The sequence below is a fragment of the Schistocerca nitens genome, chromosome 6 (genome assembly GCF_023898315.1).
Source record: "Schistocerca nitens isolate TAMUIC-IGC-003100 chromosome 6, iqSchNite1.1, whole genome shotgun sequence".
Lineage (NCBI taxonomy): Eukaryota > Metazoa > Arthropoda > Insecta > Orthoptera > Acrididae > Schistocerca > Schistocerca nitens.
Genome location: NC_064619.1, coordinates 484,072,472 through 484,144,560, shown reverse-complemented (window position 1 = coordinate 484,144,560; position 72,089 = coordinate 484,072,472).

Below are 72,089 nucleotides of genomic sequence, written 5' to 3'. Positions count from 1 at the left end.
GAAATTACTTTGGTAATAACACTTCTTTTGTTTTATTCCACAATTTTACTTGTTTCAGATGCGTTACTGCTGCTTGCTGTTGACACACTTACCGCTCTTAAACAGGATGACTCCGAACCCCATCAACAGCGACTCGTAAGAATTGGTCATTGAGAGCTGCAGAGGTGGAGCGTATTTTATACGACGATTAATTTACTACCCTGCCACATTTATGACTACTGTACATACATGTGTGCAAGAAACGTATTCCGTTTAAGTAAAGAAACATTCCCTTCCAGTTCCTACGGCTACTGCCATCGCCGTTACAGCGATTGAGATGTTGATCACAGAGCAGTGAATCAGGAAAGTTCAGAATCTTAATAATGCCGATGTCCATAACGTCAGAATTGGAAAAAAGTGTTAAGCATCCTACAGAAACCTGTATGTTTGGTGTGTAACACACCGGAACAAATTCTTCAATATGTCAGGTACAAGCTTTCTCGGCGAATTGTGCTGATAAATTCTTCTGGAACAATCGTCTTAGTAGTATGTTCGTTTCGGAGCGAAGTTTCGATAAGTTTCTTACTTGTTATCTTCTAGCTAGAAGATCGTTACGGAACGAAGGTATTACTAGTGTTACCGAGAAGAGATTATCATATCTGAAACAAAGGCATATATAATAGTGAACTTCAGGAATAACAAGAAATGCGTCGATATTGATAACGTGATGAATATTATATCCCATAAGGAGCTGCACTGCTAAATACTAGATGTGAATGATGTATGGAACTATTAACATGAGCACGTTGGCTATACGAGTGAAGAAACGTGAGAAACTGCTAAGAGTTGTGCGGATGTGACAGGAATGTTCATGAGTTAGCAGTAGCTCCAGTGACATCACTGATGACGTAGTTCGGAAACACTAAGGCTGCATCAATATCTGCCCATACAACTTCCAGAGATATTAATTATGACAAACGGCAGACCATGAAGACTGTGGTAACACGTAACGGACAGAATGTAGCCACTGAAGTGAGAGCTTTTTATTTTCTGGAGTCAACAGACTTCCAAAATGGAAACTCCACCCAGATGGCGTGCAAACTACCACAATCCAGTAAGTGAAACATACCGACAATTTGTGTATCAATCTCAATACGACTTTCACTGAAACACGGACATCTATGCGATATTTTTACTAGAAAATTGTAGTCTTTCTCACGTAGCATGCTTCTTTAAGTAGGTAACTTTAGGCTAATACTATGGTACATTATTCATAACGAGGGCTTTCTTTTTTTTCTCCAAGTTCTGATCGGTCGCGAAATGGAAACCACTGTGTAAATCAAGAATGTTTTATTTTCAATATTTAGCTGTACCTTCTTTACATAGACGCCGCTCAGACTTCGACATTTTTAGTAGCATTGTGCCCCGCGAATTGAAAAGTACGTCGTGAAGCGATCGACGGGCATACTAGAGACACAACGCAACGCATCTGCGCTGTTTCACAGGATTTTCACTGTGGTTTTAATTTCATGACGCATTGCACCTTGAAAAAAAAAATCTCATAGATGTAGTGGGCTTGTGGTTCTCTACGTATATGACAAGACCACACAGAGCCCCAGTTACACAAAATTTTGTACTGTGTCATATATATATATATATATATATATATATATATATATATATATATATATATATATATATATATATATATATATATTTCTGTCTCTCTCTCTCTCTCTCTCTCTGTCTGACTGTTCCTCCCTCCCTCCTTACTTCACTTGCGATTTTCCTATGAATGATAATATATGTTTTAATTGCAAATAGATGGTACTTCTGTACAGCACGTCCTCAGGCACTGCCCTAGTTGTACAGAACACTGGAGTAATGGAAATCAAAATGAAAAAAAGCAATATCGTGTGCTAAACCGCTACTCGAATCTGTAAGTTGCCTGTTGTTTGCAAAGTAGGAGGGATTCACAGACTGACTTGACGCTGCGAAAGTAGATAGAAAATAGTGTCTGGGTTACTCAAAGTCCATTGCTCGTAAACGGCTGGTTTGAATTGAGATTGGGTATATACACTACTGGCCATTATAATTGCTACACCAAGAAGAAATGCAGATTGGACAAATATATTATACTAGAGCTGACGTGTGATTAGATTTTCACGCAATTTGGGTGCATAGATCCAGAGAAATCAGTACCTAGAACAACCACAACTGGCCGTAATAACGGCCTTCATACGCCTGGGTATTGAGTCAAACAGAGCTTGGATAGCGTGTACAGGTACAGCTGCCCATGCGATACTACAGTTCATCAAGAGTAGTGACTGCCGTATTGTGACGAGCCACTTGCTGGGCCACCATTGACCAGACATTTTCAATTGGTAAGAGATCTGGAGAATGTGCTGGACTGGGCAGAAGTCGAACATTTACTGTATCCAGAAAAGCCCGTACAGGACCTGCAACATGCGGTCGTGCATTATCCTGCTGAAATGTAGGGTTTCGCAGGGATCGAATGAAGGGTAGGGCCACGGGTCGTAACACATCTGAAATGTAAAGTCCACTGCTCAAAGTGCCGTCAATGCGAACAAGAGGTGACCGAGACGTGTAACCAATGGCACCCCATACGATCACGCCAGTATGGCGATGACGAATACACGCTTCCAATGTGCATTCACCGCGATGACGCCAATCGCGGATGCGACCATCATGATGCTGTAAACAGAACCTCGATTCATCCGAAAAAATGACGTTTTGCCATTCGTGCACCCATGTTCGTCGTTGAGTACATCATCGCAGGCGCTCCTGTGTGTGATGCAGCGTCAAGGCTACCGCAGCCATGGTCTCCGAGCTGATAGTCCATGCTGCTGGAAACGTCGTGGAACTGTTCGTGCAGATGGTTGTTGTCTTGCAAACGTCACCATCTGTTGACTCAGGGATCGAGACGTGGCTGCACGATCCGTAACAACCTTCCGGATAAGATGCCTGTCATCTCGACTGCTAGTGATACGATGCCGTTGGGATCCAGCACGGCCTTCCGTATTACCCTCGCGAACCCACCGAATCCATATTCTGCTAACAGCGAGCAGCAATCTCGCGATACGGTAAACCACAATCGCGATAGGCTACAATCCGACCTTTATCAAAGTTGGAAACGTGATGGTATGCATTTCTGCTGCTTACACGAGCCATCGCAACAACGTTTCACCAGTCAACGCCGGTCAACTGCTGTTTGTGTATGAGAAATCGGTTGCAAACTTTCCTCATGTCAGCACGTTGTAGATGTCGCCACCGGCGCCATCTATGGTTGAATGCTCTGAAAAGCTAATCATTTGCATATCACAGCATCTTGTTCCTGTCGGTTAAATTTTCGCGTCTGTAGTACGTCGTCTTGTGGTGTAGCAATTTTAATGGACAGTAGTGTAGCTTTCAGCGTTAGGAAAGTTCCAGCAACGAAGAGAACTGAGATGAAAACCACAGTTACGATCCCAAACGACAGACCAATCGCCGTTAGTATTCTCACCAACTCTTACTCTGTGAGAAACTGCGGACAGTTTTGGTTTACCCCATGCTTTAACGTAGAATCTGGTGATCATAGTGATCAGGAATTGTACACCAATTATTTGTTTTTCCTTTTTTCCGGCCGAATGGTGCCGTTAGTATTCTCACCAACTCTTACTCTGTGAGAAACTGCGGACAGTTTTGGTTTACCCCATGCTTTAACGTAGAATCTGGTGATCATAGTGATCAGGAATTGTACACCAATTATTTGTTTTTCCTTTTTTCCGGCCGAATGGTGCCGATGAAAACTTTCACCACCGAGAATTCAGCTCCTATAAGCGTGTGTCAGGCGACTGAGAGAATGTTGTCAGCGTATCAGTCTCAACGTTGCCCGGAAATACTGCTGCGGCCGTGGAATGAATGCTACAACTCCAAGCACAGAGTTCTCACATTTCGCAACTGCGCTGAGTGCGGCTAGCGATGAAAAATGCTGTGCCGTTTTCGGCGCAGTACGATGCTGACAGCTACTAGGTACCCCAGATGTTGCAACGTACACGTGCGGTGTGAGCTACCGGCTGGATTTACGAGTTTACATCCCCAGTCTCTTTCAGCAGTTGCTGCTCTGGTAGCTGTTCCTAACCTTTGCCAAAATTAACTGGTCCTCAGCTCAGCTTGCCAAAACAGCTACCCGAGAGCAAACAGTCCGCTCCAATGTATGCCCTGGCTACAAAGTAAACTGCTGTAGTGCATTGAACGCGTAACTGCAGACGTTAACTACCTTCAGAGAAGACTAGCAGAGACTGTAGTCGTGATCGTTGGCTGCTCTATTCTCGGCACTGCATATATACTGACCAGCGAGCTGCAAGTGAGAACTCACCTCCCACAACCTTAGCTGTGACAATGTTATATTTCCCAACAGTGATGCAGCACATCTTCCCCTAAAAATTATTCTTTTAGTTCAGTCCTCATCAGTCCTGCGGCGAACGGAGGATTCTACGGCTTTCGAGATGGAATATTTTATTATGTAGCAACGCAGTTTGGTCTTGCGTGTAAATCTTCATGTGATAAAGTGCTTTATTTTCATTTTAAGTGTCACTTTGACGTTATACATTCAGTCCAACTGAAGCGTCATCTCGACTCAGCCTCACGGCCGGGCGAGGCGATGTGTGCCGGCAGTTCCTTCGTCCTACCGCAGAGCAGCACCACCGTCGACATTTCGCGTCTGCCGGTAGCAGACACAACCCTTTAAACACCGCAATAGAGCAGTGTTTGTTGCGCTGCTTTCTGGAGCGTATCACTGTAATTATTACTTTATGTTACCACACTTGTTTCAGGTATATTACCACAGATCAGTATAATTGCAAAGGTAATGGTGCTGAATGTATATTTACGGAACGTTGCAGGCAATGTCTCTCACAGAAATCAGATACGATAACTGATTCAATAATGGTTCAAATGGCTCTGAACACTATGGGACTTAACTTCTGAGGTCATCCGTCCCCTAGAACTTAGAACTACTTAAACCTAACTAACCTAAGGACATCACACACATCCATGCCCGAGGCAGGATTCGAACCTGCGACCGTAGCGGTCGCATGGTTCCAGACTGTAGCGCCTAGAACCGCTCGATCACTTCGGCCGGCTAGGCGCTACAGTCTGGAACCGCGCGACCGCTACGGTCGCAGGTTCGAATCCTGCCTCGGGCATGGATGTGTGTGATGGCCTTAGGTTAGTTAGGTTTAAGTAGTTCTAAGTTCTAGGGTACTGGTGACCTCAGCAGTTAAGTCCCATAGTGCTCAGAGCCATTTGAACCATTTGTAGCGCCTAGAACCGCTCGGCCACTCCGGCCGGCCCGATAACTGGTATCGCAAAGACAGGTAGATAGAAGGGTATTCACACAGTCCTCGAGGCATTTTGTCCAGAGACAACAGACTTCGTGTTTAGGAATATACGGGCTCAATTGGATTTTTGGCAGAATTTCGTATGTTCAAAGGGGAAGAATATGATACCTCTATAGCTTTGATGGTTGAAATGTTTATGAGAGTCAAACTACAATGTTGACAATCAAAATTGCAACTCATGATCAAACAAACTGCCATATACTACACTCTGTGACACAAAAAGGCTCAATACGACCGAAGTATGAATGAGACGGAAATCAGTAGATGTGGTGTACTTGTAGAGACAAACAAATGATTACAGTTCCACAAAATTTGGATATTTTAATCAAGAGAAAGAGCTTCAAGAATTGAGCAGGCCAGCAACATGTTGATCCAACTCTAGGTCTTACGCAAGTAGTTATTCGTCTTGGCACTGATTAACAGAGACGTTGAATGTCCTCCCGAGGTGGTTGGTGGACCCTGCTCATGATGCTCCAAACGTCCTCAACTGGGAAGAGATCCGGCGGCCTTACTGTGAAACTTCCCTTTTTGTATTAAAAGAACGACTGTGCTAGTAAAACGTCTACGTTACTTGATTCTCAAACTCCAGAGTGAAAGTGAACGTACTGATACAGTTTTCTCTTTACTTATTCTGATCATTTCTATAGTGACGCACAATATTTTAGTGCAACGCAATCTGACTTTCAATAATCCTCACAAAGGAACAGCACTGTCTAACAATAACCTAAACCCTTCATTAATCAAATACCTCACCAAAATCTTCGTTACTCGAAATACTGCAATACAGTGAGCGCCAATCCTGCCAGCTAAATAAAAGATTCTATCTACTGAAGGCACTAACTACTGATGGGCATGTAGTTATCAGATTTTGATAGAGAACAAACAATGTCTTTAACTTAATAATATTCAAAACTCATAATATAGTTCCTTTTTCTGACGGACACATGTCTAGATCATCCACTCATATTAACATCTCAGAACCCTGGCATTTCTACCCCAATATCCACCCCTGCTGGCGTCTCACCTACAACTGCCCAACGCTACGCCTGTTCACATCCAACTTCCCAACACTACACTGGCGAATGACTTCCTACAACGAGTCCAACCAGCCACAGACTGAACACAGAGCAGTCAGCGATTTTACTACAGAGCGCTACGTGGCGTTACCAACATAAAAACCTAAACAGCCTGCTTACAACTGGCCAAGGTAGGGTTTGATATGCACCAAGACAAGCAGTATAAACTCTCGCCGTGTGCGTGCCGGTCGAAATGCAAGCCCAGGATGGCTTACAATAAAAAATAAATAAATAAATAAATAAAATAAAAAATAAATTAAAAAAAGTTTAAATGCGTGTGAAATCTTATGGGACTTAACTACTAAGGTCATCAGTACCTTAACTTACACACTACTTAACCTAAATTAGCCAAAGGACAAACGCATACACCCATGCCCGAAGGAGGACGCGAACCGCCGCCGGGACCAGCCGCCCAGTCCAGGATGGCTTATCATGAAGGGTAATGAAATGGGGCGCAGAATATCGTCGATATGCTGCAGTGAAGTAATGTCGCCGCGGATGACAACCAAAGTGACCCTGCTATCAAAAGAAATATCACTCCAGACCATCAACCCTGGTTGCTGGGCCGTGTGGCGGGCTAGAGTCAGGTTGGTATCGCACAGCTGTTCGGGGCGTACGCAGCCTCGTCTTCGTTGGTCATCGGGGCTCAGAATCGGGACTCACCATTCTACAATACCGCTTCGGATTGAGCCCCAAAGACCAGTCGTGTCTGGAGACGAGACATCAGCGATGGCGTACCAACCTGGTTCTCACCTTCCACACGGTCCAACAAGCAGGAGTGATGCCACTAGGTTCAAATGTGTCTGAAATCTTAAGGGACTTAACTCAAATTCAAATGTGTGTGAAATCTTATGGGACTTAACTCCTAAGGTCATCAGTCTCTAAGCTTACACACTACTTAACCTAAATTATCCTAAGGAGAAACACACACACCCATGGCAGAGGGAGGACTCGAACCTCCGCCAGAACCAGCCGCACAGTTGCCACTAGGTGATACTGGGTAGACAACACTTCTAGTTTAAATAGCTGGTAATTTTGATAGCAGGCTTTACATTTAGGAAGAGTTAAGGTCGGTGGCTGTACCCTGTCTTCGAGGGCTTCGTGTCGTAGTCTATCAACAAGACACAGCAAGAGTGTATTTTTTCGTTCTATCGTCTCTTACCTTGATACAGAGCGTGTTTGTCGCCGCCACTGGAAACATCTGCTCAAGGATTGCCGAGAGACTAGGATACATTAGAAGCAGCATAAAATAACACACCCGTATTTATCATTCAAGCTTAGTTTGACTCGATGCCCAAACAGGTACGAGCCACTATTACTGCCACAATTGGCAGTCCTCTGTACTTAAGTTAGCAGACTTTATAGCCCCGAATCACCTGACAGTTTAATGAGTATTCAACATAACTTGAGGTATATATACAATAAATAAAACTTCGCTGTTTGTTATCTCGTCTGGTCGTTGTCAGCTGCTTGGTATTTGTTATTACCGTTGTCCTCGATCGTAATTACGTTGTAACTCTATAAAGAGTCGCCAAGGACGTTGGTCCCATATACCAAACAGAAGGTTCTAAAGTGCAAGTCACTTCGCGTGCCACTTTTCATTTCATTTGCAAGTTATCTCTAAACAACCATTCAGAGTTCTGCTTCAGCCTATAGATCAAAAGGTCATAAAAATATTTCACCCAGCCGATAGAAAATCCTTTTTGGATCCAGGAATGGCGACCTTTCGTTCTATAGGACAAGATCTGTTATCTGTGATCTTTTGGTTAGAGTTGCAATCTCTCGATCACGGGGTCCCAGTCTCGATTTCCGGCCTATCGGTCCATTTTCTTCGCCCGGGTCTGTGTGTGTGTGTGTATGTGTGTGTGTGTGTGTGTGTGTGTGTGTGTGTGTGTGTGTTTTATTATCGTTTCTTTATCGTCGACATGCAAGTAGCCGAAGAAGTGTCAAATAGACAGTCCCACAATGCGGTCAAACTGCACAGGAGTCTCCCGACCAAATATGCCATGCGCAAATTTTCAATTTATTTACGATAGTCATTTATGATGAGAGACAGCAAGATTCATGATTTCGTACGACGCATCGTTTTATTTTCATGTATCAGATACTTTTCACAACATTTCTTGCATACAGATGAATAAAATGAAGTAATAGTGTGAGAGTTTCTTAAATAATGATAAATTGCCAGCTGGAACTATGCGAACTTTATGTTTTTATGATAATTTATTACATCAACGATCGTTTGATTCCATAAAAAAGTATACACATTACCGGTTGTGGCAAATAACAAACAGATATGGTTAGGGGATTTCAACATCATAAAGTCACTTAATATTTCAGTGAACGTACAGCATATTGCAACACAATAAAAGATTGAAGTTATGTCCTGCGTTGTTACGTAGGTATGTGGAAGAGACAGGGTAACGGGGGAGGGGGAAGAGGGGGTAAACATAGGGGAAGAGGGAGGATGTTAGCGTTTTCTGCAACTACTTATGCTTTTTGCAGCCATTCAAGTAAAACTCGAAGTTAAAAAAATATTGCGAAGAATTCAAATTAAAGTTAAAAACTTTTTGTTAATTTTTAAAAAGTAATAAGAAAAATTCATTTGCACATTTCAACGACTGTCATATCTAAAAATCATACATTAATTTGGGTCTTTAATAAAGAAACAAAGTATATACAGAGTGGTCCATTTGATCGTGACCGGGCCAAATATCTCACGAAATAAGCGGCAAACGAAAAAACTACAAACAACGAAACTTGTCTAGCTTGAAGGATGAAACGAGACGGCGCTATGGTTGGCCCGCTAGATGGCGCAGCCATAGGTCAAACGGATATCAACTGCGCTTTTTTAAATAGGAACCCCCATTTTTATTACATATTCGGTAGTACGTAAAGAAATATGAATGTTTTAGTTGGACCACTTTTTTCGCTTTGTGATGGATAGCGCTGTAATAGTCACAAACAGATGGCTCACAATTTTAGATTAACAGTTGGTAAGAGATAGGTTTTTTAAATTAAAATACATAACGTAGATACGTTTGAACATTTTATTTCCGTTGTTCCAATGTGATACATGTACCTTTGTGAACTTATCATTTCTGAGAACGCATGCTGCTACAGCGTGATTACCTGTAAATACCAAATTAATGCAATAAATGCTCAAAATGATGTCCTCCGTAATGTTCGTACATGCATTGAAAATGCGCTGACGCATGTTGTCAGGCGTTGTCGGTGAATCACAATAGCAAATATCCTTCAACTTTCCCCACAGAAAGAAATCCGGGAACGTCAGAACCGTGAACGTGCAGGCCATGGTATGGTGCTTCGACGACCAATCCACCTGTCATGAAATATGCTATTCAATACCTCTTCAACCGCACGCGAGCTGTGTGCCAACATCCACCATGTTAGAAGTACGTCGCCATTCTGTCGTAGTGAAACATCTTGTAGTAACATCGGTAGAACATTACGTTGGAAATCAGCATACATTGCACCATTTAGATTGCCATCGATAAAATGGGGGCCAGTTATCCTTCCTCCCATAGTGCCGCACCATACATTAACCCACCAAGGTCGGTGATATCCCACTTGTAGCAAACATTGTGGATTTTCCGTTGACCAATAGTGCATATTATGCCGGTTTACGTTACCGCTGTTGGTGCATGACGCTTCGTCGCTAAATAGAACTCGTGCAAAAAATCTGTCATCGTCCCGTAATTTCTCTTGTGCCCAGTGGCAGAACTGTACACGACGTTCAAAGTCGTCGCTATGCAATTCCTGGTGCATAGAAATATGATACGGGTGTAATCGATGTTGGTGTAGCATTCTCAACACCGACGTTTTTGAGATTCCCGATTATCGCGCAATTTGTCTGCTACTGTTGTGCGGATTAACCGCGACAGCATCTAATACATCTACTTGGTCATCATCATTGGTTGCAGGTCGTGGTTGACGTTTCACATGTGGCTGAACACTTCCTGTTTCCTTAAATAACGTAACTATCCGGCGAACGGTCCGGACACTTGGATGACGTCGTCCAGGATACCGAGCAGCATACATAGCACACGCCCGTTGGGCATTTTGATCACAATAGCCATACATCAACACGATATCGACCCTTTCCGCAACTGGTAAACGGTCCCGGTCCATTTTAACGCGGGTAATGTATCACGAAGCAAATACCGTCCGCACTGGCGGAATGTTACGTGATTCCACGTACTTTTACGTTTGTGACTATTACAGCGCCACCTATGGCAAAGCGGAAAAGTTGTCCAACTAAACCATTCATATTTCCCTACGTACTACACGAATATGTAATAAAAATGGGGGTTCCTATTTTAAAAAACGCAGATGATATCCGTTTGACCTACGGCAGCGCCATGTAGCGGGCCAACCATAGCGCCATCTGGTTTCCCCCTTCAAGCTAGACGAGTTTCATACTTTGTAGTTTTTTCGTTTGATGCGCATTTCGTGTGATATTTGGCCCAGTCTCTATCAATGGACTATCCTGTATAAGCACGCAAAGGTCATTAGTACAATAAATTGCAAACATTGTGCCTACGATTAAAAGGGTGGCAAACAATTGTAATAACTTTTAAAGTGAAATTTCGATACAGCACAATGGTATTCGGATAACGTTGCTCTCTACGGAATCGTTGGGTACTATTGAATTGCTGGTGCAGGCGCCATCTCTGTGTTTAATCCCGTGTTGAATTAACGTATTCATTCTAACGTTATACGTAAACAGTAATTACAAAGTAAATAATCGTTCAAAACCAAACACAACAAAAAAGGGCTTAAAATGTCACTACTTTGTTATTCATTCTGTTTCGTTTAATACTAATGGCGCTATAAGGCAGCACATGTTCTTATTAATATCTTCTTTCGTTGTCTTTCTCTCTTTTCATGAACTGTGCTGCTTGTTTCCCAAATGTGTTACAGTTTTTTAAGACTACCTACTGAGGTTTACGTCATACAACCTGCTCTCTTGATGAATTTGACATTTTCCTTACATTTTTCTCACTACTTATGCATAAAAGTTCTACATAGAATTTATATTAGGAAATTGTGGAGTATTTTAGGGCAGCTGGGCGTTATAAAGCAGCCAAAGATGCGTTTCGTGCCTCTCCTGTTTAGTGTTTCTGTAGTGTTGGATTCTGAACCTCGAACTGATGCGCAGTTTCTCCGCTTTTATGTACAGACACTTCATTAATTTTCTACTGTCATTGTGAAAATCTCACTACAAATAATGTACTTCATGATTTAAGTTCCATCCAACGAACTGCACCGTTGTGTCCAATTCTTTTGAAAAACTTCATTTTTTACTTATTTGCTGACATTATGCACGCTCATTCAACCATATGGTGTATAACGATTAAACTCACTCTTGTACACAAACATAAACTCTTTATTCATAGTCTTCACAAACGTAGCTTTCTGTGAACTGCATCTTCTTTGTAGTTAACATGGATAATATTGGTCTGATCAGTTGCTTTCCTTGTCTGCGCAACACTGTGTTTCATGTATTTGCTTTTTTTCCCTTGAGGTGCTATTTTAGGAACGCTTAGAAAAAGCTTTCATTTGCTTATCATTCATTTCTCTGCCCCGTTTGAGGACAGTGAGCTCATTCAGTCTTCATGTCTGTATCGTATTATGATCTGTGCAATAATAAGGCGGGATGTCTTGAACAAACATGCAGTGTCCCTGTATGAATCGTCCTCTTGGTGGTAGTAAGTATTCAGTTGTCGAAGTTGGTGTCGAACCTTCGCTACTGTTTCGATGAGGGAAAGATCCTCGATCCATCGGTGACGAAACTTGAACACCAAGAAGAGAAATGTTATGTGGCTATGTATCGGTAACTCTAAAACAATGAAGTTACGTAATACTACTCAACCACGATATTATTGCGCTTGGTCGTCATCTGAAACACGCGGTGACGTTACTGTTAACAAGGTCTGGAAATGTAAGGAAAACGCATCGCACTGTCACTACTATCAGGTCAGTTGTGAATATAGTATCAAACCCGATTACACGCCGACTGGCGATAAGCCGACCGAAGAGCTCTCGCTATCCCACGTGCAATAATACTGCCGTTGACTAATACGTTGGATAAGCATTGTGACTTAACATCTTATTTATTTTTGAAAGTATTCCAAAGACAAATTGATATTTTAGGGGGAACGGAAGACTCCCTGTGCGCTGGCCTCTGACAGCTGCAAGGCGCCATTCAAACAGCGGTGCACACTCCAGTCGTGAGTCTGTGGCTGTCAGCGCGCCGTAAGCATAAACGGGTGCTTAAAGCCCTGTTAATTACAGGACAGCCGGCGGTCTACTTGCTAGGGGCATTTAAAAGCCGTAAAGACCAACCGCAGACCACAGCGTGTGCCCGCAGCGTCGGTGGTGGGACTGCAGGCACACGGGCGGTCCAAGGCGTCCTCGATTCAGACAGAAATAGGAGAAAAAGTTCCCAGAAAATTAGATGTTCAGATAAGCACTGATCAAGAACAGTTTCCACCAACTATAGTTTTCCACAGGTGTATAATAACTTTCCATCATTTTCGTCTCTGTTTTTCTTACAAGGTGCACTGTTACGAATTGCAACTATCGTACAGCACCTGTCGTACGGAGAAAACGCGATAGATTTCGGTTCGTTGGTAGAATGCTATGATTATGTAATCAGTCTAGAAAAGAGGCTGCTTACTATACATTTGTACCACCTATGCTAGAATGTTAAATGGTTCAAATGGTTCTGAGCACTATGGGGCTTAACATCTGAAGTCATCAGTACCCTATAACTTAGAACTATTTAAACCGGAGAAAACGCGATAGATTTCGGTTCGTTGGTAGAATGCTATGATTATGTAATCAGTCTAGAAAAGAGGCTGCTTACTATACATTTGTACCACCTATGCTAGAATGTTAAATGGTTCAAATGGTTCTGAGCACTATGGGGCTTAACATCTGAAGTCATCAGTACCCTATAACTTAGAACTATTTAAACCTAACTAACCCAAGGACATCACACACATCCATGCCCGAGGCAGGATTCGAACCTGTGACCGTAGTAGTCGCGCGGTACTAGAATGTTACTCAGCTGTATGGGACCAGTAACAAGAAAGCTGATTCATCTGCGCAGACCGGAGTGACCGAACGGTTCTAGGCGCTACAGTCTCTTGTCCAGCAATGTTCTCAGATCTGTCCCTGATAGAATATCTGTAAGACCAGCTCGCATGTCACCTGCACTGCAGTGCCAGTATCCAGCATTTCAACGGCCACTTACAGTAACATTGGGCCAGCTTGCCTCTGGAAAGAATGCAACGGCCTTATGACACCCTGCCCTGCTGATACACTGCACGCAGCTAGGCCAGAGTGAGTGCGACATCATACTGGCAAATGGCCTGATACTACATTGATATTGTAAACACTGAGGTGGCATCACATACTCCCTCAAGCAGAGAAGTTTCGTTTTGTTTCCTCTTACCATTTTGATTGCTTCACTTTTTTGTTAGGAGGTGTATCAGTCGACGTCCAAGAAAGACAAGTTCCTAATAAGAAGGGAGCAGAATAGGAATGCAACTTATCCCCACCCTAATTTCACGTAATGCGTAAAGTTATTTTTGATTGTAAGTTTGCACGGAGTATAAGCTGAGGATTAGAAAAGCTAAGAGAGTAGTATTGATTAGTACAAGGCGAATGGGAAGTAGCATTAACATTAAACTTGAAGATCACAATGTAGCAGGGGAAATGAAAGAGTCCTCCTATACGGAAACCAAGACTGAAAACAAAAATTGATTAAAGGAAAATTTCCTACACGAAATAGCTCTATTTGCATCAGTTCATGGCACGGAATTAAGGGTTAATTTTCGGAAAGTGTGCACCAAAGAAGATGGTGTTGTATGGAATAGAAAAGTGAAATAGACACACAATGTTTTGAAGAATATCACAACTATGAGGGCAGGTTGAGTACGAGATCCTAAAAGGATAACCAGCGATAGAAATTAAAATAATAACACTGAAGTTAATAATTCTCAGTGAGTTATCTGTCACGCGTCATTCCTTGCCTATACAACACCCCGAAATCTGAAGGCAAAGGTATCAACAACATCTACGCTATGCTGAAGCTCAAATACGCTTGAAGAGTATCGCAGACTTACGACTTTACTTACAGTATGAAACAGGAGCGAAATGGATAATGTTATAAATCGCTTAGGTGCAGAACCAGTGTGATGTACATGAAATGAAATGATCGTATGGCATTGTTGGCCGGGAGGCCCCATGCGAGGAAGTTCGGCCGCCGTATTGCAAGTCCTTTTTAGTTGACGCCACTTCGGCGACTTGCGAGTCAATGATGATGAAATGATGAGAACACACAACACCCAGTCATCACGAGGCAGAGAAAAATCCCTGAACCCGCCGGGAATCGAACCCGGGACCCCGTGCGCGGGAAGCGAGAACGCTACCGCAAGACCACGAGCTGCGGGCAGTGTGGTGTACAAACAGAGGGTGGTTGACAAACAAAATATAAGATTGTATCAATAATTTGTTTTGCATATAAGAAGACGCAATGCTGTTTCCCGGATGTAGTATGTAACCACTGTTAAGGGGCCATTCTCCTCAGTCAGCCTGTAATATAAGCGAAGTTTATGATTCTTTTGGAAAAAAACTAATGAAGCAATCAGCGTAAATCTTTTTCCATATTATATTTTGCTCCTTGGACAACATTTTCTGACTTCTGAAGGAACTCAGTCGTCATTAAGTCCCCTTCCCCCCTCCCACCCCCACCCCCCCCATGAGGAGTTAGTTGCTCTGTCCAGACCGATGTGCGTACACGACGGAAGTCCTGCAGTCGGTCTACTCGTATTTTATCTGACAAAAGAAAGAAAAAAAAAGAAATGTCTTAATCTATAGGATACTGCGTAGGAGCAAAGTTAACTTTTTTTTTTAACTTGACGAAAATAATAAGATGGTGGACGTTTGAAACAAAGATGTAGTTTTGTCGTGTATTTCTGGTCACGGTTTTTACAAACATACCCGGAAAGTAATTCAGCCGAATTCCGGAAAGATAACTTAATTAGAGTGCCCTCAGTCCATGCCGTCAGCTTGAAATACACTCCATCTCAAGCTGAAGGAATGGATTGCGGGCGCACTAATAAAGATATCTTTGCTGGTATTCGGATGAATCACTACTCGTACATCTCTGCAATGAGTAATAAGCTAATTTTCTTTTATTTTGATTTATTCATTGCCCGCATCTCGTGGTCGTGCGGTAGCGTTCTCGCTTCCCACGCCCGGGTTCCCGGGTTCGATTCCCGGCGGGGTCAGGGATTTTCTCTGCCTTGTGATGGCTGGGTGTTGTGTGCTGTCCTTAGGTTAGTTAGGTTTAATTAGTTCTAAGTTCTAGGGGACTGATGACCATAGATGTTAAGTCCCATAGTGCTCAGAGCCATTTGAACCATTTTTGATTTATTCATTGTTATTGCAAAAAAAGTGACCAAAAACACACGACAAAACTGTATCCTAGTTTCAAATGTCCGCCATTTTATTGTCTTTCCCAAATTAAATAAAAAAAGACTGTGCTATTACTCCGCGTACAGTGTCCTACAGATTAAGATAATTGTTTTTTTTTTTTTTTATTTCAAGTAAGATTTGAAGACTGTAGCACTTCGGTCACGGACACACCTAAATTTGGAAGGAGTAACTTTAACTCTTCGGATGAGGGGTTTAATAATAATAATGAATAATGAGCGTATGGCATTGGTGGCCGGGAGACCCCTCGCGGGGCGGTTCGGCCGCCGCTCCACAAGTTCCTTCACGCCACTATGGCGACTTGCGAGTGAATGAGGATGAGATGGTGAAAGACACACAACAGCCAGTCATCTCGAGGCTAAGAAAATCCCCGACCCCACCGGGAATCGAACCCGAGACCCCTTGCGCGGGAAACGAGAACGCTACCGCAAGGCCACGAGCCGCGGACAGAGGTTTAATGATCAGAATTCTTTAAAGAGCTTAGAATATGTTATCCAAGTGTCAATAAATAATGTACGAAAAGATTTACGACAATTGCTTCATTAGTGTTTATTAGTATTTCTGTGTCCAGCACACGGCCCAGTTATTATGCAGCCAGCCAGTAGAAATTTGGAAATTTGTGGTAAGTTCCTATGGGACTCAACTGCTGAGGTCATCGGTCTCTAGGCTTACACACTGCTTAATCTAACAAACGCTAAGGACAACACACACACACAATATATATATATATATATATATATATATATATATATATATATATATATATATATATATATATCCGAGGGATGACGAACCTACGACGGGGGGAGCACCGCAAACCGTGGCAAGGCGCCCAAGACCACGCAGCTACCCCGCGCGGCGAGCCACTAGAAGCTCAGACCAGTGTGGAGGTATGACTTTGTGGTTCCGTCAGTTTTATAGTCAGCGATGTGAACAACCGAATAATATGTCAGGGACTAGCGAATTTTACAAAATTTTATCAGATTTAACATAGGAATTTAACAGCTAGTGAATTTCTTTTGCTCACTAAAGTATCCTCAGTCATTTAAAAACTGTAACCTTTTGTATAGTAGAGGACTCTCGTTTACTACTGATGACCTTTGCAGGTAAATTTTATCATTGCATCACGTAGTGCAAAGGCAGTCTGCAATCTGCTTTACTGTTTGAGCAATTGAGATTTTGGAAAAGTTAAATGAAATGTCGTGTGGCTAGACCGGTCGCCTGCTGCAAGTCTTTTTAGTTGACGCCACTTCGGCGACTTGCGCGTCGATGGGGATAACATGACGCTGAGGACTACATAGACAACGAGTTACTAAGCAGAGAAAATCTCCGACCGACCCGGGAATCGAAACTGGGCCCCTTTGAATGGCATTCTGCGGCGCTAACCACTCAGCTACCGAGGCAGACGATATTTTGGAATAAGAAATTCCTTAAATTAGCTGTATTAAATGATTTCTCGCAGTCATTTATACTCATAGGACAACACTTATTCAACTAATGTAGAAACCATCGAGTATTGACTGAAACACAACTTCCATTGTTTAAAAGTATCCCTCTATCTATTTTGGTTATGTACTATAGGTATAGGTTATAAGTAAAAATGGCTCTGAGCACTATTGGGACTCAACATCCTAGGTCATAAGTACCCTAGAACTTGGAACTACTTAAACCTAACTAATCTAAGGATATCACACAAACCCATGCCCGAGGCAGGATTCGAACCTGCTACAGTAGCAGTCCCGTGGTTCCGGACTGTAGCGCCAGAACCGCACGGCCACCGCGGCCGGCCAGCATATAAGTAATTTTAAATTAAATGATATGATCCATTATTATACATACTAGTAGTATGCAATATCCCGGGTGGTCCATTGATCGTGACCGGGTCAAACATATCACGAAATAAGCGGCAAACGAAAAAACTACAAACTACGAAACTTGTTTAGCTTGAAGGGGGAAATCAGATGGCGCTATGGTTGACCCGATAGATGGCGCTGCCATAGGTCAAACGGATATCAACTGCGTTTTTTTTTTAATAGAAACCCCAATTTTTATTACATATTCGTGTAGTACGTAAAGAAATATGAATGTTTTAGTTGGACCACTTTTTTCGCTTTTTGATAGATGGCACACAATTTTAGAAGAACAATTGGTAACAGGTAGGTTTTTTAAATTAAAATACAGAACGTAGGTACGTTTGAACATTTTATTTCGGTTGTTCCAGTGTGATACATGTACCTTTGTGAACCTATCATTTCTGAGAACGCATGATGTTACATCGTGATTACCTGTAAATACCACATTAATGCAATAAATGCTCAAAATGATGTCCGTCAACCTCAATGCATTTGGCAATACGTGTAACGACATTCCTCTCAACAGCGAGTAGTTCGCTTTCCGTCATCTTCGCACATGCATTGATAATGCGCTGACGCATGTTGTCAGGCGTTGTCGGTGGATCACGATAGCAAATATCCTTCAACTTTACCCTCAGAAAGATATCCGGGGACGTCAGATCCGGTGAACGTGCGGGCCATTGTATGGTGCTTCTATGACCAATCAACCTGTCATGAAATATGCTATTCAATACCGCATCAACCGCACGCAAGCTATGTGCCGGACATCCATCATGTTGGAAGTACATCGCAATTCTGTCATGCAGTGAAACATCTTGTAGTAACATCGGTAGAACATTACGTTGGAAATCAGCATACATTGCACCATTTAGATTGCCATCGATAAAATGGGGGCCAGTTATCCTTCCTCCCATAGTGCCGCACCATACATTAACCCACCAAGGTCGGTGATATTCCACTTGTAGCAAACATAGTGGATTTTCCGTTGACCAGTAGTGCATATTATGCCGGTTTACTTTACCGCTGTTGGTGAATGACGCTACGTCGCTAAATAGAAGAGTACAAAAAATCTGTCATCGTCCCGTAATTTCTCTTGTGACTAGTGGCAGAAATGTACACGACGTTCAAAGTCGTCACCATGCAATTCCTGGTGCATAGAAATATGATACGGGTGTAATCGATGTTGATGTAGCGTTCTCAACACCGACGTTTTTAAGATATCCGATACTCGCGCAATTTGGCTGCTACTGATGTGCGGATTTGCCGCGATAGCAGCTAAAACACCTACTTGAGCATCATCATTTGTTGCAGGTCGTGGCTGACGTTTCACATGTGGCTGAACACTTCCTGTTTCCTTAAATAACGTAACTATCCGGCGAACGGTCCGGACACTTGGATGACGTCGTCCAGGATACCGAGCAGCATACATAGCACCCGCCCGTTGGGCATTTTGATCACAATAGCCATAGATCAAAACGATATCGATCTTTTCCGCAACTGGTAAACGGTCCCGGTCCATTTTAACGCGGGTAATGTATCACGAAGCAAATACCGTCCGCACTGGCGGAATGTTACGTGATTCCACGTACTTTTACGTTTGTGACTATTACAGCGCCATCTATGGCAAAGCGGAAAAGTTGTCCAACTAAAACATTCATATTTCCCTACGTACTACACGAATATGTAATAAAAATGGGGGTTCCTATTTTAAAAAACGCAGTTGGTATCCGTTTGACCTACGGCAGCGCCATGTAGCGGGCCAACCATAGCGCCATCTGGTTTCCCCCTTCAAGCTAGACGAGTTTCATACTTTGTAGTTTTTTCGTTTGACGCTTATTTCGTAAGATATTTGGCCCGGGCACTATCAATGGACCACCCTGTATAATGTCGAATATAATTCTAATGCAGTAGAGAAACCGAAGAGATGCCGGTTCACTATGATTCTAGTTATTGCGTTGCAGGTATATAAAACGTAATAAGCTCCCGAGCATTAACATCAAAACCGTTATATTTATGAGGAACATTTCTCGCTGCTGCATATACGCTATTGACAAAGATATCCCGTATTTGACGGAGATAGAAGTTCGTCATGTTTTATTAGCAGCATTTTTATTAAACATTGGCAGGTAGCCAGCCAACTACTGTTCTACTGTTCATAATGTATTCGATCCTGTTGTACAACCGAGAACCTTTCCTGTATGGTTGGACCTATGGTAGCAGTCACCGAGTTGTACATCGTCGAATGCGGATCAGGAAATCTAGGAATATAGAAACTGCCTACTTATTTTCCTCTACAGTTATGAGATTTTCGTAAGTTTTTTCGTCTGTTTTGCAGAAAAGCTTTAAACAGTGAAGTTTAGGGGAGAAGTACTGGCATAACTGAATCGGCGATGATGGATCGTGAGTGATACGTCACACGGAAAGGGTATTGCCCGCGAATGGCAAGGTTACCGTTTCATTTGCCGGTCAGGCACGCAGTTCATTTCAGTAATTCCAAAATAACGCCAAGTCTGCCGAAGAATGAAACATTCGTTCAGGATTTGTCCTAATTGTCTATGACACCAGTGCAGCTGACCGGATTTCAAAAGAGAAAACCGTGACACTTGCAATTATACTTTCAACTTAACGTAATTTATATACTGTCGCTTGCCTCTCTCGTCACTTACAGTGATATTTTGAAATCAACAGTAAGCCTATGATGATGCAGCTAATGAAAAACCCGTTAACATGAATGGATTTTCATTTAATGTATTGGAAAGGAAAATGTAGATTCATTACATCTGAATAAAATTCTTTTCTTCAGAAATAAGAATGACTGATATAGGTTTTTTCCTGATAGCAAGCAGATATTTTTTGCAGTGTTTAATCATTAACTATTTCAAATAGGTACAATTCGTTAATTCTAAAAACTAAGTAATATTACTAATCAGATACAGAGTATATGTTTTACCGTAAGATTTACCTTTGCTTTATTTGTCAGAAGAAAGAATTGATTCTAGTAGCTCCTTTGCAGAAAAAAGATAATCCTTAAATTCTGTGCAAGATACACTGAAATGAGTGCTCATAATGATAATAACTGTCATTGGTTCTTTAAGTTTTCATTAAGTGAACACTTCCGCTTCGGCATTTTCACCAGACACCACACTATCTAAGTTTAATATTCACATTCACTAACAATGGTAGGTAGTAGCTATATCCGCACAGCTGATCATCCGCCAACTTTCACTTATAAGTTATAAATTGTTCCAACATCGATAAACTTGAAGTACCGTCACTAAGTGAGTGAAATCAGTCAACAATGCGCTGTCTTTTCGCCTCACTGCAGACTTTTGGGACAAGCGTACATATATGCCAAACAATATTCAATAAGCGCTGCTAACACATGCCTCATCGCTCACATTCTTCACAAAATTAACTTCCATACGGCTGCAGTTCCGTTAGGAGGAATGGTTTAAGTAATGTTCTTCTATACCTCCTTTGGCTTTAGTTTTATTTGTCTCGAGAGCCATAAAGTGGAAGGTCGGCTAGGGGCAGAGGTAGGTAATACCTGCTTTTCTCTTCAACATATCTCTCACTCTTTCTTCAGGCATAAGGCAAATTAAGCAAAACGCGATATATATTGTGAAAATGTATACTTCTCCCACGTCCTAATTCTAGTAAATTTATTTTTCACAAATATTGAGTCAAATAACAAATATTCCTGCAGGCGTTGTGTTTCTCGATTAAAAACCGGTAACAGAATTATTTTCTCGGGAAACCGGACATTTATGTGAAAACCAGGACTGTCCCGGCAAAAACGGGATGTCTGGTCAGCTTATTCCGGTGCTTCGTGTATCCTGTACTGAGGCTAGTCTTAGCATCAGTTACTGCGTCAGGAATGACACCATTGTAGCTGGTGCAGTTAGCAGAATAACCATAAGCAAGACGCTTCGCTTCCTTACTGCATTCCTTTTCCTGATCAGTTTGTAAAACTGAGGGAAACAAAGTAACGAAGTGAATGAAATTAGGTACTTGGGATGGCTAGCGTTTCCGACTTGTCCAGGGGTCTCACAGGCGGGCATAGATGGAAGCGCGTGTGGGGCGTTACGGGATGGGATGGGATGGGATGGGATGGGGAGTACGCACGGTTAAGGCTCCTGCAGCGGTAGAGCGCGTGCTGCACGCACTTAGCCGGGATGCGTGCACGCATTTGGCCTGCTACACCCCCGCCGCAGCTCCTCGTGAATACACAATAGGAGACGTGTAGACGGCGGCCCCCCTCCGTGCAACTGACATGACTACCGCCTCACAAGTCCTCAGCATCCGATCATTTTTCTGCCCAGTATTCACTAGCGACACTTTTAAAAAATTTTAATGTTATTGTCTTGAAATGATTTACAGCTGCGGTCAAACTGAAATGAAAACTTTTCCCAGTTCACAACGGGATTGGTACAATCAGAGGATGCTCCATATTATGCACTCTGTAACATATAGCTGCCACTGGCGCTATTGCGCTGATAGAAAAATTCAAATGGCTCTGAGCACTATGGGACTTAACATCGGTTGTCATCAGTCCCCTAGGACTTAGAACTACTTAAACCTAACCAACCTAAGGACATCACACACATCCATGCCCGAGGCAGGATTCGAACCTGCGACCGTAGCGGTCACGCGGTTCCAGGCTGAAGCGCCTAGAGCCGCACGGCCACACCGGCCGGCGCGCGCTGATAGACCTTTACGATTTTAACAAGAAGGCCCATTATGGCATGGGGAATGAAAATTATTATTTTTTAGTTTATTGATTCTTACGATGCATCTTGTAGGATAGAGTTGCCACTGGAGCGCTTGCACTCATGTAACTCGATGTTTTTAACAAGAAAATTCATTGTCTGGAAGTTGGATTTTTAAGATTGGTTCTAGCTGTCAACTTATGGTTCAAATGGCTCTGAGCACTATGGGACTCAACTGCTGAGGTCATTAGTCCCCCAGAACTTAGAACTAGTTAAACCTAACTAACCTAAAGACATCACAAACATCCATGCCCGAGGCAGGATTCGAACCTGCGACCGTAGCGGTCTTGCGGTTCTAGACTGCAGCGCCTTTAACCGCACGGCCACTTCGGCCGGCTGTCAACTTATGCACTGTGTTTTATATAGCGAGTCGTAGAGTTAATACTGGAAGTTTTCGTCGTTGATGTGACTATATATTATATTTTATGTTTGTATTTGCATTTATCAGCATCCCACTGAAGTCTATTTTACGATTTAGATGCCGCACATGCTTGGAATCCGAACAGTGTTTTGACACTTATAGTGACAGGTTTTAACAAGCACATGGTGCATCGGGAGGGAGGTTGTGGTTTTAATGAGATTCGAATATAATACTACTTGCGATACTTAAAACTGTTATTCGGATCTCTCCTATGTACTTATATGCTATTATATTATTATTGCATTGTATTTTTTATATAATGTAGTTTTTAATTCTTATTCACCCAGATTATTCTGGTTATCAATGTAACCATATAATAAGCAACTTTTCGAACACTAGTCATCTGTAATAACTGCCGAGGTTTGTCATGATGACGACTGAACACTATCATAGTCCACCAGCTGCACCTGACATATGCCGAAAGCTGCGTGCACTAGTCTCAGGGGCCTTGATGTTTTCATATTCAGTGTGACTGCGTGCAACAAGGATATGCGCTACACCTCCGACATGTTTACGATGTAAGTCGTTATTGTATACGTAATCCCGTTGGTTTGCATTGGACTGCACCACATGCAGTGTCGTCCTAACCGCCGTCTGCTTCACGTCTGCTGTGCAGCGAGCTACCTTAGTTTAAGTATTAACTGTATTTTTCTTACTTGTCCCTTCTTCTTCCGTGTGTTTTTGCTTTTAGGAAGCTTTAATTGTCGAGTGCTATTAATAGCGTTCCATAGATTTCGTGTTTGTTTTGAATACAGTCAGAGAGAGTCCCTTTAGTCAACCATAGTGCCAGTAGTGCTAGTGTTTGTTTTTAATACAGTCCAGAGATAGGTACTGCTATTTTCTTTGTTTTCTACAAGAAGTGGCTAGCAATCACAGTTTAGCCAATAGTCAGCCGCTTTAGTGAATTAGCAGTCTAGTTAAAAGTTGATTAACTCTCTTCAGTAAATTGATTCCTTAGGATGGATAGGATGTGTGACTGCTGTGTACGGACGCAGGAGGAGCTGGCCACTGTTCGCGAACAGCTGAACGTGTTGATGGCCGCGGTCAGCCGTCTTCCGGCTGCTGTCTCGGAGTGTAGCGGCAGTGGGGAGTCTGGTGCGTCGCAAGGTACACCCTAGGTGTTACATGCTTCACCCACTGTCCCTGCTGTCGAGACATCTTCGCGGGTACCGGGCGCGGTTGGACCACCCTCTCCCCAAGGGGAGTGGCGGGTTCAGCGGCGTTCGCGATGCACGAGGCGGAGGGTAAATGTGGAGGCAGGCCGTGTGGCATCGCCCGCTCTGCCTGTGAGTGGACATGTGGCTGCTCCTTCAGCAAGGTCCGAGCAGGCACACGGGGGGAGGGGTTTATTAGTTATTGGGAGCTCCAACGTTAGGCGGGTGATGGAGCCCCTTAGGGAAATAGCGGAAAGGTCGGGGAAGAAGGCCAGTGTTCACTCTGTCTGCTTGCCAGGGGGTCTCATCCGAGATGTGGAGGAGGCCCTACCAGCGGCGATAGAGAGCACTGAGTGCACCCGACAGCAAATTGTTACTCATGTCGGCACCAATGACTCCTGCCGTCTGGGTTCAGAGGTCATCCTCAGTTCTTACAGGCGGTTGGCGGAATTGGTGAAGGCGGAAAGCCTCGCTCGCGGGGTGGATCAGAGCTAACTATGTGTAGTATCGTTCCCAGAACCGATCGCGGTCCTCTGGTTGGGAGCCGAGTGGATGGCTTAAACCAGAGGCTCAGACGATTCTGCGGAGATCTGGGGTGCAAATTTCTCGACCTCCGCTATCGGGTGGAGAAATGTAGGGTCCCCCTGAATAGGTCAGGCGTGCACTACACGCCGGAAGCGGCTACAAGGGTAGCGGTGTACGTGTAGAGTGCACATGGGGGTTTTTTAGGTTAGAGAATTCCCTCCCTAGGCCCGACAAGACGCCTCCTGAGACGCGGCAAGTAGGAGTAGGCAAAATGCAACAGGGAATAACAATATTAATGTGCTAATAGTAAACTGCAGGAGCGTCTATAGAAAGGTCCCAGAACTGCTCTCATTAATAAACGGTCACAACGCCCATATAGTACTAGGGACAGAAAGTTGGTTGAAACCAGACGTAAACAGTAATGAAATCCTAAACTCAGATTGGAATGTATACCGCAGAGACAGGCTGGACAGTGAAGGGGGAGGCGTGTTTATAGCGATAAGAAGTGCAATAGTATCGAAGGAAATTGACGGAGATCCGAAATGTGAAATGATTTGGGTGAAGGTCACGGTTAAAGCAGGCTCAGACATGGTAATTGGATGTCTTCATAGGCCCCCTGGCTCAGCAGCTGTTGTGGCTGAGCACCCGAAGGATAATTTGGAAAATATTTCGAGTAGTTTTCCCCACCATTTTATAGTTCTGGGTGGAGATTTTAATTTGCTGGATGTAGACTGGGAGACTCAAACGTTCATAACGGGTGGCTGGGACAAAGTATCCAGTGAAATTTTTTTTAAGTGCTTTATCTGAAAACTACCTTGAGCACTTAAACAGAGAACCGACTCGTGGCGATAACATATTAGACCTTCTGGTGACAAACAGACCCGAACTATTTGAAACAGTTAACGCAGAACAGGGAATCAGCGATCATAAAGCGGTTACGGCATCGATGATTTCAGCCGTAAATAGAAATATTAGAAAAGGTAGGAAGATTTTTCTGTTTAGGAAAAGTGACAAAAAGCAGATTACAAAGTACCTGACGGCTCAACACAAAAGTTTTGTCTCAAGTACAGATAGTGTTGAGGATCAGTGGACAAAGTTCAAAATCATCGTACAATATGCGTTACATGAGTATGTGCCAAGCAAGATCGTAAGAGATGGAAAAGAGCCACCGTGGTACATCAACCGAGTTAGAAAACTGCTGCGGAAGCAAAGGGAACTTCACAGCAAACATATAGCCAAAGCAAACAAACAAAAATTACGCGAAGCAAAATGTAGTGTGAGGAGGGCTATGCGAGAGGCGTTCAATGAATTCGAAAGTAAAGTTCTATGTACTGACTTGGCAGAAAATCCTAAGAAATTCTGATCTTATGTCAAAGCGGTAGGTGGATCAAAACAGAATGTCCAGACACTCTGTGACCAAAATGGTACTGAAACAGAGGATGACAGACTAAAGGCCGAAATACTAAATGTCTTTTTCCAAAGCTGTTTCACAGAGGAAGATTGCACTGTAGTTCCTTCTCTAGATTGTCGCACAGATGACAAAATGGTAGATATCGAAATAGACGACAGAGGGATAGAGAAACAATTAAAATCGCTCAAAAGAGGAAAGGCCGCTGGACCTGATGGGATACCAGTTCGATTTTACACAGAGTACGCGAAGGAACTTGCCCCCCTTCTTGCAGCGGTGTACCGTAGGTCTCTAGAAGAGCGTAGCGTTCCAAAGGATTGGAAAATGGCACAGGTCATCCCCGTTTCCAAGAAGAGACGTCGAACAGATGTGCAGAATTATAGACCTGTATCTCTAACGTCGATCAGTTGTAGAATTTTGGAACACGTATTATGTTCGAGTATAATGACTTTCCTGGAGACTAGAAATCTACTCTGTAGGAATCAGCATGGGTTTCGAAAAAGACGGTCGTGTGAAACCCAGCTCGCGCTATTCGTCCACGAGACTCAGAGGGCCATAGACACGTGTTCACAGGTAGATGCCGTGTTTCTTGACTTCCGCAAGACGTTCGACACAGTTCCCCACAGTCGTTTAATGAACAAAGTAAGAGCATATGGACTATCAGACCAATTATGTGATTGGTTTGAGGAGTTCCTAGATAACAGAACGCAGCATGTCACTCTCAATGGAGAGAAGTCTTCCGAAGTAAGAGTGATTTCAGGGGGCCATAGGGGAGTGTCATGGGAACGTTGGTGTTCACAAAATACATAAATGACCTGGTGGATGACATCGGAAGTTCACTGAGGCTTTTTGCAGATGATGCTGTGGTGTATCGAGAGGTTGTAACAATGGAAAATTGTACTGAAATGCAGGAGGATCTGCAGCGAATTGACGCATGGTGCAGGAAATGGCAATTGAATCTCAATGAAGACAAGTGTAATGTGCTGCGAATACATAGAAAGATAGATCCTTTTATCATTTAGCTACAATATAGCAGGTCAGCAACTGGAAGCAGTTAATTCCATAAATTATCTGGGAGTACGCATTAGGAATGATTTAAAATGGAATGATCATATAAAGTCGATCGTCGGTAAAGCAGATGCCAGACTGAGATTCATTGGAAGAATCCTAAGGAAATGCAATCCGAAAACAAAGGAAGTAGGTTATAGTACGCTTGTTCGCCCACTGCTTGAATACTGCTCAGCGGTGTGGGATCCGTACCAGATAGGGTTGATAGAAGAGATAGAGAAGATCCAACGGAGAGCAGCGCGCTTCGTTACAGGATAATTTAGTAATCGCGAAAGCGTTACGGAGATGATTGATAAACTCCAGTGGAAGACTCTGCAGGAGAGACGCTGAGTAGCTCGGTACGGGCTTTTGTTAAAGTTTCGAGAACATACCTTCACCGAAGAGTCCAGCAGTATATTGCTCCCTCCTACGTATATCTCGCGAAGAGACCATGAGGATAAAATCAGAGAAATTAGAGCCCACACAGAAGCATACAGACAATCCTTCTTTTCACTAACAATACGAGACTGGAATAGAAGGGAGAACCGATAGAGGTACTCAGGGTACCCTCCGCCACAAACCGTCAGGTGGCTTGCGGAGTATGGATGTAGATGTAGATGTAGATGCCGTAATAAGGTAATCTGCTTCTTCTTTCTTATTCAAGTATGGGTTTTCAATTCTGGGACAAAGCAGGTTTTTTTTAATATCTTTGGGTCGTCTTCTGTTTCATTCTATTTTATAGCAAAACGTGCAAGGTTTTTAAAGTTTTGACAAGGGGCATTTTCCTGCTGGGATATTTTATACGTGGTACCCCATGTACCATATATCAGCCCGTCCGAAGATATCTAAATAAGGGTGAAATGCGTCATTAGGAAAAAATAGAAAAATTTTAACACTTCAACAAGACTGCTTGTTTCTTCATTGTATGATAAGAAAAGTATGAAGCAAGTGCAGCATAGCATTTTGATGAAGTGGCCTTACTTTATCAAACAAATTTATTAAAAACATAATTACCTTCTATATAAAAATTACAAAAGCTGAATATTAAACAATTACGTCAGTTCAATGTTTTTTCCTACAATTCGCACAGATTGATGGTCAAATGATCACTGAATAAATTAAAAGCTCTTTAAACAGCATCATAAAACAACTCACTTTTATATACAGCCCCAATGAACTTAAAGGCACCGAAAATCCAATTTAGTTTACAATTTTCATACACTCGACTGGCAGACTTTACAATTTGGCTGGAACTCAATACAGAAGAGCCACAAAATTAAAAAAGAATAAATTCTACGTCGACTACCCAGAACCTTCACCACCTGCTCACTAGTACTACAGTCCTCCATGCTATGAATCCAACTACGCTATGAACAACAGTAATCAGTGGGAATTTAGTAAATTATAGGTATATAAAACATCTATTATGCATCTGCGTGACAAACATATAGCTCACAAGTGTAGGTGTGAGATATGGTAACACTCGCCAGTGGCGTGTAAACGACACCAGACAGACTAATGCTTCTATAGCGATCACTTCAACCATCACTTGGTCGCCAGATGATGGTTGAAGTGATAGCTGGAGCAAGCAGAAATCTATTATTGCCAGTATTGCTGGCCCCTGTTTTGACCAGAGTCAAGATGGAATCTTCCTATATGTCGGTCAGTGAACCAGAAGATGGCGTGGCAAATCGCGGAAACTGGTAACCAAATAAAACAATTTTGGAAACTAGGCGGCTGAAAGGTGTTTGATTTGACAATCCGGATAAATATGAAATTTTTGCTCTTAAGTGAAGTGTGCGATGATATGAAACTTTTTGACAAATTAAAACTGTGTGCCGGACCGAGACTTGAACTCGGGACCTTTGCCTTTCGCAGGTAAGTGCCCTACCGACTTTTTTTTCTGTTTCATTTTGTTCGGTATAGTTCGTTGCGTTTGGTCTGGGCGGACGTCGAAGACATCTGTTCAAGTTGATCGTGGATTCCTTGACTCAGTTTTTTATTACAGAGAGCACGCACCCCTCTGACCGAACACGTGGAGCTGCCGTGCCGGCAGATGATGGACACACAACAGCCAGTCCCCTGCTTGGAATCGAACCCGGGCGCTCTGCGTGGTAGGCGGTAACGCTACCACTACGCTACTGAGGCGGACACCGACTGAGCTATCCAAGCAGACTCACTCCCCGTCCTCACAGCCTTAATTCATGTCTGTGGCTAAGACAATTCTCCGTAATACCCTTTCTCCAGGAGTGCTAGCTCTGAAAGATTCATTGGAGAACTTCTGTGGAGTCTGGAGGGGAAGAGACGAGATACTGGTAGAATGGAGGCTGTGGGGGCGGGGCATGAGTCGTGCTTAAATGGCTCAGTAGGTAGAGCACTTTCCCGCGAAAGGCAAAGGTCCCGAGTTCGAGTCTCGACCCGGCACACTGTTTTAATCTCCCAGGAAGTTTCATCCCGGATAACACGTGGACGAGTACGACCGCGATTGGCGAGACGTCCCATTCTTCCGATGTTATAACCAGTATCAGAGTGTGGGTGCCACCGGGTATGACTTCAGGTTACGGCTGGTACCTGATTAAAAGAACTCTCACCGGCATAACTGTACTTCAGGAGCGTACGGCGTCCTTGTGAGCTACCTCTCACGCGACGATTCGTGATAGCATTATCCAGCAGGACAATACTCGTCGATATATGGACCGTGTCTCTGTGATCTGTCTGCGAGATATTGAGTGAGTCCTGTGGCCAGCACGGGAACATCTGTCCGCAATGGAACACGTCTGGGTCAGCTTAGAAGACGTTTCCGTCGTAGTGCCAAGGGCTACAATTGTTAGCTTCAAAAAATGTGGCATAACCGATCTTGCCCTCCATGTCCCTAAAAACTCTGTCAGATAGAGTGGCTGATGACACTGGTCCGTATAAACAGTGTCTTCGTTGATCGAGTCCAGTAGGGATTAAGAATACCCGAGACAGAATTTCCATTCGGTAATGTGAATCGTAACTTGCTTTAAATCTGCATAAAAGCAAGTCAGTAAGTATAGGATACAAGAAACATACAGTGTACGAACATAATGTTAATAAAACACAGTTTGATTCAGTCAGGTGGCTTAAAAGTGACACCAAGGAGGCCTCTGGGCTTCACATCTCCATCTGATGGACGGATCAACGTCAACAGTGTCTCATGCTCTTCTTCAGAAGAGTCGGCGGGGAGATTTCGAATTTAATCCAGAAAATTGACGCTGAGACTGGTGATGTGTAGATGAACTTTAAGCTGCGACCTCTCCTTCCCTTACCGGCGAAATACTAGCGTTTAAAATGTCTTCCACTGACAGTACTCGAACTGGTTAACACACTATAACGATTTCGTGATGGGTGAAATAGTGCGCAAAAAACTTTTTTTGTTTTGGCCACTTTAATGAAAATGAAATATTGCCCAAAAATGTATTTGAATAAGGAGCGACAAAAAGAAGGTGCAGAGAACAACCGTGACTTACAAGGATTCAAAGGAGTGTGACCAGTAGAAGTTTGACGAAGATATATAAAAAAGTTTATTATGGAGACCGACATGCGGATTGCTGCAGAACATCCGCCAGTATATATACATGGTGTCTCTGCTAAGAGTCGTCAGACGTATTTTCTCTGGTGTTTCAGCAGATGTTTGGAATTTCGATTTTGCAGCGTGTAGCTGGAGTCAGCCAAACTAATTCTGCTCATCACGCCTTTCATGCAACGCCCATACTCGATGGGAAGCGTCGATTTCTTTCCCGTCACAAACGAAATAATCTTCAAAGTGTAATTTCACGCGCCCATCCGGAAAAGCGGTGCCAAATAGGTCTAGTGCGATATTCGTTTTAAGCGATGCGTGTTAACAGGGACAGTAAAACACATATTCCGTACCCCAGCAGCGAATGCACCGTCCTGGACCGCCACGGAGACGAGCTGCTAAATCGCTGCTGGAGTGCTGATTACTCCTCGTGTTCTACTGTTCCTGTTAATAGTGTATATATGGATAAAATGAATAATGCGTAGAGTAATTTGGGACCGTTCTATTCATATTTAAAATCGTTTTGATTATAATGGGAGACAAACTGACGCTGGGCGTCGTATAGATACGTGCAGAGCAGTAGTTGTTTGGGCTGACTCCAGCTACACTTGCAAAACCAAAAAAGGAATTATCTGCCCAAACACCAGAGAAAATACGTCTGACGACCCGTCGGAGGGACACCGGGTATATAAGAGCCGCCAGATGTGGCAAGGAAATGATATGTTACAAAAAATTATACTTTGTAAGATGGGAAGTCGCCAACGTACCGCCGTGTACAACGATAAATGTTCGAAAACTGACACATTACACCATATTATTGAAAAACCTAAAGCAGTACTTTGGGGGTTTGTGGACGTAACGGAGGAGGAAGGTCGCACATAAATAGCGTTGTGGTGTGTGAAACGTTTTCGTGGCATCCCGTAATCAATTTGATCATACTCTTCACCGATTTTGAAATGAATGCTTCCTACAAGATATTATTAACGCAAAACTGATCACTGGTTCGATGGGAAGAAAGAGGTGTCGGGACTCTCTACACGCCTGCACGTCTGGTTGTGTCCAACGACGGCTGGAATGCTAAAGAGAACTTCCCTACATCGTACAGCGTTTCAGTAATCTGGGATCACAAAGATTATCAAGTACGAGCCCATCACCTCACCTACTTTAATAACTACCACAATCGCTTGTTTCGTCACACTTTTTCTCGATGAAATATTGTCTCGAGAAAACAGCTCGTTAATAATGCCGCGGTGTCGCAATAACTGGAGACCTGTGCGGCTGACATAAGTGGTTTCCGGCCGACCACCCACGACGGCCACTATCACTGGGGTAGCGGTTTCATGACGTCCACCCACCCACCCATCAGTGCGGGCTGCGGCGTTACAATAAATTTCAGTCGAGCGCAGTTTCCAACATAAACACGGTTCGGAACTGTTCTCCGGCCGTGACGCCCGTAAATAACGGGCGCCTTAATATACTCCACGTGGCCGCCCTCGGACTACAGACGGCTATCATTGTTCCCCGCCGTTTCGAGGGGAACGGGCAGTTCGTTTCCTCGGGAGTCCCTGCCACCAGACGCGGGCCGAGTCGGCCGCCTGCCGTTGTTTGCTCTCGACCGGCTGCGAGTTTACCCCGATGTAAATTAACTCGTCGATCTGAGCGGGAGGTGCCGTGTTAGTGCCTTCCGCACGCGCTCACCGCCTTCTAAAAATAAGGCCTGGGTAGTCGGGCGCCGTTCCGCGGACGCTGCCGTAAATACGGAGGCCAGTATCGTCCGTCTGACGGCGCGCTTTCCCCGCCAGACTGCTTCCAATTAAGACTCATCAGGCGCCGTTAAAACGCTGCGTCTGGGACGGGGGAGGAACGAACAGCGAGCAGTGACGAAACGAATTTGAGCCTGGCGTCGTAAAAGTCACCTGGAGACGGTATACAGTGAAAAGGTCTTCTCTTAAGTACCTTTCATAAAAATTCCATGACAAACATGCCCGAGAGAACTGGAATAGATTTTTTAATGATATTAGAGAATCCAGTTTTCTAAATACGGTGTGTCCTATTCCTATTAGATATTGAGGAGCTCGAAAGCGGTGCGGAATTACAGTTCCTGAATGTATGATTATTCGGAATTCGGAGCTCCTGTAACGACAAGGCAGGCAAATTTGAACTTGGTATCTCGTCGGGTACGTCCGATATCCACTGCAGGAAAAAAGTAGTACTCTCTTTTACAGGTTTACTATTCAATCAAGACATATTGTTGCAACAGCGCATGCGGAGTACATGAAATGATTACAAATTAATAGCACAAGCGGTTCTGAGGTAATAGCCGATCTTATACGAGGGCAGTTCAATAAGTAATGCAACACATTTTTTTTCTCGGCCAATTTTGGTTGAAAAAACCGAAAATTTCTTGTGGAATATTTTCAAACATTCCCGCTTCGTCTCGTATAGTTTCATTGTCTTCCGACAGGTGGCAGCGCTGTACAGAGCTGTTAAAATGGCGTCTGTAACGGATGTGCGTTGCAAACAACGGGCAGTGATCGAGTTTCTTTTGGCGGAAAACCAGGGCATCTCAGATATTCATAGGCGCTTGCAGAATGTCTACGGTGATCTGGCAGTGGACAAAAGCACGGTGAGTCGTTGGGCAAAGCGTGTCTCATCATCGCCGCAAGGTCAAGCAAGACTGTCTGATCTCCCGCGTGCGGGCCGACCGTGCACAGCTGTGACTCCTGCAATGGCGGAGCGTGCGAACACACTCGTTCGAGATGATCGACGGATCACCATCAAACAACTCAGTGTTCAACTTGACATCTCTGTTGGTAGTGCTGTCACAATTGTTCACCAGTTGGGATATTCAAAGGTTTGTTCCCGCTGGGTCCCTCGTTGTCTAACCGAACACCATAAAGAGCAAAGGAGAACCATCTGTGCGGAATTGCTTGCTCGTCATGTGGCTGAGGGTGACAATTTCTTGTCAAAGATTGTTACAGGCGATGAAACATGGGTTCATCACTTCGAACCTGAAACAAAACGGCAATCAATGGAGTGGCGCCACACCCACTCCCCTACCAAGAAAAAGTTTAAAGCCATACCCTCAGCCGGTAAAGTCATGGTTACAGTCTTCTGGGACGCTGAAGGGGTTATTCTGTTCGATGTCCTTCCCCATGGTCAAACGATCAACTCTGAAGTGTATTGTGCTACTCTTCATAAATTGAAGAAACGACTTCAGCGTGTTCGTAGGCACAAAAATCAGAACGAACTTCTCCTTCTTCATGACAACGCAAGACCTCACACAAGTCTTCGCACCCGAGAGGAGCTCACAAAACTTCAGTGGACTGTTCTTCCTCATGCACCCTACAGCCCCGATCTCGCACCGTCGGATTTCCATATGTTTGGCCCAATGAAGGACGCAATCCGTGGGACGCACTACGCGGATGATGAAAAAGTTATTGATGCAGTACGACGTTGGCTCCGACATCGACCAGTGGAATGGTACCGTGCAGGCATGCAGGCCCTCATTTCAAGGTGGCGTAAGGCCGTAGCATTGAATGGAGATTACGTTGAAAAATAATGTTGTGTAGCTAAAAGATTGGGGAATAACCTGGTGTATTTCAATGCTGAATAAAACAATCCCTGTTCCAGAAAAAAATGTGTTGCATTACTTATTGAACTGCCCTCGTAGATGGCAAATACTGTCCTGGATTACGTTATGCCGCGCCTGCTCGACCTTCTCACTTAGTAGCTCTGTGAGAGTTGTTGCTTGACGTACGAGTCACTTCTCGTCCAATCATATCCCACATGTGCTCGCTTGGAGACAAGTCCATAAGTCATGCACGCCAGTGAAGTTACTACACGTCTTGCAGAACAGTATGTGAGCGAACATTATTCTGTTTCAATGCCACATCATATTCCTGTTGCAAGAACGGCAAAGGAGCATACAGTGTCTCCACCAGAAACACCAAAGATGTACGTGAGCTGTAACTTACCGCATGCAATGCCATAAGACCTGGGGAGGTACCAGCGTGTCTTGTACGAATGCATTGTACGAGACAGTTCCCACCAGGTTACGTCATACAAGCAAAAGATCATCACTTGCTTGCCGGCAGAACCTGGTCTCATTCGTCAAGGCCACTATTCCAAGTAATCCTATGACGGTATAAGTCGAGCCGTGCTCGTCGATGCTGTGCTCATAAAAGGTTCGCAGTATTTCGTGTTGACACGCCGAGGCTCACGAGCCCTCTTATCCGTGCTGTGGTAACTGAAAGATCTGCCACTGCTGCCCTTACAATGTCACGACCCTGGCGGACCTCTGTGCTGTTGGGATGTCCAGAAAATTGTCTACTGGTGTGAGAATGTTCAAGTAACGAGCATCGTTGCACAACTGATGCAGCATGTCCGAAAGGTACATCCCTCCACTCGCAAGATCACAGTTTTTTCCTGTCCAAAGTTACTCATTTGGCTGTCGAAGGCACCAGTGACTTTCCGTGACGTGGGTGCCTGCTTGCTTCACACGTTTCTATCACACTGAGCCTTCTGGCAATGAGCATTCTATATTAAAAGGTAGAGACGTCTGTGCTCTGATAGCTACACCATTACGCTATGTATTACCAGAATACGTTGAAACCACCATCAGTTCATCTACTACCTCCCCGGTGGCGTATAGTGTTATCGGATCAAAATTGACGTCGTCTTTCCAGAAGTATCTCTTTCTACCGGCAGTGTACATGAGATCCCTTTGTGAGTACCGAAGTGCACTGAATGTACCTGTGTGTGAATCTTTCTTCAAGTAGGTGGAATGACGCCTTTCACCTAAGTTCAATCCTTAGTTCCATCAGACAATTTTCTGGCCTGATGAAGTCTGTTGGCTACGAATTTGAAATGTAAGCACGAATAGCGATTTGCAACTTACAGTACACTGAGCTGCAGAATTAAGGGGTCATTTTTCTAAACCCCGTAATTTCCATCCATTGCGACGCTCAACTTTGAAATTTGTCTGAAAGGTGCGTACAGCCTTTCTCCGTATGGTGCAAAAGCGTGGCGCCCTGCGACGTCACCTTCGGACTCCACGAAACTTGAATTAGCAAGGTGTCGACATAAGCGAAAAGAAGATCACAGTTCAAAAGCCCACGTGAAGTTCAAGGCATATTAATGGTCATGTTGTTACCAAAATTCACCACAAGTGCGTCCAAGACCATCGTGGACGCGTCAGACGACGGGAAGTCTGTCACAGTCCTTCTTACGCAAATTTCGCCCCTTGACCTGGAGCGTAGATTCCCACACTTGGAAACCGACATTTGGCGGTGTGATGGCCAACAGGACGATTTTAATGACAGCCTTTGACACTGCCGACACTCTCGAACGTTTCAACCCTTCTCTAAGGACACTGTGGGTCTGATTCCCCATTATACGTGATTTGACCCCTTTCGAGTGCAGCGCGACCGCAATTTTAGCTGTCGTGTACTGGTTGGTACCACTGCGGACCGTTCAACAGCACTCGACGAAATTTGAACGTGATCCGAAGCAACATTTTTATCCCTCCTGTGTGGGGGTTCATGGAGGGCTGATCACACATGTGTAAATAGAATGGCAAAGGGTCCCTCTGAATCTCCCCCCCCCCCCCCCGCCCTGTTTGGCAAAACCCTTTATGCCACCCCCCAGCCATGCAGTCAGAACCTGGAACGAGACTACCAGGCACCTGCAGGCAGGCAACTCTGGTACACTGCTGTTCTGGCACCGTCGAAGGGGCTGCCGGTCTGTCAAGCACCTAGGCCTTCGGCACTGGTTCTGTCTGTACAGGCACTTTTTTAAAATTCTGAGTACAAGTGGGCGAATGCCACCTATAGTTTTACCGAACTGGGGGCTCTTAGAAGGATCATTTGCCTCTTTATTCACGTTTTTCTCAATGTCGCATGCCCCCTCCCCTTTCCTCTTTCCATGATGTCGCCACAGGGGGACACGAAATAGGAGTGCTGGAAAAGCATAAGCACACTTCACTACTTCGGATCACGTTCATATTTCGTCGAATGGTTTTAGATGGTCCTTAGCGGGTCCAGCCTGTCTGTACACGAGAGCAAAAATTGGGTCTAATCACGCTTACTGAGATGCAGCACCACAATGTCCTTAGGGACCCACTGGGTCTCAGCTTTGCCAAAGGGAGTGAAGAACGTCTTCCTGTTGCTCTCGCACTGCAATCTGTCATTTTCGACAGCTAAATGTGTAAGAATCAGCGTCCCAGGGAAACGGCTGGTTTCGTTCAGTGTCTTTATGGCACCCACTACGGCCTTTTCATGCCAGTTCTGAGCGGCGGTGCGTCTGGATGTTTTCCTTGGCCATTCATAAAAAAGCAAAAAAAAAAAAACAACGTGATTTCTATGCCGGAAGCCGCAGTTCTGACCTCCACTGCAGAGGTATCAAAAAGACGCGACCACGGTGGCACTGAGCAGAATTGTAGTAAAATTTGTTGCCACTAACTCATCTTAGACGTCACATGAACTTCAGAGACTGTGACTTTTTATCGCATGTGCCGACACACTGCTGTTTGAAGCGCCGTCGAGCCCGAGAGTGACGTCACAGGGCGCGCCGCTTTTGCAGAGGAAGGTGATACCCACCTTTGAGACAAATTTCAAACTTAAGCCTCGCAGTGGATGGGAATTACGGGGCTTCGAAAAAGTGATCCTTTACTGCCGTTGCAAAGATTAGTTTCCAGGTCCTATTGTAGTCATTTAGCTTGTAGTCGGGTGTGGGCTCAGACGGTTTTGGAAAGATTCTCGCGTAGGATTTCATGACCTATACACACACACACACACACACACACACACACACACACACACACAAACGCGCGCGCGTTAGCGCGCTAACGCTTGATCCCTCACCACTCCATTTTTTAGGAACAAATGACAAATATTTCAGTTCCCCGTATTCTGACTAAGGCCTTCGTTTAGGCAACGTGGTAGTCAAGCCTAGTCTGCTAAGAAAAGCTGGATGCTAAAAAAAGATAAATGAAGAATTGAAGCAGCTGAGATGAGGTTTCTAAGCTCTTCTTGGGCTAACTCTAAGACACAGTGTGCAGATTGAATATATAAGACAACAATTAGACGTTAAAACGACACTTACAGAAGAGACACTACAAAAATAATGGTAGGACGACATAAATAGGATACCACATGAGCGGCTACAATGCCAAGCATCACATTTCAACCAAAAGGAAAAAGGATGGCCTTTGAAAAGTTGGAGACAACAGTGCTGTTAAATTCCTTCGGTTTCGGAAACGGCGACACCCACGCCTTGAAATGGGAAAGAAGAAAATCGAGGTGTTCCAGGTCTGGTGCTACAGAACAATGTTGAAGATTAGGTGGACTGATATGATAAGAAATGAGGAAAATCTCTGCAGGATCGGGGAGGAGAGGAACGTGAAGAGAACGTCGAATGAACAAGAGCCTGGTTGCTGGTACACCTTTTAAGACATCAGGGAATGACTCCCAGGGTATTTGAGGAAGCTGCGAGGGTATAACGTATAGAGGAAGACAAAGATTGAAATATTTCCAAGAAATAACTGCAAGTGCTACTTGAGGAGACACAGTTGAGGAAATCTTGGCGGGCCGTATCAAATTATTCAGAAGGCTGATGACACAAAAAAAAACATCCTTATCCTTTGTTCTTTCACTTTCCTTCCAGGACTAGCCTACCTTTATCACACGAAGCACTCATAACAAAAAAGCATCTCCATATATGATTAGACCTGTCGGCCAGAACACGTTAATCTTTTAAAGGCTAGCCGCTATTTTGTTTTGCTCTCGGCCTATATTGCAAAGAATCTTAAGTAATTTTATGGTCTTCCACATGCGAAATCTCCTCATTTTGATCTTTGTAATTTTTAACATCTCTGACTGCCTCCACATTTAATTCCTATATAACGTCAACACATGCGATCCAGCGGCAAGACAGGTAACGTCGCAGCATGTTTGGCACCTCTATGTTAACGCTCCCGCGACATCATCTTACTGTTCGCCACCAACATGCATGGACTCTACGAATACCTCGTCAACTGTATGGGTTTTAATATTTGTGAGTATTGTATCAACTGTGAGCATTTTATGAATACATGTATACGTGGGAAGTTCCTTTTATGCTTTGACTTCATCTAAAGAAGCATGGGAAAATTATAACAACTTCCATAAGATCAGATGATGACAGCATAAGACTGTGAAACCAGTAATCTTGGAATAACAAAATTGTCTGCGCTGCGATCGTCGGGAAGGAAATGTGTTCATTTTCTTATGTCAATATACTTCTTATGATCTATGGAGCAACGACGGCCGAAGACTTCCGGCATAAGAAGTCACCCTCACTCTGACAATGGCCATGTCAAAGGGGGCGGAGGAGCAAACATCGGTTCAGGGCACTCTCTTGTCCTTGGGGTGGGAAACTGCCCCTAAAGGCGGAAGAATCATCAATGATCATCGGCATGGGAAGGCTGAAGGTAATGGAAACCAATGCATTAAAGACACATAACGTGTATCCACAAGGCGATGTGACCTGTAATTGAAAAAGTGTCAGGAGGATTTCTCCATGCCGAAAAAGATGCCGAAAAAGTCTCCCATTCGGATCTCGGGCAGGGGACTGCCAAGGGGGAGGTAACCATGAGAAAAAGATTGAATAACCAACGAAAGGAGAACACAACACTCAGTCCATGAGCTGAGAAATCTCCTACTCGCCCGGGAACCAGACCCCTTCGCTGAACATTCCGGCCCGCTCATTGCGGAACTAAGGAGGTGGACAATGTTGTGCATTAAATGGAATCAACAATTCTACTGGACACCCAAAAGCTCAAAAATCAATTATATAACGGCCTAGCTTACCGCCCGCTGTTTCGCTCGCGTAGACTGTACGGTGTGCAGAGATATTTTTGTTTTGTTTTTATTTAATCGAATTTTTATGTTGATCACAAACTACAACGCCTTATGAGCTTTTCACGCTGATTAAGGCCGAATAAGCGTGGTCTTTTGCGATTGTACGTTTGACCAAAAGGCGATTCTGGTAGCTGCAGTCTAAAGTTACTGTTAATCATGCCTTTGGAGATGTTTCCATAACAACTTCCATTATCTACCAAATATTTCTTTCCGTCCAACCGAGAAATGAAATATTAATTTCCATATATTTAGCTTTCAATTTTTTTTAATGTGACGAAATATGTTCTTAGAAATTTTCATCCCCTACTGCATGTAATTTTTTTTTATTATTTCTAGCCGAGAAGACAAATACCAATGGTCGTAGATGTTGCATTAAAAATCCTATATTAATCACTTATTTAAAAAAAAAAATTCACTCGCCTGTGTTTTAATTTCCAAAAATGCTGAAATACTTTTTTTTATTTTCTGACTGAGAAACCAAATACCAGTTTTCGTAATTCTAGCTTAAAAATTCCCTTAATAGTGGCATACTTTCAAAAAGCCTTTCACCCTCTTAGAAGTTGTATTTCCGAGAACAGTGAAACACATATGTTTTCTTCTTCAAACGAGGAGCCAAACACCAATTTTCAATGATTTAGCTATAAAAATACTTTCGCAATAAAAGATTTTCATGAAGCGATTCACCCCCTGTTTCGCTACATTAGTTGTTGAATTCCCAAAAACAGTGACACGTGCATGTTTTATCTATAACATAGATGCTAGACACAAATTTTCATTTTTTTAGCTTCAAAAATGCTTGCACAGTGAAATATTTCCATAAAAACTTTCATCCCCTTTCCACCGCCGTAGGGATTTAATTATAAAAACAGGGAAACACATTTTTTGTTTCTAACTGAGAAGCCAAATTTGAATTTTCATTGATTGAGCTTTAAAAATGCTTTCACAATAAAATATTTCCATACGAATCTCGTCCCCTAGTTTATCCCCACAGTGGTTCCGGTTACAAAAATATTGAGACACGTACTTTTTTTATTTGTAACCGAGAAGTCAAATATCAGTGTTCCTTGCTGTAGCTTTAAATATTCGTTAGTAGTTCATTAGCAATGATATTTTTTCAAAAGAAAGCTTTCACCCGCTGTTTCACCCTCTTAGGGCTGGAATTTAGAAAAATCCCTTCGTAACCGACGCCTACAGATTTCAAGTTCCTATCCTCAACGGTTTGCTCTGGGCGATGATGAGACAGTCAGGCCGTTGCCTTTTATGTATACAGATTCAAATATCAAGAGCCCCCAATTTGAGTCCTGCGAAGCGCTAAGTGCATCGACTTGGTAGCGGCAGGACTTTCGCCCGTCAGCGCAGTGCGAATTCTCCCCGTTGGGGACAGCGACGGCGAGATCCGGCTGGCGAGACACCAAACATTTGGCGCCCGCAAACAAACAGCTGCAGGCATTGCGCCTCCCGTCTGTATATACTGCGGTCTGCAGGCGCGGTCGAAATAGCTGATTCCGCGACCACCAGTCACTGCCTCCGACAAACATACATCCATACGGCGTTTCTGGGAAGCAGCTAGCAGCTGCCTAGGATGGTGTTATTGGAAATAGCTGCAGCCCAACTGGTAGCGTGTTCCACAAAGAAGGCTCCGCTATGTACGTAGGTAGATACATCTGCACAAAATCATTCCGTTCTAGTCCAACGCATTTCGTAACAATACGCAAGGACTACAATGACTTTTTTGAGTCTTACTTCTCGTTCAGTCTATCACCTACCAGTAAATAAGTAATAACAGTTAGTTTTACGATATCGAGGTAAGCGGATTAAATAATTTTTAAGGATCACCTTTCTTTCATTACAAATAATGCACATACACAGACACATACACTCATCCACTTATCCACTTCTAGCTTTCCTCTCAGCTTTACCTCGTTCTCACCAACCTTGCCGTGCGGTTCTAGGCGCTACAGTCTGGATCCGAGCGACCGCTGCGGTCGCAGGTTCGAATCCTGCCTCGGGCATGGATGTGTGTGATGTCCTTAGGTTAGTTAGGTTTAATTAGTTCTAAGTTCTAGGCGTCTGAAGACCTCAGAAGTTAAGTCGCATAGTGCTCAGAGCCATTTGAACCATTTTCACCAATCTTGTCATATCACACATCATACAACCTCCCAAATTCCCTAGCCCCCCCCCCCCCCCGCCCGTCCTTCTCATACAACATCTACTGTCACTTCTCTACAACAGACTACTTCATCTCAATTTGTTTATAATAACTAATATAATTGGTAACATAAATATGACGAGTGATTTCAGTCACAGAGTACGGTAATATACATACCAATTCACGTAGAATACATGCAACAATGTAAAAAAATCTTTAACTTCCCCTTGAATCATTTTATTTTATTTCATACGTCAAGTAAGCCGTAGTATTAAGACTTTGGCTGCTTTACTAGACTAAAAGCTAGAATCACAAATGAATATGTACTGACAAATGAATATGTACCATTTGATCAATGTAGTACAGCCATAACCAAGTTACTTTATTTTAAGTACAAATGTGGAAGTTTTTATATTTTTCACTGGGTGCAGAACACGTACATTTCGCGGAATAACGAAGGTAATAATAATAATTTATTTCGTCTAATGCATCCGAGATATTTTTTCACGTAAAAATTACTACACACACCCAAAAAGTTTTGCATCACCTTGATTCCGAGAGTTCCGGAATCTATACAGAAAATTGGAATAGAGATAAACATCATTTTCCGTACGTTTATATTGCTCATGTAAACCACACATTGCATGTTGTTCCACCAGACAGCGAGACCTTCAGAGCAGGTGGTCCAGATTGCTGTACACACCGCTACAACTAATACCCAGTAGCACGTCCTCTTGCATAGATGCATGCCTGTATTCGTCGTGGCGTACTATCCGCAAGTCCATCAAGGCACTGTTGATCCAGTTTGTCCCACTCCTCCACGGCCTTAGGCGTGGATTCCTCAGATTGGTTGCTGGGTCACGTCCTCCATAAACAGCACTTTTCAATCCATTCCAGGCATGTTCGATGGGGTTTATGTCTGGAGGACATCCTGGCCACTCTTGCCGAGCGATGTCGTATTGAAGGAAGTCATTCCCAAGATGTGCACAATGGCGGCGCGAATTGTCGTCCATGAAAACGAACGCCTCGCCAATATGCTGCCGATATGGTTGCACTATCGCTCGGAATATGGCATTCACGTATCGTAGAGCCGTTACGGCGTTTTCCATGATCACCAGCGGCGTACGTCGGCCCCACATAATGGCACCTCAAAACAAAGGGAAACCTTCACCTTGCTGCACTCGCTGGACAGTGTGTCTAAGGCGTTCAGCATGACCGGGTTGCCTCCAAACACGACCATTCTCTGGCTGAAGGCATATGCGAGACTCGTCGGTGAAGAGAACGTGATGCCAATCCTGCCGCATGTTGTTGGGTCCATCTGTACCGCGCCACATGGTGTCGTGGTTGCAAAGATGGACCTCGCCATGGACGTCCGGAGTGAACTTGTTCATCACGCAGCCTATTTGCGCACGGTTTGAGCCGTTACACGAGGTCCTGTGGCTGCACGAAAAGCGTTACTCAAGATGGTTGCGTTGCTGCCAGGGTTCCTCCGAACCATAATCCGTAGGTAGCGGTCATCCACTGCAGTAGTAGCCCTTGGGAGGCCTGAGCGACGCGTGTCATCGACAGTTCCTGTCTCTGTCTCCTCCATGTCCGAACAACATCGCTTTCGGTTTACTCCGAGACGCCTGGACACTTTGTAAGTAGGCTGTTTAGGTTTTTTTATTGGTAACGCTACCTCTGTATGAAAATCACTGGCTGTGCTGGGTGCAGCCACAGGCTGCACAGCCCAGCACAGCCAGTGATTTTCATGCAGAGGTAGCGTTACCAATAAAAAAAAGCTAAACAGCCTACTTACATAGAGCTCAGTAGATTTAAGTTAGCTTAAGAGGGGGTAGACTATATAAGAAACTAACTATGATGGATTGGAAGAAATGCATTGAGAACCTTAAAGAAAATGCTTTGGCAAAAAAAAAGGGTATTTTGAAAGAGGATATGAACCAAAAAAGTAGGGTTTAGGGACAACAGATATAGGTAGGATTTTCTTGGAAATAAATAATGAGTTAAGAAATATGTGAATTAAAGACAGAAAGCATGCTTGGATAGGATTTTTTTGGTGGAAGCAAAGGTTGAAATAAGACGAAAGATCTATGGAATGAAGTTTTGGGTTGGACTGCAGTACCAAATGTTACACTGAAAACAAACCCTGTCCTTTCCTTTTGTGTTATTACACTATGTGTATTTGTGTTTTTCCTGTCTTAATGTGTTTAGCTAATAAGAGTTATGTTGTAGAATTTTTCTGATAATATGTTATTTACTTTGTAAAGATGTTTAGACATTATTAATTCTGTTCTGTGAAAGTTATTCTGATCTTTTATGTATGTACTCATGTCATAATTCCTGTAACACTGACGTATATGTTTATTTCTATTCTTTTGTAAAGCCCCTATTCCTACAAATGTTATCAGTATTATTATGTTTTTAATGATGTATTTTGAACCGTTGTTATTGTATTCTTATGCTATAAAATTGTAATTGACACCAGTTCTTCAAATTAAGTATATTTTGACTGCACACGTTTCTGTTGGTCATAGCATATGCACAATATGTGAGAAGTAGGGAGTGATAGTGTTTGCACGTGTTTTAATGATTCAGCAAGGGACTGGATAACAGCATTGCTGGTTCTAAGGACAATTCCAAAAACTTTGTGAGTGCACAAGTGGTGGTTTATGGACTTGCTCTGTTATCCGCAAGACTCTTCAATGGCGATTGTGCACCTGCACAGTCACAACAGATGGCTGCTGGCCATCTCTACAAGGACTACAGTGGGTCTGCATCTTTGATGAGCCAACAGTACCATTATTTCTATAAGGACTGCAGTGGGTCTGCGCCTCTGATGGCCCACCAATACCACAATCTCTACCAGGACTACAGTGGGTCTGCTCTGTGATGACCTACCTACTAATATTCTTCAAAACGTCGACTGACACTGCTGTGGGTTTGCTCTGTTGTGAACCATTACCTGTCTGCATGTCGAGTCAGCACTGTCTTTCCGTTCGAAGGACAACACTACTTCTTCAAGACTGCATGGAAATCCACTACTTCCGTGTGCATTTTCTTTTACTGCTCAGACTTTGAAAAAAACACTGCAATGTGATGAATGATCAGGACTGTCTTTATGGACTGTGAGAAAATTTTAGCTTTTGACCAACATTGTATCAATAAGTGTGTGCATTTGATTTCTTTGTTATTGTAATTGTGAAAAAATTTTAACAAATATGCATTGGCCAGTGCCCAACAAAATTTGTAAAATTTTTTGTGGGTAGCATGGGGGCTATGTAAGTAGGCTGTTTAGGTTTTTTTATTGGTAACGCTACCTCTGTATGAAAATCACTGGCTGTGCTGGGTGCAGCCTGTGGCTGCTTTGCATTGTTGTAATACTCGCCATTGTAGTGTTAGGCAGCTGGCTGTGAACAGCGCGTAGCGTTGCGCAGTTGGAGGTGAGCCGCCAGCAGTGGTGGATGTGGGGAGAGAGATGGCGGAGTTTTGAAATTTGTCATGAACTGCTATATATGTGATGATATCAAGGTAAATACATTGTTTGTTCTCTATTAATATCTTTCATTTGCTAACTATCCCTATCAGTAGTTAGTGCCTTCCATAGTTTGAATCTTTTATTTAGCTGGCAGTAGTGGCGCTCGCTGTATTGCAGTAGCTTGAGCAGCGAAGATTTTTGTGAGGTAAGTGATTTGTGAAAGGTATAGTTTAATGTTAGTCAGGGCCATTCTTTTGTAGGGAATTTTGAAAGTCAGATTGCGTTGCGCTAAAAATACTGTGTGTCAGTTTAAGCACAGTAGTGTAAAATTATTAAAAGGGGACGTTTCAACTTCCCTGGTCGAGAGACCTTCCTGGCACAAAGTATGAATGCGGACGTGATCGAACCGCAGTATCGACGGTGTAGGCATAGTTGAAGTACAGACAACACGAGCTGTGTAACTCCTTCCTGGTGGAATGACGAGCTGATCGGCTGTCAGACCTCCTCCGTCTAACAGTCGCTGCTCAAGCGGTTTAGTGACATTTCTGAACAGTCAAAAGGCCTGTGTTTCTAATACAATATCCACTGTCAACGTCTATCTTCAGGAGTTCTGGGAACCGGAGTGATGCAAAACGTTTTTTGATGTGTGTGTATCGTTTGTGTACTACTAGCAGATGTAACGACCAAAAACTTCGACATATTGCCTAAAACTGGGTGATAGCTCCGAAACGCATTGGGCTAAAGATGGTGAGTTAATTATTGCGATCGAAGAAGGCGTATATTCTTTAAAAGAGTGTTCCTAACTTTTATCATAGACATGGCCTTACTAAATGTCCGTTATTCGTTTCCCGGAAAGTTGTGTGTGGTTATAAGGCACACAGGTGCTAATTTTCTCACGATTGAAGATATCGAATACTGGCAAACTAATGTTCGACGAGCATGGCACTGAGAAAACGTGAAGGCTCGGTTGGGTGAACAAATTACTGGAGGCGCGAGAGCACGAATACGCTAAATTTTCAGGGAGTTATGGAAACATATGCAAATATTTGTCAGTGTTTTTGCAGGGCAATCTTTCTTATAGCGTATAATGGGAATTACGCAAGGTAAGAACTACACTATGTGTATAAACCAAAGTTCTTCTAGTTTGGGATGTCATCAGGTTGTAAATCAGATTGTCAGTAATTCTAGAGTGACTAGACAGACATGCTCGTGGGCAGGCAAAGAAACGAGGAAATGATAAGCAGATCACTATCAGGAATAACACACCTAAATCTAGGTCGCAGGCCGGGGATCTCAGAATACGTATCCAGTGCCTGATAACATGGCCACGTCAAGGAAGGATAGTAAGCAGCGATAGAGAAAGTAAATGTGGCTCAGTGTGAAACAGTGTTCGGATAAATACGAGAGTCCCCCGCCCTCCTCCATTTAGATACAGGGGCTGGTGGAGGACGGGAGAAGGAATTTAAAAAAAAAAAAAAATCCCAGTGCGCCGTGCAACTACATCCGTGTCCCACTCACATCTGTGCATGTATCGCGCGGATCATCATGATAATACAAAGAAGTATCAGATCCGGTTTAGTTCTTAGAGAGTGACGTAGTTAAAGACCTGTGAAAACTTCACCCAATTTTTTTTCCCCTTAATTCCTCCATAACATATTCCCAACGCCGCCAGATAAGTACTGTATATTTAAGAAAGTGTAGTCCTACTCAAGAAGGTATTACGACCATCCTCCTTTAGTATTTTCATCCAATCTCGTAAAAAATTATTCCTTTGAAATGCGAAAACACTACTCTGTATGCACAATCGCCCTCGCCAAAGACACGAAAGTGCAGCTCTGTAGAGCTTCGGTAACAAAATTTCATACGCGGACGGCGTTTGTAACAGAGATAGAAAACGGCATCGCTTACGATTCCTCTGAAAACAAACAAAAATATCAAAAGTATATCGTATCTTTCGGTCGGCTCTTCGTTCGAGCCTCATTTGCACACAAACGTAAAATACGTGCTGGAAACAATGTGTTTCTTTTCTTGTCGTACGAAGAAGAGGCAAAGATCAGAATTTTATTGCGTGTGTATATAATCTTGTTAATGATAACTGAAGTTAAGGATTTAATTCTATTGTCCAGAAAGATGAGCACTATCATTTACTGCACTTCATTCGAACCATTTTAACTTGCTGTCCCACACCAAAAACAAACCCGACACGGTACGTGATTTCATATGTAGAATACGCAAACCACAAGAGTAAGGCAATAGATGAAGGTGAAGCCACTGAAATAAAATAAAAAAAGAAGACTGACTTTCCAAAGGTACGCTGTACAATTGAAAGAAACAGCTATTGTTCCTAACCTCTCCCCGTTTTCAACCCAGTTTAGAGGAAGTCTTTAGACGTGTATTCACTATCGAAGAGTTAAATGAAATAATAATAGTGATGAGTGCACGCTTAGATGTTTTATCGTGTAAATCATGACGTTCAAGAAGTTGTGAATGTTCGTTGCTATTATTGTTTTTAAATCGGTTGCGCGATGCATAGGCTTCTAAAATTTTCGAAATAGTGCTTTTCAAATGGTGCATTGTTATGAATTGCAAATTCTTTGACATTATTCTACAGCAACGTACTAAACACGAATGTAAACCAATAATCGTTATTAAAAACTCCACATATTTTATTTTTTAATCACGCTCTCTGATATCCGCGCGTGCTAAACCGTAACTTCCGGGCTGAGGAGATCCGCCGGCCCCAGCTCGAACCTCCCCGGGGGAATGACATCGTTTTTAGGCGGTTTCTCACATCCCACTAGGTGAATACCGGCCTACTACCGAAGCCCCGTTATTTACATAGTTCGCAAACGCTTAGAAAACTAAGTCACTTTCACATGGATAACAGTACATGTAGACATATGTATGAAGTAGGTATATTTCCTACCAGGGAACGGTGTGGGGATTGGAAGGGTATCTGGCCACTCCTTAAATTAACCATGCCTAGTCCGTTAATAACCATGCCCACCTTGCCTCGATGCAGGGAAGCACAAGAGAAAAAGTTATTAGTATTATTATAATCCTAAGCGTCTGCAGCACATTACAACTGAAGGTAGCGGTAAGTTATACAAACACACACACACACACACACACACACACACACACACACATATATATATATATATATATATATATATATATATATATATATATATATATATATGTGTGTGTGTGTGTGTGCGTGTGCGTGTGCGTGTTTGTGTATGTTTTGTGTACGGGTGTTAGGGGGAGTGGGGCGTTGGAACAGTAACTGCAGACAGAGACGTAAGAATGGACAAGTAGCATGTATGCCGAACAACGACAGTAAAATCCGGAGAGGGTGAAGGAAAGAATTTGAATATCACCCTAAATCACGAATAGATGTGACCCACTAGAAACCCTAACCCTAGATTCGCTCCTGAAGCTTCTGACCTTCAATGTAGAACACATTGAAACAGAACTTGTTCAAACAACAAGTTTTTGGCCTAACACACAAGTGAAGGATGTCATGTACCCATTGGAGTCGGAGTCGTATTGTAATCTGGATATTGGTAGCAAGGGCATTGGCAAGTGTGCCACCAACAGGTCATGTCGAACCATTTGGAGAGTACTCGTCCGCTTCCGGACCTATGACAACATAACGCCGTGTCATTCAGCTGCTGGTAGAAATGAAAATATTGACTGTACTTTGCATCAGCGTTGCTCTCAGGCTACACTTCTGGACGTAACAGGCACAAGCGAAACATTGTAGCGGCGATCGTATCTTCTTTTCAGACTAACCAGAGGAGAAAAATATTGTGGAAATTATGTTTGATGGGCACCTTCATTTATATCATTAAACAGAGTGTCCATAAAACCCAAGTTATTGTGGAGTGTTTTAGCCTTTGAACTATTGAACCCAAGCGGACACTATCACATCAGCTGTTGACCAGAAACTGGTACTAAGATTACCGATACGAGGGATCACGTCACCACGGTGAGAAAAAAGGTATCTTCTTTTATTGAGTTGCCGCCACTTGGATTTAGTTAATTCCGTCATGAAACGGAAACGTAGGAAATTCAGCCTTGGCTTGAGCGGACCCACTAACAACCGGGCTTCTGGCTATTCTCGGTTGTTAAAAAATAACGAAAAGTATGCTCGTTACAGAAAACGAGCACAAAAGCAGTTGCGCATACTTTAGTGGTGCGGCAGGCTTCGGCTGTTCACACACTTTGTTCGCGCCATGTGTAAGTTGAAGAACTAGGGATGTAGATAGCGGAGTTTCGTTCATCTCTCAGTCTGTCGCTGGCCGTTTATCACGTTCAATTTTTTTTCCTCTTTTGTGGATTTCAGCATTTAATACTGTATCTAAAATTTGCTGATTCAGTGATGGTCCTTAGCACCCCAAGAATTAAGTCGTTTTCCATTAAGATGGTACTGCAATGAATCGGGAGGTCTCGTCCTTTCTAGGAGGTTCCGTGGCAGAGAAACTACCCAGCACTCTCTTCCTTAGTGGGAAATAGTTGCACCTAGTTGTATCCCTCAGCATGGGACCCCATAAAAAGGCTCAAGGACGCTGAAGTCGTAGTGATGATGGTCCTTTGTTTCCGCGGGTTTCCCTACAGGTAACGCTCACTAAATACATGTCTGAAGGTCTCCACTTTGCCCACCAAAAGTTTCTCTTCACTAGGTTACTAATTTAAAATTGTAGCAGTTCCACTTAGTTAAACTTCTAGGAAATTCTACAGTTTGATAGAAAATAATTAGTTTAAGTCAGTTTGGCACAAGTTGACGCAGATAGTACCACACGATTTATTGCGTTCTAACGTTGACGCAACACTTGGTACAAGGAATACAGTTGGCTGTGGCCATACGAACACGACGGCGATAAAACCTGCGCCGTGCACACATTGTATTGGTCCATGCTGCTCCTATAATGTTTTCATTGGATCCATACACACATCCGTACCTTGCTGGGTAAGCCGAAATATCACGCTATGTAAGTTTCAGAGAGACCAATAATTGTAGTCCATGTGAACTCACTTGTATGCAGGTATTACGCCTTTTAGTGTCGACGAGTTACGCTCGTATGTGCTTTCATGTTTCCACATCGTTCACTTTATCAGTTTCTTGTAAAAATGATTTATACAGTTACACAAAAAATATACTGCTCGTAGTAGTATGCCTTCTGCCTGTAGCCTCACTCTGCTAGAACATTGTTGCTAACTGTTTCGCACATTCCCGGCTTAGGCGGACTTAAGCTGCTCAGTCAGTGAAAAACTGCAACAGTGGGAAGATTAGTCCGTGTGAGGCAATACGTTGGATCTCCATATCACACTGTATTACGCAACTGTAAGGTAACAGTTCTCTACTGTTAATAATTACACACATGGTACACTATAAAAGTATTGTCAGAGATCTATATCCTTGGAAAACATTCTCGGGTTACTAACTGCGGTAATTCGCGGGGTGTCCAGGTTATTTTAAGAAGGGTACTCTATGCTCAAGTCTTGCGCGTTATCCTTCCCAAATACATACGCATCCATCGTTATTTCGAAATATTCTTGAAAGACGATGTAAATTCTCAGAATCTCTGTACACTAAATTTTCATTTCAACCTCTTTTTATAAAATATTAAATGAGAGAAATCTTAGATACTTGACCACGTAACAACTTTTCAGCTGCGTATACAATCCTCTAAGGAATTTTTTCCCCCTCTACAAATCATTTCTACGCCATTTGTAGAAACCGGAAATACAGTAGCGTTTGCAATAAGATAAGGAATTTGTTCACCGATTACTATGAGCGATACTTTTTTTTTTCCATGCGTATGGGTGCGTGTGTGTGTTCGCCCGCAGACGCGGTCAGCTCCACCACAGGCCGCGTAGGAATGTGCCGTCTGAGCGCCCAATTAACTGGAATGAGTAGATTTTTTTCTCTGTCTTCCGCTTCCTCTCTCCTTCCATTTAGACGCGAGACTCATTTAAGTAATTTGCTTTTATATCGGAATGGACCGTGAAAATAGACTCCGTCCTGTTCCCCACTCCATCAACCGCTCCCCCTGTCAGTTTCTTTTGTACACACAAATGCTGACATAAAAAAGAAGAATAATTCTCGAATTCCTCGAGCGGCGACGAAACTACTTGGAAAATCAAACCGGCGGATCTTTTGATCTCGTCACGGATAGTTAAACGGCGGTAGCACTGTTTACTGTTTAGTCTCCTTCTGTGGCAATTTGTTTTCCGTGATGATAGAGGGCAGCATGTGCAATCTCGATGCCTCCTGATAGCACAGGAGTTGTTACGGCATTATTAATGAACACTGCGTCGCTAAACGACCTACTGGACAAGCCCGCCGAAATGTTGAGCCTGCTCGGTGGTTGCAGTGGCTTTGGTTAATAGCAGCTGTCCGTCGCGGAACGATGAGGTAATTTGCGAGACTGAGATCGATTGATCGACTTACATAAGAGGCCATTTGTTGACCGCTAATTCGATGTTAAATATTGTTGTTAGTAGAACAAGCCTCCATAGGTTATGGACACATCCTATTACAGTATCCAGAAAAGTTATTTACGCTTTATACATTGTACTGATATAAACTAAACGGCAATTGACTGTCGGCCAAGGTTTTTCACAAATCTACGTACTTACGGAACACACTTGAGATGACGCCACATGAAAAACACAGCGTGTGCACGACTTCGGAGATGGGGTTCACAATGTTATGGACACGAACGGTCACGTCACGATTAAAGGGCCGTATTATGACAAACTTCTTGTCCATGCTGCGCTCAACTGTAGAGTTAATGCCAGTCCCTTATAGCCCTCACAAATGAACGATATATTGGGCTCGGCCTCGGCAATTTTATCGTTTACGGTCGATCGATCTCTCGCTATTGCCACTGTCATTGCTGTGTCAAATAGCGATGGCAGTTTTCGTACATAATGCGGTTAAGGCTCTTAAAATATTTCTCGAAATAATCAGCAACCAATTTCACAAAAGAAATTTAATTTCTTTAACCTGTTTCAGGCACTTAGAGCGTTCCTTCAGAAGTTTATAACAATTGCATTATTTACGTGTGTCACCAAGATGATGCAGCACATTGCTGCAGTCATGTGGTTCATAGTGCCTGTACAGAAGTGGTATAAAGAAGCCAAACAAGTGCAGATATCGTACCAGCGCTACATGACCACCGCAAAATGCTGCACGCATATTGTCGCTGACACTCGTAAATAATGCGATAGTTATAGCCTTCTGACGAAGGGCGCTGAGTGTCTGTAACCAGTTAAGGAAATAAAATCTATTTTGTGCAATTGATTGCTGATTATTTCGAGAAATACAACTACAGTTTCTGAACATGGATAAAACAAAAAAAATGGTTCAAATGGCTCTGAGCACTATGGGACTCAACTGCTGAGGTCATTAGTCCCCTAGAACTTAGAACTAGTTAAACCTAACTAACCTAAGGACATCACAAACATCCATGCCCGAGGCAGGATTCGAACCTGCGACCGTAGCGGTCTTGCGGTTCCAGACTGCAGCGCCTTTAACAGCACGGCCACTTCGGCCGGCACAGATAAAACAATTCTCTTAAAATAAAGCGGGAGTTGAAATTTGTTAAACTTGTTTTGGAATGCTACTCTTGGTAACTGTAGAGTATGTTACAGAACACACTACATTTTCCGTTAAAACTAGTGTATAATGCACATTTTTTCAGCCTGTATTTCATCAGATCCTTTACTTTTTTCCTTTTATTAGCCCTATAGTTAAACATAGCGTGACTAACGTTATGAAATTTCGGTGTGTCTATAAAAAGGCTGTTATTATCAGAGTTGCTGGTTCCCATAAATTCTTATAAATTGTAGAAGGGGGTATTACATGAAACATGAAGGGACCTACGTATAGCTCTGGAAGACACATTATATCAGTCATAAGAAGAACTTCTAGCTGATGGCTTTCTTACCAGAAAGAAGCAAGTCTCACCGCCACACTGCTGTGGAGAGAAGATTGGTGCGGAAGGATGTGACAGTGACTACTTCTGGCAGCTATAGGCTGACTATTGTGATTTTAGGGGAAACAAACAGCCGATGACGAAGAAGACGAATTATGTGATCCTCTGCACTTATTGACATAGAATAAATTACGAAAACACGACGGAGGGCAGTACACAGAAATCCAATATTTTGAAGAATCAGCCTCAGTTGCAGAAATTTTCTGGTCTTTACCAGGTTTCGGCTAAATTAATCTAGCCTTCTTCAGAAGCATAAAAGTACTATAACACGCCACAGTCAGGCACAGTCAACATTAGAACTGAAACCTATTGTGCCGTGGTACCATGTCGAATTATAACTACTTAACTGAAGTCCACTCAGAGTGCCAACGTAGATACCGCTGCCACCCGACCGCATGGTGAAGGGATGCCGAGGCTGGACTTCAGTTAAGTAGTTTTGACTCGACATGGTACCACGGTACTATAGGTTTTACTTTTAATGTTGACTGTTCCTGACTCTGGCATGTTATAGTAATTTTATGCTTCAGAAGAAGGATAGATTAATTTAGCCGAAACCTGGTAAAGACCTGAATATTTGCGCAACTGAATTTGATTCTTCAAAGTATTAGTCTATCACATTTGCTGACGGGGCTGCAATATGCTCAAAATTCTTACACAGAAAACCCACAACAGCTACGGCACATTTATTGAAAGCAGTGTGTTTGCAGTTTCACGTTCACGTCGGCTTCGGGTAAACCACCAGAGTTGTGCCGATTTTCTGCAATACTTACAGCACCAGCGTGAGAGACTTATCTGTGAGGGGGGAGGGCGGTTTCGTACCTCAATCGGCGAAGACGGAACCCTTATAGGATCAGTCTGTTGCTCGCCAGTTTGTCTGTACGTCTTTTAAGACCCCCTTTTTTTGGAAGAGCTGGAAGTGTAAGGGGGAATTTAAAGTAGAGCGGGGCGGCTGTGAGAATTTGGATTAAGGGAGGAGGCGTGCCAGGATAATCCGTCCAGTTGTGTGAACCACTGTGCTAAGGTAGCTTAATGGCTGACGCATCTGCCGAGTAAGCAGGAGACCCGGGTTCGATTCCGGGTCTTGGTATAACTAATCACTCACTTCCTTCGTCTACTTACATAAAAACTAGAAGAATCGAGTTGAAATTTATGTCATACACTAAAGGCTGTGGTTCCTTGGCTGTGTAAAAGGTTTAAGCTTTTAAGTCAGTGCAATGAAAAGATTTGGGTTACGTATCGAACACATTCATTGAAGCCTATAGATGAATAATTTACAGACATAATAATGTTTGTACGAACCCAAAGAGCGCGAGTCCTACACGCAATTTTGCGGCTCTGTTTTGTGGACAAGCTGTGTGCTTAAAATCTCCACTTAATATTATCCCAGACGTTTTAGAAGTTTTAAAGTTAGAGAAGTTTTAAGTTCCGTGAGTACTTAGAAATCTGGAGCCTTTTACTAGCTTTAAAATGCCAACCTGTGCAAGATCTGTATCTGTGCAATATAAATGGCAGCTCCTGCATTTACTTTCGTTTTACCAGACTGCTCGTGCGCCCATAAGGTTACTAAATACTAAGGTAAAATCCTTACTCCAAGTGGCCGTAACGAGACGAAACACCACTATTAACAACTACACAAACTGGTTGTGTAGTTGTACTGCAGTATAAGGCCGATTTGTCGGCGGCGATTCGCTGCTGCCAATTCGTCGGAATCCTTGTGAATTGAAAGCTGTCAGCGATCTATAGCTGCTGTCAGGAAGCTGCTCACTCACGTACGATATGTAGACAAAGCACACTACCTAGTAACCGACTTCTGCGACCTACCGCCGGTGTATGGGGATCCATAAAGCCGTCGGCACACGGACCGTGCATCCGAACGTTGAGCGTTGAGCGTGCCCAGTTTCTGACGTCATAGTGTGGAATAGCACGCTCAGGAGTCTTTCCGAACGTGAAGAGGAATATCTGGCATGTCAGATACTCTGAGCGTGCGTCTGAGCGTTGACCAATAAGATGGCACAACGCCACCTACGACACAAGCATGCCGTCTCCCTTCAGTACAGAGAGGAGCCATATTGGCGTTCATTTCAAGCCTATATGTATATATGCCGTTTCTGAGCTATAAAATAATGAGAAACATCATTTTTGTGGCAAAATAATTATTGTATCTTGCGTAGTTTGAGAGTAGGCTATTTGAAGGCAGCGACACACTGAAGATGCACCCAAAACGTATTGTTCTTGGTACAATTTGTTATAATTAAATTTCAATTATTAACATATCTACGATTAAGGTTTACAGCAAGGGATAACACAATATGATTAGACGCAAAAGGTCTGATGTCGGTTTAGCGTAATGAGTAGCGTCATTGTCTTATACAGAGTTATTAGTTGGGGCAGTGGTTCGCCACTTAGCACTACCAAATTTTTGATTAGGTTCTGATACGTTATTATTAGATTAATATAAATATATACTGTAATATTTAATATTATGTGAATATAAGTTCACCTTTTTTTTGAGGGGTGTCTTTGTTTGATTGGCTTAATCTACAGGATAGCTTGCGCTGCTTCTATAAAGATATTTTGCTCCTTTTTCTTTTACGCTTCATAATTCACATGTTGTAAAGATTGTGGTACTGGGTAGGAACAGTGATCAAGACTGACCTTGAGGTTTTACTAAAATGTGCGAGTGATGAAATAATGTTTATCTTATGCGGAGAAGTATTCAAAATTTGTAATGCACTGTTTGTAATGGAACTTTTATAAGCCTGTGTCCTTATTAACTGGACATGGTACTTTCTTTTTCGTGGACGATGGAGTAAATGTGGGTTTTAATAGAGCTAGCATGGGAATGTTAGGCGCGCCCGTTGAGTAAACAGTGTGATTTACGAACTAGAAGCATCCTTCAACTGCCGCTGGAGTGCGTTGCGACCGCGTATACCACGTTGGGGCCCGTTACCGTATGCACCAAGTCGCATCGTTCCTTAGCGTTCAGCAGCACGTTGAAGCTGGCACGCTCAACGTTGACGTTCGACAGCACGGTCCGTGTGCCGACGGCTTAACCATGGCGCGCTCTCCAGCACTGCCAGTTAACTTGCCCTTGGGTGAATTATGAAAAATAAACTCTGAATATTTACATGATGTAAATAAACGTCCGATAAATACGAGGGTTGGAACTTAAATAGTGGCAACTATTTATTCACAACCGATACAAAAGAGTTACATGTTTGCACCTGTTACTGTCCAGCGTTGTGTAGAACCCGTTACCAGCGATGTTGAAGGCGTCGTATATATCGTTAGCAGAGCCTGCTCTGTTGATGGCGCGAATGGTGCGGTCTACTGCCTGTCGAATGTCTGGAACAGTTCTTAAGCGAATTCCACTAAGTGGTTCCTTCATCTTCGGGTCAGACCAAAGCCACAAGGGGAGTATGGTGGATGGTACAGTACTTCCAAGTCCCATCGACCGAACAGAGCAGCTACAGCTTGCGCTGTATGCGTCCGCGCATTGTCGTGCAAAATGATGGGTGGGTTTCGCAGAAAGTATCGCCGCTTCTTTCGCAAAGCTGGTCGCAGGTGATGCTCCAATCACAGTTAAGTCCTAGTGACAATGATTTGATTCCGAAGATGATGGAACCACTTCGTGGTATTCGCTTCAGATTTGTTCCCTGAGATTCCACAGCCAGTAGACTGCTCCATTCGCACCATCAACAGAACAGGCTCTGCTAACGGTGGATTACGCCTTCCACATCGCTGGCAACGGGTTCTACACAACGCAGGTGACTTCTTTGAAGGACAGTAACAGGTGTAAACATCTTAACTCTTTTGTATCGTTGCCACATTTAAGTTCGAGCCCTCGTATGTGTAAATATCGAATCATAGATAGAAATCATAGGTAGACCAAAGCATATCTTACCAGAGCGCTCTGCTTATGAACATCCACGGACTGAAATAACAGGAAATCGAACACCCACATTGTTCGAGAAAAAGATAGCACGTGCTGAACGAAGAAGCAAAGCAGGTGTGTACAGCAGTTTATTACGTACGGAAGATTTTGGTGGATACTATCATGTCTGAAGATGTCAGCTATTAGCAGAAAACTATCATGTGAATACCTTACATTTTTACGAGGCGCGTTCTGTAAGTAATGAAACACATTTTTGCTCGGCTAGTTCCGGTTGATAAAATGTGTGTGAGACGTCGTGCAATACTCAGGCTTGAAGCCCTATAGTTCCATCAAGTCACGATAGGTAGCAGCGCTAAAACTAGCCTTCAAAATGGCGTCTGTAAGGGAAGTGCAATACAAACGGAGAGCTGTCATTGAATGTCTTTTGTCGGAAAACCAGAGCGTTGTAGATAATGATAGTAGCTTGCAGGTAGTCTACGGGGCCCTGCCAGTGAACAAAAGCGCGGTGCGCCATTGGACAATCATCGCAACAAGGTCGCACAACGCTGTCCGATCTCCCATACGCCTGCCGGCAGTATACAATTGTCATTCCTGAATCACAGTCGAAGTCCTCTCTGCACAACTGAACGTCTCTGTTGGTAATGCTGACACACTCCTCCACCAGTTTGGGTTCTCAAAAGAGCGTGTCCGATAGTTTCCTCGCTGCCTAACAGAATACCATAAAGAGCAACGAAGAACCATCTGTGCGAAACTGCTAATGCTTTCCGAGGCTGATCGTGATAAACTTTTGTCGAACATGACCACAGGCGATGAAACATGGGCTCATTACTTCGAACCAGAAACAAAACAGTAATCCATGGAGTGACGCCACATCCACCTCTTCTCCGAAGAAAAAGTTCAAAGCTGCACCCTCAGCTGGTAAAGTCACGACGGCGGTCTTTTGGGACTCTGAAGGGGTTATTCTGTTTGATGTGATCAACTCGGAAGTGTACTGGCTACCCTCACGAAACTGTATTAAAATAGGAAAGCATACATTCTCCTTCTCCATGGCAACGCAAGGCCGGCCAATCCTGCACACGTTATAGGATCCCACAGAAGTTTATTGGACTGTTTTCCCTTACCCTCCCTACAAGCCGGATCTCGTACTTTCCGACTTCCATTGCAAGGGTGATGGGATAGTTGTATTGTATTCTATCTTAACCGGGGGCCTAGAAACGACGAAGACGCTCCGTCCCCCGGCAACCGCAGTGGTCCACAACCCCGCGAGGACTATCGCAGTCCACTTCACCCCTCCGCCGCCCCACACCGAACCCAGGATAATTGTGCGGTTCGGCCCCCTGTTCTCCAGGGAACGTCTCACACCAGACAAATGTTTGCGTGGTAGTGAAATGGTGGTGTACGCGTACGTGGAGAACTTGTTTGCGCAGCAATCGCCGACATAGTATAGCTGAGGCGGAATAAGGGGAACCAGCCCGCATTCGCCGTGGCAGATGGAAAACCGCCCAAAAGCAATCCACAGACGCGGGCTCACCGGACCTCAACGAAAGGCCGCCGGGCGGATACGTGCCGGGGACCAGGCGCTCCTTCCCGCCCGGAAAGCAGTGCGTTAGACCGCGAGGCCAACCGGGAGGGCTATGGGATAGTTACTGATGCAGCAAGGCGTTGGTTCCAACGTCGACCAGTAGACCATGCGGGCATACAGACCCTCGCAGCAAGGTGGCCAGGTCGTCGCAGTGATATGCGATTACGATGAAAGGAGGTGGGTTTTGTAGGCAGAGGAGTGGGGAATGATACGGTCTATTTAAACCCTGAATAAACCCAGTATGCTTTCAGAAAAATATTGTTGCATTACTTATTGAAGCCCCTCGTAGATTATTTAAAGGATCTTGACGTAATGAATTATGGTATAAACGCCGGCCAGTGTGGCCGAGCGGTTCTAGGCACTTCAATCCTGAACCACGCGACCGCTACGGTCGCAGATTCGAAACTTGCCTCGACCATGGTTGTGTGTGATGTCCTTAGGTTAGTTATGTTTAAGTAGTTCTAAGTTCTAGGGGACTGATGACCTCAGATGTTAAGTCCCATAGTCCTCAGAGCCATTTGTACCAATTTTTGGTGGTATAAACATTTAAAAAGGTCCAGTTGACAATTTGTGAGTTTTTACAAGGTAAGATGTCCAGGATGAAACTTAAGAAATAGTTAGACAATTGAGGCACTTTAAGAGGAAACCCGGCGCCACGTGACAATGCTAAAATGAAAACTGTGATTGCTGTGAATATCAGTGAGGATTCACCGACACCAGAATTAACTCTCACATAGAGGACGACCAGAAGCAGTGGAGAAGCGGCCAATAGCGTGGCAGCTATGGCAGAACCAGCAGAATGAATGAGAAGCTATGTGGGTCTCCCAGCAACAGGCTGCAGAGGACCAGGAGCGGGAGGGAGCCACGGAGGAATTCTGGACCCGTTACGTCTCACTGGTTGACAACGCTAGAATTGCACACGACAGCGCCAACTCGCCTGTGTCTCCATCCTAGGGCTGGCGCATGATAGGTTCGGGATGTTTAACAGAAAGTTTCGCCATTTGACTTTATAGATTGTTTATTCTATTGCACAGTCATGATTTATGGCTTCGGCCATTTTCAGGTACCTCATGATCAGGCTACTGTAAACGAAACCATCGTCGAAATATAACAAACTTGTTTATACAGGTTGCAAAAAGGTGTAAGTACAGATATTTCTGTTGGTGACTGAGGACCGTGTGCTGAAGAACATTACATCAGTATTTCGTCATTTGCAGCCTAATTATTATAGCTATTACGAGTCGTATATGATGTAAGAGCAAGCCATTAACGCTTACTTGTCCTGAGGTAGTAGGTCAAGTGTTGAAGTGCGCTTGCGCGGAGAAAAATTGTTAGTCTATACTCAATTATGACCGTGCAAAAAACATCAGGTAGTAAAGTTTGTTGCGTGACACAGAGAAGAAACAACCGACACACTGATGTGTTTTAAATGAACACACGGCCATTCGACTGTATTGTCTTTTATTTAATTAAGACCTCGTTTTGGTATTTTATGCCATTTTCAACTAATTGAGTATATGTCATTAACATATATTGCTGGACATCAAGCTCGAAATATGCTTAATATATGTAATATATGTTATTGACATAAACTCAATTACTTGAAAATGGCATAAAAGGCCGAAACCTGGATCGTAATTAAATAAACAACAATACTGTCAAATGGCGCTGTATTCATTTAAAACTTATTGTATGACTGTTGCTCAGCAACACCACAACTATGTACATTCATGTGTGCACATATTAAGGCACCACATATAAAAATGTTGGCATCGGTCATAAAGGTAGAACTCTGAGGTGATCCAACGGTTAATACTGGTACCACGAACCACTAGTAAACCATCTGCTGCGATGGTATTGTAAATGATCAAAGAATGTAGTACCACAGTTTAAGGACTTTTGGTGGTTTTTCATTTTTATTTTATGTTTAACAAGCGATCCACCACAGCTTGACATGGGTCACACGTAAGTGTCTATGGCTCGACGATTTGTCTGGGGTAGCGATAATAAATTGTGCATACAAACCTTCCTCGGAAGTCCATTAGTCAAAACAATACCAAATTCCCTTCATTGTCTGGTGAGATTAGCCTCCACATACTGACAGAAAAACTTGGCGGGGTACTTCAATTTGTAACAGTGTATAGATTTTACCAATCGTATTGTAAATGCTTAAAATACATTACAAATCAGGAAGCGAATGTTTAAGCACTGTTATACACAACTTTCAGTAGCTATGTGGTAGTAAGATCCGTATTAGATTCCAGGTGTCGAATGTTGAAATGTAAGCAATAGTAAATAAATAAATAAATATATCCTCATCAGAATAGATTAAATCAGTGTAAAAACTATAGTAAAATATTTTACGTTGTAATTGTATCACACTCATTATCTTTTCAAGAATAATTGTGTGTGTGTGAAATCTTATGGGACTTAACTGCTAAGGCCATCAGTCCCTAAGCTTACACAATACTTAACCTAAATTGTCCTAAGGACAAACACACACACCCATGCCCGAGGGAGGACTCGAACCTCCGCCGGGACCAGCCGCACAGTCCATGACTGCAGCGCCCTACACCGTTCGGCTAATCCCGCGCGGCTCAAGACTTATTCCCGTTATGTTGATGACTTCAGTTCTTACTTACATTCCGTCAGTAAAGTGCTAGTTGGTGTCGCAGTGTATCCATAATGTATGACATGAAGCTATACCACTCAGCTTGTAAATGAAATTCATGTTAAAAATGGTGTTGCACTCGATACAGAACGATAGCAGTAAGGGGAACTTGACTTGAGTCTTTTAAATAAGTCTTTATCCAAATTAATGTAGAGAAGTAAAGTGTAACACTAAACCTTCATCTGTGTATTTTCTCAATAAAACAGAACGAGTAACTTTAGAAACTATTTTACTAATTAGGCAGTCAGAAATGGAGTAGGTCTTAAGAAAACCTCTTGCGAAAGGCTGCGTAGGATCGTTTCAATCAGGTTTTCTTCTTCGTAAATATTCTTTAAAAAATAAGCGAAAGAAGTGTGTTGCGAAATTACAGAGCGGGTAGGAAAGTGGTCTGAAGAGCCTGACAGAACTGCTTTTACGAAGCAACAGACGTTGTAAACGGTTGTAAAAGCTGTGCCGTAAGCTATCCACAAACATTCGCCTGTCATCGCTTCTCAGAAGTTTGTATGCGTGCCTTTGTGTGTGTGTGTCTGTGTGTGTGTGTATGTACGTATGTGTGTGTGTGTGAGAGAGAGAGAGAGAGAGAGAGAAAGAGAGAGAGAGAGAGACAGCCTTCTGATAGAGAGGGAGACATGAATACTTCGCCCAAGTGCAGATCGTTCCAGTCGCTACAACAAAACGGCAAACCAACATGAGTTAAAATATTTGTTATTTTCATCTCGTTATTCCAGTCGAGTTTATATTCGAAGCTTCATTACAAAACATGGAAGCCAGTATAAGAGGACTTCATTTCTACACTAGTATGAAGGGCAAATTTTTGACTACCACTGCACACAGGAGAAAGTTCTTTATATACCATCATGATTAATTGGTTCTTGCGTTTGTTGTACGAAAATTTAGGTGTTATAACCTACAGTCGGAAAATTAGTCAGGCACTAAATTTTATTACATTTATTTCAAAATAACGAACAAGACATTCTTAATTCACATGACATTGAAATTATCTGCCGAAAACTGCTCAAAGATTTGCTTTTATGGGAAGTGAACGCAATAACCGGACAAAGAATATTATTTTTACTTGCCATAAATGCTAGGAACAGTGACTTGTACTACGTAAACAACGTCAAATAATTAGCATCCGAACGGCAGCAGCGAAATCCATGTTCTCGAAATACTCTGTAAATATAGTAACGCACGAAAAGTTTCTGATGAATTTGTAGAAAAAAGAAACCGGTTGTACAAGGTTGAAGCTTTGAATTAGTTCATACAGGGCACCCCGCTAGTTTAATTGGAAGAGATGTGAAGAGGTGTTGCCATAGAGATGTTCACAAAATCGCGTTGTAGACAAGCGATGCAGCTGTACTTACGTTTGTATATCATACATATTTCTTCGTAGGACTGTTTGAGTACATGCAAATGCATTTTTTTCGATATTACACAGAAAACGCAGTTCATTTTTTGTTTGTATGTCTAACAGAAAATCTGCAAAGAGGAAACCCGAGCAACTCCGGGTTTTCAGCAAGTTTATTATAAACAATGTATTTTCTGCAATTGTTGTTGCAAAGGTCAACGACAGAAATGTTTCCCCTGTGCCCATAAGTCTTAACAAGACTGTCGGTATATGGCAAAGTAAAAACGTAACACGGTGAAAGGTTTGCTGTTACGTAACTTTTTGTAAAATGTATATACCTATCTCTGAATTTATAGGACTCGCTCATGTTTGTATCTTGTCGGTAAATATATTTTTTAGAGATGGTGAACAGTTTCGAATAGATCTCCTATTCCAATTTAAGAAAGGAATCTCGAACTTGAAATATATGTGATGAAGTACGCTATCTCAAAGTCTTGGTAGTCAATGCAACATCGAGAAGATGGATATTACGCAAGGGCAGACCGACATTAGACATTGTACCTTAACTGTGCTCAATTTAAAACCTAAAATTAAACGAAAATTTTATCGAGTTAAGTAATAGCTTCTGTTCGTACGTATCTCAGATGGCTGTACAGCCTGACGTAGTGTTCCTCTACCAGAAATTCGCTGTGCAAGCCATCAACGAGTCCTGAATCTTCTTAATGATTTTCTCCGCTCTTCTTCGAAAATAGCTGAGTTAACGCAGCTATTTTACGCGCGTCTGTTTTAGTACAGAAACTGTGTGGTTTTCGAGCCAAATAAAGTCTACAACAACAATTCAAGCCGCTGGAGAGAGCTGAGAGAGCAAATCACGCTAACCAGCTCGACCGTTTGTCAGCGGCGCTGTCTCTCGTGAGGTCGGATGTCCCGTCCGCGTCCACGTCAACGTTAGATGCCACGTCCCGTGTGAGAACGGCTTCCTAACTGAAGGAACAGCGCAGTGGCCGTTTTGAAGTCGGTGTGTCGCGACTGATCACGAGTGTGCCGGAAATGCCACATTTATATAGAACGGTCTACACACGCAGGACGGACAAAACGAGTCCAGAAGACACGGTTCTTCCTGTTAGACATACGTTTGCTACAATGCTAACGATGCACCTATAGGACCTTTTACAAGATCACGTCTGCGTGGGGGCTTCACATGGTCCCACCATCAGACTGTGTTATTCTCGCCTAGGAGCGTTGCTTGGCCAGAACTTTATGACCGCCATCAGCGATGTCAATAAACGTCGAAGTCACACAGAGGCATCGTAGTATTGCTGGAAAGACACATAACAGCGGCAAAATAACACCAACAACACTAAATACAGTTTCAAAACGAATTTTAGGATTTAAACTGAGCGTAGTTAAGGTATAGTGTCTAATGTAAGTCTGCGCTTACGTAATACCAATATTCTCGATATTGCATTGCCTACCAACACTCTAAAATAAAGTAACGTGGTCATAAAGATTTACTTCCTTGAACGGATACGGATCCTTCACACCTCCCTTAAACTTGATCCCCGTCACCCGCTTGTCTCTCCCATCCTTTCCCATCCCCTTCCGCTGCCGCGCCTGTACTCCCACATCCCACGCGCTCTCCATCTTACCACACTCCACCATACCTCTGCCCAAGGTGGCTTCTGCACCCTCGTTCCCTTCTCTCCCTCCTCACTTCCACCCTCCTCTCTCCCTCTCCTCCTCCCTCCGCGGACTACCACACACGCATACCCTTTCCCCTCTCCCTTGTGAATTTATCATTTTTGAGAACGCATGCTTTTACAGCCTGATTACTTGTAAATACCACATTAATGCAATAAATACTCAAAATGATGTCCGTCAACCTCAATGCATTTGGCAATACGTGTAACGACATTCCTCTCAACAGCGAGTAGTTCGCCTTCGTAATGTTCGCACTTGCATTGACATTGCTCTGACGCATGTTGTCAGGCGTTGTCGGTGTATCACGATAGCAAATATCCTTCAACATTCCCCACAATTTGAAATCCGCGAATGTCGGATCCGGTGAACGTGCGGGCTATGGTATGGTGCTTCGACGACCAATGCACCTGTCATGAAATATGCTATTCAATACCGCTTCAACCACACGCGAGCTATGTGCCGGACATCCGTCTTGTTGGAAGTACATCGCCATTATGTCATGCACTGTAGTAACATCAGTAGAACATTACGTAGAAAATCAGCATACATTGCACCATTTAGATTGCCATCGATAAAATGGGGGCCAATTATCCTTTCTCCCATAATGGCGCACCATACATAAACCTGCCAAGGTCTCCTATGTCACACTTATCGCAGCCATCGTGGATTTTCCGATGCCCAATAGTGCATAATATTCCGGTTTACGTTACCGCTGTTGGTGAATGACGCTTCGTCGCTAAATAGAACGCATGCAAAAAATCTGTCATCGTCCCATAATTTCTCTTGTGCCCAGTGGAAGAACTGTACACGACGTTCAAAGTTGTCACCATGCAATTCCTTGTGCATAGAAATATGGTACGGGTGCAATCGATGTTGATGTTGCATTCTCTACACCGACGTTTTTGAGATTCCCGATTCTCGCGCAATTTGTCTGCTACTGATGTGCGTATTAGCCGCGACAGCAGCTAAAACACCTACTTGGGCATCATCATTTGTTGAAGCTCGTGGTTGACGTTTCACATGTGGCTGAACACTTCCTGTTTCCTTAAATGACGTAACTATCCGGCGAGCAGTCCTGACACTTGGATGATGTCGTCCAGGATACCGAGCAGCATCCATAGCACACGCCCGTTGGGCATTTTGATTACAATAGCCATAAATCAACACGATATCGACCTTTATCGCAATTGGTAAACGGTCCATTTTAAGACGGGTAATGTATCACGAAGCAAATACCGTCCACACTAGCGGAATGTTACGTAATACCACATACGTTTGTGACTATTACAGCGAAAAAAGTGGTCCAACTAAAACATTCATATTTCTTTACTTACTACCCGAATATGTAATAAAAATGGTGGTTCCTATTTAAAAGCAGCTGATATCCGTTTGACCTATGGCAGCGCCATCTAGCGGGCCAACCATAGCGCCATCTGGTTTCCCCCCTCAAATTATACGAGTTTCGTTGTTTGTAGTTTTTACGTTTGATGCTTATTTCGTGAGATATTTTGCCCAGTCACTATCAATGGACCACCCTGTATATTTACTACACGTAACTTACAATTCTAAACAATACATAGATGAAAGAGCAACTCAAACTGGTTTGCTTGCATACCCGAGCGCAAAAAGAAGATTGAGAAACAACGAAGAGTGGTTGAAGAAAGTGTTGAAAGAGTGAGAGTCCTTCATTCGTAGCCCCAAGAAATTAGTTTCGAAGTTCTATCGAGACGCTCTGTTCAGAAATGCAAGATTTTGTCCATATGCACCGTCGAAGTTCGGGAGCAGAGGCAACCCCAATTGGTTATGCAACCCGTAAGGCAGAAGCGCATCGTGATTACTCGGGCCGCGACTAATTTGTCGCTGAGCATACGATACATCTTTCCGCAATCCAAGTCTTACAGAGTAACCGGATATACGTGTACAGTGTATCAATGTAGTAACGTCATTAACACGTGTCAGAAATTTTTTGAGTATGAATGAATCCTTGAGCTGTATTTAAATTTCTCACTTTATTTGCTATCGATGTCGGCGCTTCAAGGCACGATCTTCAGTCCCCTTGAATATGGTAAACACGTTTTAGTCAGATCCGTACCAAACGCAATAAGTCAATGTATCTACAGATACCTGTGAAACTAATCATACGTTAATTCCATTAAACTAAAATCATTTCAGTTTCAGTATTTGTCATGCGATAAGAAAGCAATAAAAACGTAGCAAAAGCGAAGGCTGTTGATTAGTGTCCTTAATACACCCTATTTATATATATTGCGACAAACCCTATCGTCCTTACGAAATACATGTCCTACTAGACTAGAGCAAAGAGAATGCTTAGCTCAGGGATCAGTCGTTAAGTTATAAAATCACATTGGACTATATCAAAACTTAAGTTGCAGGCTAGAGTCCTCTTGTGCCAATAACAGAAAAAGGTTGTAAGCAGTGCAGTGCATGATGCGTCTTTACATGAGGTAGTATTTAAAGGTATAACAAATAAATGAAACAGACAGCTTACGTAGGTATTTAATTCCATAAGATCCATCAGCCTAGGGCGGGATAACTATCCGAGTCATAGCAAATTTCAAAAGGCTACTTACGGCGTGCCATCTCACTTTATCTAAGTAACCGACAATACAACCCGAAACAGAAGCTTACTTAACTAACAGAAAACAAAGGGTGTAATTGCGAAATACGTATGCAGTAAGCAGTCTCCATCTGATTGGGAATTAATTAAATGTGGTGTTTGTTAAGGTTCGATCTTGGGTCCGTTGCTTTTTCTTGTGTACATTAATGGTTCAAATGGCTCTGAGCACTGTAGGACTTAACTTCTGAGGTCATCAGTCCCCTAGAACTTAGACCTACTTAAAGCTAACTAACCTAAGGACATCACACACACCCATGGCCGAGGCAGGATTCGAACCTGCGACCGTAACGGTCGCGCGGCTCCAGACTGTAGCGCCTAGAACCACTCGACCACCCCGGCCGGCTGTGTAGATAATTGACCTCTCGTCTGTTACATTGATAGATCCTAAGCATGTTTTATTTGGAGATGATACAAACACTGCAATAAATCGCGAGTCAACAAAAGATTTAGAATAACATGTGAAGATATGCAGACCGAAGAGGTTGACAGTGTTAAAGTTCCAGGATTACAGCTCGGTAGTAAATTCAGTCGGGACGGGAATACCACAGAATTGCTGAAGCGCATAAACAAGCCTGTATTTGCAGTGACAGTGATGTCAGATGTAGGAGTTATAAATATAAAAAACTTGCATACTTTTATTAATTTTATTCTGTAATATTATACGGGATCATATTTTGGGGTAGTTCATCAAACCGAGCAAAAGTTTTTAGCATGCAAATGCGTGTGATAAGAAAAATTTGTGTTGTTAATTTAAGAACATCATGTAGAAACCTGTTAATGGAACTTTCTATTCGAATCACTGCTTCTCAATATATTTGTTCCTTAATGAAATTCGTTGCAAGTAATATATCTCTATTTTAACTAATAATGGTTCAAATGGCTGTAGGCACTATGGGACTTAACATCGGAGGTCATCAGTCCCCTAGACTTAGAACTACTTACACCTAAGGACCTCACACACACCCATGCCCAGGGCAGGATTCGAACCTGCGACCGTAGCAGTCTCGTGGTTCCGGACTGAGCGCCTAGAACCGCTAGACCACCGCGGCCGGCGTTTAAACAGAGTTTGAAAGAGTTTTTGATAGGCAATATCTTCTACTCTATAAATGAGTATCTTAAAAGGGACTGTCAAACCAGCTGAAGTAAAGCTGTCTGTTAGATTTCAGTTTTGACAGGTGCTACAGCAATTCTGTACTATGCCCTTCCCAACCGAATCTATTATCGAGTTGACGGTTACAACAGTCAAGATTCTGCGTGACATCTGACTGCCTCTGTCAGCTTGATTATTGTACACTTGTTTACGAGTTATTATTTTACTCTTCGATGCCGGTAGCGCGTCTTATGTGATTGACGTGATGAAGACGTACTGTATTGTATCTTCACATCATTTTCATCCTGTACAAATTTTACAGCAAGAGTGGGCAAAAGAATACCTACAGTTTTGTATAATGATGTTCAACCTTTATGTGTATAATTCGAAGTATAATCCTCACGTTTATTCATGATGTTTTTAAAATTAGGTCACGTATGATTTTTATGTATAATGAAGTGTAACCCTTATGTGTCTAATTTGATGTATAATCCTCACGTTTATCTGCGATGGTTTAAGAATAAGTCACGTAAGATTTTATAGCACACCTCATAATTGTGCAAAGAGGGCATAATTTTTGATTCCTAGTAGAGTCGTTGGACTGCAATGGCGCTCCACACATAGTAAAACAATATCTGTAATCCGTTTACGTGCCAAAATGGTTATCAGTAGCCTGCAAACAGTAGTCTGCAGCTGTGGTCTAATGCATGTGTGACTAGTGATGGGTTAATGAACATGTGCATTTACAGATTATGTTGCTTTACGATGTTTGTATGCGTGTGCTCGCAGTGTGTAACAACGACACGAATGTATTTAACAGGACTGACAACGACACCTTTTTTCCCTCCGCCGGTGTGCCCCAAGGCTCCGTCCTCTCCCCCCTTCTGTACCTTTTATATACGGCGGACATGCCGCCGCCGTCACCCCCCGTCCACCTTCTTCAGTTTGCCGAAGACACCAGCTTCCTTGCCCTTTCCCCCACCCTGCAGCGCTCCCAACACCTTCTCCAATCCCATCTTGACCGGTTCACCGCTTGGTGTAACCAGTGGTTGCTCAAGGTCAATCCCTCCAAAACCCAGGCGATCATTGTACGCAAAACCACCCCTTCCTTCCGCCACCTTGATTTCTATCTCACCATCTAAGGCCGTCCTATCGCCCTCACCCCCACCCTTAAGTACCTTGGCGTCACCCTCAACTGTCTCCTCTCCTGGACCCCCCATCTCCGGACAATCCAAGCCAAGGCACGCTCCCGACTCCGTCTCCTCAAGCTCCTTTCCGGCCATACGTGGGGTCTGGACCCCTCCACCATACTCCACACCCATAAATCCCTCACCCGCCCTATCCTTTGTTACAACCATACGGGCTGGATCTCTGCCCCCCCCCCCCTACCTTTTATAAATCCCTTCAAATCCTTGAATGCCATGCTCTACACTGTCCACCTCGCCTATCGCATCCGTCTCCCCTCCCCCACGCAGATCCTGTACGATCTCATTCCGTTCTCCCACCTCCTCCTTTTCCTTGAAAGGATATGGATCCTGTACACCACCCGTAAACTCGATCCTCCTCACCCGCTAGCCTCGCCCATCCTCTCCCACCCCCGCCCGCTGCCGCGCCTGTATTTCCACGTCCCACCCGGTCTCCATCTCTCCACCCTCCTTACCCTCTCCCAAGGTGGCTTCCGCCAGCTCCCCCTCCCTGATGATGCCCTTCTCCCCTCCATCTACCCCTCCTACCAACTTTGATCCTCCCTCCCTCTTCCTGTGTTTGCTCCTTTGGGCACCCTCCCTCCCTTCTCTCCCCCCTTCCCAACCTCCTCCATTTTGCACCACTCATCCCCTGGGCTTCCCCTCCCCTGTCCCTCTACTCCTCCTCCCATCTACTCAGCCATTGGCATCTTTATTCTCCCCTCCTCCCCCCCCCAACCCTTCTACCCCTATTGGCAGGTCCCCGGACTCACACACGCTGCGTAGACATTCGCGCGCCGGGGATCATCGCCATAGGTGTCTCGTGTGTGTCGTCGTGTTTAGTGTTCCATGTTCACCGTCACACTCCATTGTTCACCAGTGCCATCGACATCTTCAGTGTTTGTGCGTCGTGTCAACAGTTTTTAGTTTGGATTGTCATCGAGTGTAAACGGCTTCATGTATTTTATGTTCATGTGTCTACTGTTTTTTCCCCGCCGTTTTGTTCCAACTCATGTGTCCTCTCTGTTTTATCATTGTACTATCTTTGGCTGAAGAGCGGCGTATTGTGCTGCTGCCAGCCTACCTATTATTATACAGGTATTAAAATCATAATAAAGAAAAAAAAAGACACTCAAATGTGTCAGCTTACATTACATTGAGGTGGCTTAAAGCCATAATATGTCAGTAACATGACTATGTAGTTAAAATGTTTTGTATAATCGGGATAACACCGAGAGACATAATGAATCTTTAAAATAATTATCTTAAACATACTGTATTTTTCAGCAGCACCTGATAATGGCCTAAGGCCTAAATTGCAATATTGTAGTAAAAACTTACAACAGTCACTGGCGTAGAGATGATGTCCCTGAAAAAAAATTTTATCACTGTGAATCCCAGCTACAACAAGTGTATCTGTCAAGATTAGGTATTTTGTGTATGATAAATGGTTCAAATGGCTCTGAACACTATGGGACTTAACATCTATGGTTATCAGTCCCATAGAACTTAGAACTACTTAAACCTAACTAACCTAAGGACATCACACACATCCATGCCCGAGACAGGATTCGAACCTGCAACAGTAGCGGTCGCGCGGTTCCAGACTGTAGCGCCTAGAACCGCTCGGCCACTGCGGCCGGCTGTGTATGATAAATTTATTGTAACTGTATAACAGTGTTTCATTCTGACAGTGTATTAATTGTGTATATATTAGCAGTTCCAGTTTACTGTAATGCATTCACCTATTTTGACAATATTCGACAAATGATCAGGGTAGTAAGAATTATATTCAAATGTTTTAGGTTTTTTATATTATACTTTCTGAGATGTTCCACACCCGGAAGAATTATCTCATTTTTTGCTTGTATGGAACGAAAACTGAATCTAGTCTAAACATAGAGGCCAGACTGTGTAGCTTAGATTTCTAGGCAGGGACTAAAATCTGCTCAGCTCCAGATAATCATGCGAATAAGCGGATAACCCTTGACAGAGGGCGTGTTGCCGCCCGGGGTGGCCGAGCGGTTCTAGGCGCTACAGTCTGGAACCTCGTGACCGCTACGGTCACAGATTCGAATCCTGCCTCGGGCATGGATGTGTGTGATGTCCTTAGGTTAGTTAGGTTTAAGTAGTTCTAAGTTCTAGGGGACTGATAACCTTAGAAGTTAAGTCCCATAGTGCTCGGAGCCATTTGAACCATTTAGAGTGCGTGTTGAATCTTTGTCTGTGATACATCAAGTGATACGTAAAAATCCTATTTTCATCGATGCACATCAGCGGTAGCATATCTAGAAAGCAAGTTCTGTAAATACAGCTGAATCCTAAAGCAAAATATTAGAATTAAGAAGGAAGCATCACTTGCGCGGAGCGTGCCCCAGTTCCCTCACCAGGCAGCGTACGGCAGTTCTCACGGGCGAGTAGCGCACGCCGGTTGGCCTCGCTCCATTGGCCGTGTCACTGGGTTTCCGGCCCGCAGACGGTGCCGTGCTCCAATTTAGATGCTATCACATGGACGGCTGCCTTCCGCGCGTGATGGATGCTGCGCTCGCGCCGATCGGCATCTCGCTGAAGAGGCTCAGCTTTCTTTTCCTGGAAGGCCCCGGCACGAGAGCCGCTCGTAATACGCCTCTCAGATGTCATCAGCGCCGCTGCAGCTACTCCGGGCCGCTGCGGACCGTCAGCCCCGAAGTCCGTGCATGTAGACTGTAACCACACAGGCCTCCTGGTCTAAACTCGCCGCCAGT